The 72089-nt window shown below is 41.1% G+C and overlaps 1 protein-coding gene across 3 annotated transcripts; it reads right to left on the bottom strand.

Annotated features, from left to right (window-relative positions):
- Positions 1-45880: 45880 nt before the first annotated feature.
- On the bottom strand, positions 45881-71106 carry batf3 (basic leucine zipper transcription factor, ATF-like 3). Of its 3 annotated transcripts, none has more exons than XM_072265164.1 (4): positions 70957-71106; positions 70217-70724; positions 70017-70121; positions 45881-49884 (listed from the first exon to the last, which is right to left on the bottom strand). In XM_072265164.1, exons 2-4 carry the CDS (start codon positions 70289-70291, stop codon positions 49672-49674), a joined length of 393 nt encoding a protein of 130 aa, XP_072121265.1. In that variant the 5' UTR covers positions 70292-70724; positions 70957-71106; the 3' UTR covers positions 45881-49671. The 3 variants fall into 3 exon arrangements, with proteins under 3 accessions (XP_072121265.1, XP_072121266.1, XP_072121267.1); XM_072265165.1 differs by having other exon boundaries at positions 70979-71106; XM_072265166.1 differs by lacking the exon at positions 70217-70724.
- Positions 71107-72089: the final 983 nt, after the last annotated feature.

The raw sequence follows: 72089 nt of genomic DNA, 5'->3' as shown, positions 1-72089 counted from the left end.
AAAAGGCTATCTTCGATTTAGTGTTGTGTAAAAACACAGATCTTATGAGGGAGCTTAACATAAAGGAACTCTTAAGAGACAGTAATCGTAATAAGATTGAATTTATACTGCAATTTAAGAGGGAGAAGCATAAGTCACATATATCAGTATTGCAATGGAACAAATGGAATTACAGAGGCATCAGAGAGGAGCTTTCCTAGTTGGATTGGAGGAGGATACTGGCAGGGATAATGGCAGAGCAGAGGTGGCTGAAGTTTCTGGGAATAGTTCACAAGACGCAGGAGAGATATGTCCCACAGAAGAAGTTGTTCTCAAATGGCAGGGATAAGGCAACTGTGGTTGACAAGGGATGTTAAGGATTGCACAAATGCCAAGGAAAGGGCATATAACAGCAAAAGTAATTGGGAAGTTGGATGATTGGGAAGCTTTTAAAATCCAACAAAAGGCAAATAAAAAAGCTATAAGAAGGGAGAAGATGAAATATGAGGGCAAACTAGCCAATAACATAAAACAGGATACTAAAGGTTTTTTTCAGTTATATAAAAGGGAGGTGAGAGTTGATATTGGACCACTGGAAAATGTTGCTGGTGAGGTAGTAAAGGGAGGGCAAAGAAATGGCAGATGAACCTAATCAGTACTTTGCATCAGTCTTCACTGTGGAAGGCAATAGCAGTGTGCCAGAGGTCGCTGAGTGTCAGGGAGCAGGAATGAGTGCCATTGCTATTACAAAGGAAAAAGTACTAGGCAAACTGAAAACTCTTAAGGTGGATAAGTCACCTGGACCAGATAGACTACCTCCCAGAGTTCTGAGAGAGGTTGCTGATGAGGTAACGGATGCATTGGTCGTGATCTTTCAAATATCACTTGATTCCAGCACGGTCCTGGAGGACTGGAAGATTGCAAATGTCACTCCACTCTTTAAGAAGAGAGAAAGGCAAAAGAAAGGAAATTATAGGCCAGTTAGCCTAACCTCAGTGGTTGCGAAAGTGTTGGAGTCTATTATTAAGGGTGAGGTTTTGAGGTACTTGGAGACTAATGATAAAATAAGTCAAAGTCAGCATGGTTTCTGTAAAGGGAAATTTTACCTGTCAAATCTGTTAGAATTCTTTGAGGAAGTAACATGCAGGGTGGACAAAGGAGAGGCAGTGGATGTCATTTACTTGGAGTTTCAGAAGGCATTTGATAAGGTACCACACATGAGGCTGCTTAACAAGGTAAAATCCCATGACATTACAGGAAAGATACTGGCATAGATAGAGGAATGGCTGGCAGGCAATAGTCGGTGTGAGGGAATAAAGGGGCCTTTCCTGGTTGGCTGCCTGTGGCCAGTGGTGTTCCTCAGGGGTCAGTATTGGGACCACTACTTTTCACATTGTTTGTTAATGATTTACATAATGGAATTGATGGCTTTGTGGCAAAGTTTGCAGATGATACGAAGACAGGTGGAGGGGTAGGTAGTGCTGAGGAAGCAATGTGATTGCAGCAGGACGTAGACAAATTAGAAGAATGGGCAAAAATTGGCAGATGGAATAAAGTGCTGGGAAATATATGGTAATACATTTTGGTAAAAGGAACAATAGTGCAGACTATTATCTAAATGGGGAGAACGTTCAAACATCAGAAGTGCAAAGGGACTTAGGAATCCTCGTGTAAGGCTCACAGAAGGTTAATTTACAGGTTGAGTCTGTGGTAAAGAAGGCAAATGCAATGTTGGCATTTACTTCAAGTGAAATAGGATATAAAAGCAAGGAGATAGTGCTGAGCCTTTATAAGACACTAGTCAGGCTGCAGTTGGTGTATTTCCAACCGTTTTGGGCCCTGTACCTTAGAAAGAATGTGTTGTCATTGGAGAGATTCCAGAGGAGGTTCACAAGGATGATTCTGGGAATGAAGGGGTTATGAGGAGCATTTGATAGCTTTGGGCTTGTACTCACTGGAATTTCAAAGAATGTCTGGGGATCTCATTGAAACCTACTGAACATTGAAAGGACTAGATAGTGTGGATGTGGAGTGGATGTTTCCTATGGTGGGGTTACCCAGGACTAGAGGGAATTGCCTCAAAATTGAGGAGTGACCTTTTAGAACAGAGGTAAGGAGGGATTTTTTTTAGCTGAAGAGTGATGAATCTGTGGAATGCTCTGCCACAGACTGCTGTGGAAGTCAAGTCCGTGGGTATCTTTAAAACGGAAGTTGATCATTTCCTGATTGGTCAGGGTACCAAAGGATATGGCAAGAAGGCAGGTGTATAGGATTGAGCAGGATCTAGGATCACCTATGATGAAATGGCGGAGCAGACTCGATGGGTTGAATGGCCTAATTCTGTTCCTACGTCTTACGGTCTTATGGTCTAAACATTCAGATACAGAGTCAAAGACCCAATGAAACCTCAAATACTCTGCATCCACTGCTTGTCTTTTGTCTATCAGTTACACCCTCGTAAAAAAAAAGCCCCAGTAGATTGCTCTATAGCAATTTTTTTCTATTGTAAATCTATGTTGACTTTTCCCATTGATTTATTCTGGCATTTTCAGAATCGCAATCTGTTTTCACAGATTTGAACATTCTCCCTGATACTGATCTGCAGCTCCCAGGTTTCCTCTGTTACCTTTTCCCCCCACCACGCCTCCAGTTTTCAGGAACTATCTATTTTTGTCTACACCGCTAATGCAAATTATCAGGCTCGAGGGAGTTATTGACTTTCACTTTTATTAATTACTGCAGCACTATTTTAAACTAATACTAATTTCCTTTCATGAGTCCTTTTCATATATCCTCTGGTTACCTCACAACTCTTGTAGTTGTTTTGATGGGCTGCAGATGAAGGTCTCTTCGGGGGCTTTTACTATTTCTCACATGGTGATAGGATCGGTGCTTTTGCTGCCGCAAGTAAGGAGAGGGGCAGGGAGATTGTCAGAACTTCTTCTGCTGCTTGTGCATGAGAGGGAGAGGGGGCTTTGGGGTTCTAACTTTTCTGCCATTCATTCTTTGGGGTATTTTTCTGTTTCGTCAATGTCTGTGAAGAGTAAGAATTTCGAGTTGTATACTGTATACATTCTCTGATATTAAATTGAACCATTTGAACCATTTGAATGATGTGAATTTTAATTTTGTACATGATTTTTGTCTTTTAAACACACTTTGATCCATTTTATACTGGCTACACCCTACAACAATAAAGTGACTTTGATGCTTGCATCTGAATCAAAATAAGGGTAGGTTAAACATAATTAGAATCTAATTAGAATAATTAGGGACAAGCATTTGGTCACATTTGGCTGCTTCATCAATTAGTGAGACCTTAGCTGACTTTTTTTCTTGAATCCCACTTTCCTGAACTAACCATAAATGCCTTGTTTCCCCTAAAGCTAAAAACATAGCAGTCTCTATCTGGAATACATTCATCAACTGGGCTTTCACAGCAGTCTGGCTACAAATTCCATTGAGTGAAGAAATTTCTTCTGAATTCTATCCTGAATGGTGAAGCCCTTATCTTGTGGATGTACATATCCCATTCAGGGGGAACAATATCCCTTCCTTTAACACAAAATACTCTGCAGATGCTGGGGTAAAAGCAACACTCACAACATGCTGGAGGAACTCAGCAGGTCAGGCAGCATCCATGGAAATGATGCCGGAACCCTTTCGGGCCGGAACCCTTTGTCAGAACTGAAGAGGGAAGGGGCAGGGGCCCTATAAAGAAGGTGGGGGGAGGGTAGGAAGGAGAAGGCTGGTAGGTTCCAGGTGAAAAACTAGTAAGGGGAAAGATACAGGGGTGGGGGAGGGGAAGCAGGGAGGTGATAGGCAGGGAAGGTGAAGAAGGAACAGGGGAAAACACAATGGGTAGTAGAAGGAGGCAGAACCATGAGGGAGGTGATAGGCAGCTGGGGGAGGGGGCAGAGTGACATAGGGATAGGGGAAGGAGGGGGAGGGAATTACTGGAAGTTGGAGAATTCAATGTTCATACCAAGGGGCTGGAGACTACCTAGACGGTATATGAGGTGTTGCTCCTCCAACCTGAGTTTAGCCTCATCATTGCAGTAGAGGAGGCCATGTATGGACATATCTGAATGGGAATGGGAAGCAGTGTTGAAGTGGGTGGCTACCGGGAGATCCTGTCTGTTGTGGCGGACGGAGCGGAGGTGCTCGACGAAGCGGTCACCCAATCTGCGTCAGGTTTCACCGATGTAGAGGAGGCCGCACTGGGAGCACCAGATGCAATAGATGACCCCAACAGACTCACAAGTGAAGTGTTGCCTCACCTGGAAGGACTGTTTGGGGCCCTGAATGGTGGCAAGAGAGGAGGTGTAGGGATAGGTGTAGCACTTATGCTTACAGAGATAAGTGCCGGGTGGGAGATCCGTGGGGAGGGACGTGTGGACCAGGGAGTCGCGGAGGGACCGATCCCTGCGGAAAGCGGAGAGGGTTGGAGAGGGAAAGATGTGCTTAGTGGTGGGGCACTACTAGGCACATCTTTCCCTCTCCACCCCTCTCCGCCTTCCGCAGGAATCGGTCCCTCAGCGACTCCCTGGTCCACACGTCCCTCCCCACGGATCTCCCACCCGGCACTTATCCCTGTAAGCGCAAGTACTGCACCTGCGCCTACACCTCCTCTCTTGCCACCATTCAGAGCCCCAAACAGTCCTTCCAAGTGAGGCAACACTTCACTTGTGAGTCTGTTGGGGTCATCTATTGCATCCGGTGCTCCCGGTGCGGTCTCCTCTACATCGGTGAGACCCGACACAGATTGGGGGACCGCTTCGTCAAGCACCTCCGCTCCATCCGCCAAAACAGACAGGATCTCCCAGTTGCCACCCAGTTCAACTCTGCTTCACATTCCCATTCATATATGTCCATACATGGCCTCCTCTACTGCCATGATGAGGCTAAACACAGGTTGGAAGAGCAACACCTCATATACCGTCTAGGTAGTCTCCAGCCCCTTGGTACGAACATAGAATTCTCCAACTTCTGGTAATTCCCTCCCCCTCCTTCCCCAATTCCGATGTCACTCTGCCCCCTCCCCCAACTGCCTATCACCTCCCTCATGGTTCTGCCTCCTTCTACTACCCATTGTGTTTTCCCCTGTTCCTTCTTCACCTTTCTTGCCTGTCACCTCCCTGCTTCCCCTCCCCTACCCCTTTATCTTTCCCCTTACTGGTTTTTCACCTGGAACCTACCAGCCTTCTCCTTCCCACCCTGCCCCCACCTTCTTTATAGGGCCTCTGCCCCTTCCCCCTACAGTCCTGACAAAGGGTTCTGGCCCGAAACGTTGACTGATCACTTCCACGGATGCTGCCCGACCTGCTGAGTTCCTCCAGCGTATTGTGAGTGTCCCTTCCTTTAAGCGATCAAGCCCCATGAGCCATGTGTCCACAATTCCAACTCCCATTTTTGGAAATTCACAATTTAATCCCTGCATCTATTGATGGCAAAGTGGGGCTATTATTCTGTGTTTGTGAGATTATTGCCTATTCCCTGTGACTGGGTGCTTGGCCTGGTACTTTGTTTGGCATCCCTGAGAGATGTAAAGGTTATTGAGACATTTAGCAAAGTTACCATGATAAATTACTGAAGATATCGGGAATCTGAAACAAAAACATTAGCAGACAGCATTGATGGAGAGAGAAACATAATCTTAACATTTTAGTTGATACCTTTTTCTCCGGGTCTAGGAATTGTTGGAGATAAAACTTTGTTGTTAAATTGCAGGGGAAGTGGAGAAGGAAGAGAGAACCAAAGGGAAAGTATAGAGCAACTCAGCAGATTAAGCAGCACCTATTTAGGGGTTGAAATGACTTGTCAGCAATTTGGAATGAACCCCTACATCAGGACAGAGAGTGGAAAGGGAAGAGAGCAGAAAGAAGAGAGGGTATGAGATTATGAGATAGGGGCTGATTGAAGAATGGTAGATAAAGATGGCTGAAGGATGATGGACAGATGGAATCAGATACAGCAGGAAGAAGGGTGGAGATGGGAGACAGAAGCAGCTGGATGATAGGTGGAGGCAGATGGGGGGGGTGGAAGAAAGTTAGGTGGACCATGTGGGGGGAGGGGAAGTGAAGGCAGGCAACTGTTGGTATTTTATGTGGTGGAAGACATTAGTAGTTAAGTAACAGTAAGGGTGATTGTTTAAGGTAAAATAGGTAATAAGGGTGTTCAGTGAGTAAGAAAAGACTGGACTGGTAGAAGTTTAAAAATTATCTGAAATTACCAGAAGAACAACTGCAAACAATGGAAATGTAAAATGCAAATTCTAGAATAACTAATTATTTAATTAGTCACAAGGTGTTGTAAATATTTAGCAGGCTGGGCAGTACTCTATTAAAGAGAGGAACAAAGTTACATTTTCAGATTATTGACCCTTCATTAGAACTCAGTGATTAATTTGGAAGGCTGTAGTCAATGCCTACTTGGGAAATAAGATGAGGTTTTATTCATAAAGCTAAAGGTGTGTTGGGTGAGTAGAACACAGTTCCTTCCTACCTCCTGCAGTATTTTCAAGAAGATCTTTTAATAAGAAGCTATACTTTAATTTTCAATTACTTAACAGATTCTACCCAGGATTTATGGCAGCCCTTCCTTTAACAGATCCAAAAAACTCTCATGTGGATATCTTTGGCAGAGCGGCAATGGACACCTACTTCTCTATTGGTGTAAGAATAGAAAGCTCACAACAAGGAAATGTGTCCCCATTTTCTGTATTCATGGAGAAGAGGGCAAGAATTGCTCTGGGTAGACAAACTGTCTACCAAAACGATTCTTTTCGGATCCTCTTCCAACGTTGCAACACAAAACCAGAACAGTTGAACTTGCAATAGCAATATCATTAATTAAGAATGCATATTTCTGTTTGATTCCACAAAAGGCTTTGGGACAGAACAGGGTAACAAGTTAACAAATGAATAATATGCCCTGTACATTAGCGGTGCTTATAACTAAATGATCCCCTAATTTTAAAATGTCAAACTCTCAAAAAGCTCAGTGCCTCTCAAATACTGGAAGCTGCAAGTTACAATAGAAAATGAAAGATGAACATGAAGAAAAAGGAACCAGTAAATTCCCAAAAGTAGATTGTTTGCTTGGACTGATGTTGAAACACCTACTTTAACTATTCGAGTACTGAATATTATTTTTCCAGTTTTCTACCACACATTTACATCCATAGTATTAATTAATTCAAGTAAAATTTTAGGTGTATGCATACACTGGGAAGGAAATTGGATAAAATAAGCTTTTCACTTTGTGCCTTCCCTTGATAAATTTAAAAACCTTTATTACTTGCATAGTAATCGCCTTATTAAGCCAAAATGACCTTTTCTTGTTTCCTTTTGTCCTTTGCAGTAAAAATAAAGCTGGCTATTTTCTTAAAATCCAAGACAACATTTAGATCCCCTTTTGAACTCTGTATCCGGTTTTGGTTCCTTCATAAACAAAGTGATACAGTAATTATAGAAAAGATTTGGAGAAGGCCCATGAGAAACTTTAGCAGCTTAAACGTTAGTTCTCTAAAAAATGAGCTTTGGCATCTTCAGAAATTATTAGACATGGGGCAATTCGATAGAGGCATTCAAACTAGATGGAGATTGATTGTAATTCCAAAAATGGAGATATTCTAATTCACACCATTAAATGCACAATGATAGGTATAGATTAGGGGCTCTTACTTTTCCAAAGATAAAACTAGTTACTAATTATGCTTGTGTATTGCAACCCTGCATGGTGTTAAAAAAAATTGGAGAGAAGATCATGGAATTAAAATTTATTTTCAGTAGTTAATAATTAATAAATAGCATTCTAAAAGGGGAGGGTGAGCAGCCAGAGGTCGTGGTCAATATCAGTACCAATGAGGTAGGAAGGGTGATGAGATACTGCAAAGTGAGTTGAAGTGCTGTGTTAAAGGACAGTAACTCCTGGGTGGTCACCTCAGGGCTGTTACCCACAGCACTTGCTAGTGAGGCTAGAAGTAGGAAGATAATACAGTTGAACACAGGCTAAGGAGATGGTGCAGGAGAGAGGGCTTCAGATTTCTGGATCATTGGGCCCCCTTCTATGGAAGCTAGGACCTGTACAAATGGGATAGTTTGCACTTGAACTGGAAGGGGACTAATATCTTGTGGGAAAATTTGCTAGTGCTGTTCCACGGGGTTTAAACTAGATTTGCAGAGGGACGGAAACCAGGGTGCCGGGGCAGATCGTGGAGTGGTTATAGGGAAAGTAGATATTGAATCCACATACAAAGACAGGGACTGAAAGGTTGAGCATGGTGCGACTAATATTCTGAGTTGCACTATTTCAATGCAAGGAGTATTGTAGATAAGGCAAAGGAGCTGAGAGCATGGAATTATGACATCAGTGAAACTTAGTTGCAGGATGGTCAGGACTGGCAGTTCAATGTTCCGGGGTTCCGTTGTTTTAGGAATAATAGAAGGGGAAGTACTAAAGGGGGAGGGGTGGCATTACTTGTTAGGGAAAACATCACGGAAAATGTCAGGACAGATGTGAGGGCTTCTCCACTGAGGCTATACAGGACGAACTGAGGAATAGAAAAGAATGAGCTCATTAATGGAATTATATTATAGCCCACCCATTAGTCATTGGGATATAGTGGAGCAAATTTGTAGAGGGATCGCAGACAGTTGCAAAGGTTGTAATAGTAGCTAATTTTAACTTTCCACATACTGAGCAGGACTCCCATATTGTGGATGGGATAGAGTTTGTCATATGTGTTCAGTAAAGTTTCCTTTATCAGCTACAGAGAGTGTGATACTGGATCTCCTATTAGGGAATGAGACAGGGTGGTTGACAGATGTGTGTGTAAGGGAACACATTGAGACTACTAATCATAATGCCATTAATTTCAAGATACAGTAACTACAGAGAAGGATAGGGCTGGACCTTGGGTTGAGATTTTAAACTGGGGTAAGGCCACTTCTGATAGTATTAGAAAGGATATGGCAGGTGTGTTTTGGGTTAGATTTTTTTTGGCAGGGATGCTTAGTAAGTGGGAGCCTTCAAAAGTGAAATACATGTATTGAGAGAACAGAGTTTCTTTATCGGTTAGGATAAAAGGCAAAGCCAACAGTTTTAGGGAACCTTGGTTTTCAAGGAATATTGATACGCTGGTTAGGAAGAAGGAGGTGCATGGAAAATATAGGCAGCAAGGAACAAATAAGGCATGTGAGGACTGTAAGAAATGCAAGGGGACAGTTAAGAAGAAAATCAGGAAGACATGAGGTTGCTCTAGCAGACAAGGTGAAAAAGAATCCCAAGACTTTCTACAGATATATTAAGAACAAAGGGATATTTTTAGACTGAACCTAGTATACTGTGCGTTAAGTTTGAGTGACTAAGGACTAACTTCTATGCAAAATCTTATTAGGTGAAGTACTAAATAATACAGGTGCAATTTTGAGTGAGCCTCCCAAGAAACAATATTTTTTTGCCCACAATGTTCATGATATCTTGCGGGATAGAACAGGTCATACTGTAGATAGCAAACCACATAGAAACTTCTTCCCCTTAAAATCCTTCATTTGGGAAGAGTGGACATTGTGGAGCAGGTAAAATGGACATTGGATTGGGACTGTGGTGGGATATTCATGGGGAGAGGGTTAGCTTAGAGAGAGAAGGGAGAGAGCAGGCTGTGTGTGTTACGGTGTGTCTTTCAGGTTGTCATAGGATCTGAAGGAATGCTGGGTCAGTTATGGGAAAGCGATTGATTGATGGAGACTAATAAGGGAGGTAGAAATCACTGGCAGGGAATTGTTTGGGATTGGAACAGTTGTCAGTCAGGGAGAGGATTGGAAGCTGTTTCATGAGATAGTTAATCCTGAGCACATTGGTAACATAGTTGAAGACCAAAGAAAGACCAGAAAGCAAGAGGACCTATCTAGATGTCCTGACCTCCAGTAGGGCTGGATCTTTTATATCACTGAACCTATCCTCATCCATTCAGGTAGAACCGTGCTGTTGGCAAGGCTTTACCCAGGGGTTTGAGGATAAACTCTATGATATCATGGGGTGCCCAGAACTTCTTCAATTGGATCTGCCATATAACTACAGTCAGCACTGTTTACACCGCATCAAGTGACTTACGTCCTGACAATCATAAGTTGTTTTCACCAGTTATGAGACATAACTCATGAATGTGATGCAAACCACTTGCTTAACTGAGTATAATACCAACAAATCTCAGGCAGAATGATATCATTTATCATAAAAGAGTCCACTTGATTGGATCCACCAAACAACTTAAATAGTCATTCTCTGCAATATGTACCATTAATAAAATACACAGCAGTTACTCACTTATGCTGCTCTAATAGCACCCCAGATCCCATGACTCTATAAGCAAGAAGAACAAAGTTCAAAGTAAATTTATTATCAAAGTATATATATATATATATATATATACACACACATATATATTAGCATATGCAACCCTGAGGTTTGTTCTCTTGCGGGCATACTCAACAAATCCAAGAATCAATAAAAGGTTACACTCAACAGGGCAGACAAACTTCCAATGTTCAAAAGATAACAAACTATACAAATACAAAAGAAAAAGAATAATATTTATAAATAAATAAGCAATAAATAGAGAACATGCAATGAAGAGTCCTTGGAAATGAGTCCATATGTTGTGGGAACAGTTCAGTGATGGGGCAAGTGAAGTTATCGCCACTTGTTCATGAGCCTGATGGTTGGGGTATTAACTGTTCTTGAACTTGGTAGTAAGAGTCCTGAGGCTCTTGTTCCTTTTTACTGATGACAGCAGAGAGAAACGAGCCGAATCTTTGCAGACTTCTAAAGAAGTAGACGTGATGTTGTGCTTTCATTGTAATTGCATTTATGTGCTGGCCCAGAACATGTCCTCTGAAATGGTAGCAATGAGGAATTTTAAGTTGCTGACCCTCTCCACCTCTGATCCCCTGATGAGGACTGGATACCTAGTTTCCTTCTTCTGAAGTCATTAATCAGCTCGTTAGTCTTGGTGACGTTGAGAGAGAGGTTGTTGTCATGGTACCTCTCAGCCAGATTTTCAATCTCCTATATGCTGATTCATCACCACCCTTGATTCAGCCTATGACAATGATATCATTGGCAAATTTTAAAATGGCATTGAAGCTGTGCTTAGCCGCAGTCGTAAGTGTAAAACAAGGAGAGCAGGAGATGAAGCACACAACCTCGTTGTGCACCTGTGCTGATTGAGATTGTGGAGGAAGTATTGTTGGTAACCTGAGCTGACTGGGGTCTGCAAGTTAGGAAATTGAGAATTTAATTGCATAAGGAGGTATTGAGGCCAAAGTCTTGATGCTTATTGAGTTATCTTTGAGGGGATGATACTAATGAATGCCGAGCTGTAGTCAATAAACAGCATACCGATGTAACAAGGTCATATGAGAACATGATCACCTACCTGTTCTCCTCAAAGTTACACACCACCCAGTCTTGGAAACACATTGTCAGACTGTCGTTTGGTGGATCTCAGTATAGGAATTCCTAATTACCAGAAGGACCTTGATGATTCGATAAGTTGCATTACACCTTCTCGGTGGAAAGTAAGGAAAAGCAATAAATGCTGGCCTCACTATTGATAACCAGATGGTGAAAATCAATAAATAAAAATAAAGTTCCCATTTGCTTCTGATCTTCCTTCCTATTTTGATGAGCTATTCCTTAATATTCCCTATAAGTCTCACTTGCCAAATATCCGATTTATTAGATGGTGTTGCTGTACTACATCGATTGAATTCTCTGTTTTCACAACTTACAGAAAGAGAATGATTTTGTTTCTCTCTCAGTTGTTTCATTATTTGTCTGACGTATGTTCAACCATGTCCTCAATCTTCCACACAATAATCTTGGATTGAGATGTCATTTTGTAGTTTAGCAAGATTTTTGATGATCTGTTGTTCAACTTGAGCACCCTTGCAAGATTTGTTTCTTTGTGATATTTTTCATCCAAGCCACTGGCACTGGATGCAATGGTAAAATAACTCTGCTTCATACCATCTTTATTTCATAGTGCCCTTAAATAAAAAGGAATGAAGCAGATTATTCCCCAAGACAGACAATGATCTGCTGGTTAGCCATGATGTGTTAAAATGGATCTCAGTTCTTCAATGGTACATTATTGCTGTTTTCACCTCAATCCTTTTTGAGGAACTATTTGAGACTGTTTGTCCCCTTGTCAAAATAACTTAAGTGGGAAAGTGTCATTGATAATCACTTCCACTGTTAATATTTCTTCAGTGGCTTGGGTCTGCAATCTTGACAGATGGGAGACCTGTCATGAACTCTGCAATGTATTTCAATAAACCTGGTCAATAAATAATGCTTCTGGTAATGCACTCATCATACTCACAATCCCACCATTAAACTCTCCTAAAATATTGGTGGGTTACACCTAAAACCCCATTTAATATAACATTGTTCTGATAACAACTTGTACTTTAATTTGCAACACACATCAGTTGCATATATTGAGGGAAATGATCAGCTGACATGTTGGGTTGAGACTCTTCATCGGGACTGAAAAGAAAAAGGAGGAAGAAATAGCTGGAACGAAATGGCAGGGGAAGGGTAGAGCAAGAGCTGGTGGGCAATAGGTGATTCCAGGAGATCCAGTCATTTTCGTGTTGCTCCAAATTTCTAGCATAAGCAGTCTGTCTGTGTACTCATAGCTTCTCCTTGTTCATTTGTGTCTCCCCACTAATCTCCCTCATGGCACCTATCCCCGATAGCAGAAGTGATATACTTGCCCAATCACCTCCTCCCTCACCTCTGTCAAGGTCCTAAGTAGTCCTTCCAGGTGAGGCAGCACTTCACCTATGAATCTGTTGAAGTCATCTACTGTATCTAGTACTCTAGATGTGGCCTCCTCTACATTGGTGAGACTCAGTCTAGATGAAGATGCTCACTTTGCTGAGCATCTTAACTCTATCTGTCAAAAGCAGGATTTCCCAGTGGCCAACCATTTTAAATCCAACCGTTATACCATTCTGACATGTCAGTCTATGGCTTCTTCTATGGGCATTCAGGTTGGAGGAGCAACACCTCATATTCTGTCTGGGTAGTCTCCAGACTGATAGCATGAATATCGGTTTTACCAAATTCCAGTAATACTTCACGTTTCCTCTTCCCTCTTCTTCAATTCCCCACTCTGCTCCCCCTTATCTTCTTTTCTTCTCACCTGCCTATCACCTCCCTCTGGTACCCCTCCTCCTTCCCTTTCTCCCACGATCCACTGTCCTCTCATATCAGCTTCCATATAGAGTCATTGAATCATAAAAAACTACAACAGAGAAACAGACCCTCAACCCATATAGTACGTGCCGAAACCATGTAAACTGCTAAGACCCCATTCACCTTCACCTGGACCATACCCTCTAAATCCCTCCCATCCATTACCTATTCAAATTTTTCTTTAAGTTGAAATCAAAATCTCATCCACCACTTGTGCTGGCAGCTCATTCCACGCTCTTATGACCCCCTGAGTGAAGAAGTTTCCCCTTATGTTCCCTTTAAACATTTTACCATTCACGCTTAACCCATGACCTCTAGTTGTAGTCTCACCCAACCTCTGGAAAATGTCTGCTTGCAGTTACCCTCTCTAAACCCCTCATGATTTTGTATACCTCTGTCAAATTTTCCTTCAATCTTCTATGTCCTAAGGTACAAAGATCTAACCTATTCGATCTTTCCTTATAATTCAGGTCCTCCAGTCCAGTCTCTGTACTTGTCAATCTTATTTACATCTTTCCTGTAGGTAGGTGACCAAAACTGCACACAATACTCCAAATTAGGCATCATCAATGCCTTATACAACATCAACACAACATCCCAACTCCTGCACTCAATACTTTGATCTATGAAGACCAATATGCCAAAAACTTTCCTTACGACCCTATCTACCAGTGACACCACTTTCAATGAATTATGGACTGTATACCCAAATCCCTTTGTTCTACCACACTCCTCAGTGCCCTGCTGCACACAGTGTAAGATCTATCCTGATCTAGATCCTGTTACAAATTTTGATCATCTTCCTCACTGTCCACTACAACCCCCCATCTTGGTGTCACTGATCAATTTCACCACATTATCATCCAGCTCGTTAATATAGATGACAAACAACAATGGACCCAGCACCAATCCTTGCGGCACTCCACTAGTCACAGGCCTCCAGTCAGAGAGGCAACAACCTACCACCACTCTCTAAGCCAATGTCTAATTCAATTTACAACCTCATCTTGAATGCCAAGCAAATGAACCTTCTTAACCAACCTCCCATGCGAGACCTTGCCAAATGCCTTGCTGAAGCCAGTGTAAACAACATTCACTCTTGCCTTCAACTTTCCTGGTAACTTCCTCAATAAACTCTATTAGATTGGTTAGATATGACCTACCATGCACAAAACCATGATGACCATCCTCTATCAGTCCCTGTCTATCCAAGTACTCATACATCTGATCCTTTAGAATACTTTCCAGTAATTTTCCTACTACTGTTGTCAGGCTCACTGGCTTATAATTTCCTGGCTTATTCTTAGAGCTTTCCTTAAACAGTGGAACAATATCAGCTATTCTCCAACCCTCTAATACCTCACCTGTTGCAAAGCATGATCTAATTATCTCAGCTAGGGCCCCTGCAATTTCTGCACATGCCTCCCACAGGGTCCGAGAGAACACTTTGACAGGCCCTGAGGATTTATCCACCCTAATTTGCCTCAAGACGGCAATCACCTTCTCCTCTTCAACCTGTATAAGGTCCATGATGTCGCTGCTGTTTTGTCTCACTTCTATGACCCTGTGTCCATCTCCCAAGTAAATACAAATGCAAGATATCCATTTAAGATCTCCCCCGTGTCTTTTGGCTTCAAGCACAGATTACCATTCTGATCTTCCAGAGGACCAATCCTTTCGCTCTTAACATATCTGTAGAAGCCCTTAGAATTCTCCTTTACATTGCCCGCTAGAGCAATCTCATGCTTCCTTTTAGCACTCCTGATTTCTTTCTTAAGTGTTGTCTTGCATTTTTTATACTCTTCAAGTACCTCATACATTCCTGCCTGCCTATAACTGCTATACACCTCTTTTTTTTCCCTAAACCAGGGCCTCAAGACAAAGGTCCCTAAACCTGTTATCCTTGTATTTTATTCGGACAGGAACGTACAAACTCTGTACTCTCAAAATTTCACTTTTGAAAGTCTCTGACTTACTAAGTACGTCTTCGCCAGAATAAAAGCCTGTCCCAGTCCACACTTGCCAGATTCTTTCTGATACCATTAAAATTAAGCTTTCTCCAATTTAGAATCTCCACCCAAGGACCAGATATAACTAATGGTATCATGATCACTAGTTGCAAAGTGTTTCCCTACACAAACTTTTGTCACCTGCCCTGTCTCATTCCCTAATAGGAGAGCAAGTATTGGTCACTCTCTCACTGGGATTTCTATGTACGGATTAAGGAAATTTTCCTGAACACATTTGAACACCTGAACTCTATCCCATCCAGCCCTTTTACAGTATGTGAGTCTCATCAATATGTGGAAAGTTAAAATCACCTACCATCACCACTTTATGTGATCTCTATTGTTACGTACCCCGTAACTGGGTTGCCAAACCAGCAGAAATGGATCACTCAGTTGGAGTCTGGATTACTAGAACTAAGAAAGTTTTATTAAAGAAACAAGCAACACAGTACTCTAATCAAAAGGATAATAAATGCAACAGTTCAGCAATGATAAACACACATGTGCACAGAATTAAGATAACAGGATCAATCAAGCTCTATCGTTGTCTAGGGGCAAATGACCAGTTTCAAAGTGACACAAAGTTCAGTTCAATTTAGTTCAGTTCGCAGTAATCGTTGCCGTGGGAGATGGATAGTGTGGGGGAAGGAGAGAGAGCAAAAACGAATGAATATTCAAGGCTTCCACACACAGACCTTCGCAGTCAGCTTTCGGGCGAGTCCTTTGTGATGTCATCTGAGGTCACCGACCGTGACCCCTCCGTTTCCAGATACGACCGTTTCTCTCTGCGCTGAACCTGGCACCCAGGCAAGGGTGGACACACACCAGGTTCCCGCCGATCGTGCCTTTCCACCCTGAGCGTCTAAGGCTTGATCCTGTGATCAGCCGTCCAAAAGCTTTCCACCGACTTGTGAGAGGCGCACCGCTCCCAGGGTCTCGTTACCTCGGGTGTCGTGTGTGTCCTGCCTTAGTGAACCTGTCCCTTTTTATCCCCCTGCTGGGGTATCGTCTGTCCATCACTTCAAACAGTTCAGGGTTCAAAGGGGGAGCCGCTCTAGACAGCTCTCTCTCCCGTCCCTTCATTACACATCTCCAAATGCTGCCCTATTGTTTTCCTTATCTCTCTCTCTCCGGAAGACAGGTGGCAGACCAACTGCTGATTCCACAGGGCAGCTAACATCTTAATCTATGTGTATTCCTGTCACACTATAAATTTGTTCCTCTAAATCCAGTTGACTGTTGGGTGGTCTATAATATAGCAGCGTTAATGTGGTCATACCTTTCTGAATCTTCAGTTCCATCCATAAAGCCTCACCAGATGAGTCCTACAGCATGTCCTGACTGAGAATGCTGTGATATTTTTCATGACTTGCAGCACCACCCCTCCCTCTTTAATCCGTCCCACTCTACGGAACCGCAGGACTTTGAGCTGCCAGTCCTGCCCCTCCTGTAAACAAGTCTCACTAGTAACTACAGTATCATAAGTCCATGTGTTGATCCATACCCTGAATTCATCTGCCTTTCCTGCAATACTTCTTGCATTGAAATATATGCAACTCAGAACATTAGTCCCACCATGCTCAACCTTTTGACTCCTGGCTTTGTCTGAGATCTTAACAGCATCTGTCTCCACAACCACTCCACTACCTGTTCTGGCTCCCATCCCCCTGTAACTCTAGTTCAAACCTCTCCCACGCAGTACTAGCAAACCTTCCTGCAAGGATATTAGTCACCCTCCACTTTATGTGCAAACCATCTCTTCTGTTCAGGTCCTACCTTCACTGGAAGGGAAGCCTCCAGATTTTACCTTTTCCACCTACTACCTCCCCCACCTTCTTATTCTGGCTTCTTCCCCCTTCCTTTCCAGTTCTGATGAAGAGTCTTGACCTGAAACTTTGTGTATTCGTTTCCATAGATGCTGCCTGGCCTGCTGAGTTCCTCCAGCATTTTGTGTGTTGCTCTCGACAAAACATCTTATTTTGTTTCTATTTTCTATATTTGATTGTGTAATTGAAATAGATGAAGTCTTGACCTTTATGATTGTGAAGCAACCTTTACAAACAGGATCCAGAATTGCAGTTTATATTATTTAATTTCCAGCAACACATATTCACTATTATCAATAGTAAATGTCTGAAGTGATTTAGATACGTATTCTTATCCATAAATGAGTGATCTCCTAACATATTAATGCACTGACAACTAGAATATACTCTTGCCTTGAAGTCCTTCTTCCCTCAACTCAACCATCCAGCATCCTCTTTGACTTTCTGCCATCAGGCAGGAGACTCTGATGTATAAAGACAAGAATGGCCAGGATGGGAAACTTTCTTCCCTCCGCCCATTAGGCTTCTGGACTCCCTGCCTCATCACATTTGAATTGTCACTGGTTAATCTGTTCTGTACCTTACAAAATTTAATTTATGCACTTTAGTTTGTTTATTTATGTGTAATCCATCTGTAGATGTTGTCCTTACTTTCATAAGTAATTGTGTGTTTTGTTTACTCTGGTGCTTTACTCCCTGGTTTGAAGAAACGTAGTTTAATTCGACGGTATACACGTCTGTAGTTAAATGACAACAAACTCGACTTGACTTGAAGATTGTTTGTGGTAGTGTAAATGCTAATTAAGCTTAATTGTCCATTCTTCTCAAGAGCTTTGGCACAGTGAAGACTTCTTTTCTGTGGCTTCATGTTGTGAAGCATTCCCCTTCTCTGCACAATTCAAATTATTTTGGTTAACTGTCTTGATGTTGGATCTTCATACTGAAGATGTGTGCTTTTTATGTTGAATCATTTTACCGTTTTAATTCATATGCATGTAGTAGATGGTTTCTGCAACAACTATAAATTAATTCATACCAGTCTAGGTTCAGAGAGTCAGAGACAGACTTCTTGGATCATAAGACCATAAGACCATAAGACATAGGAGCAGAATTAGGCTTTTTGGCCCCTTGACTCTGCTCCACCATTCCATCACGGCAGATTTAATATCCCTCTCTACTCCATTCTTCTGGCTTCTCCCTGTAATCTTTGATGCCCTGATCAATCAAGAATCTACCAACCTCCATTTTAAATATACCCAGTGACTTGGCCTGCACAGCCATTTGTTCCAAAGAATTCCACAGATTTACCACATTCTGGCTGAAGAAATTCTTCCTCATTTCTGCTCTAAGTAGACATTCCTCAATTCTGAGACTGTGCCCTCTAGTCTTAGACCCCCTCACAACAGGAAACATCCTCTCCACATCACACTGTACAGACCTTCCAATGTTCGTAGGTTTCAGTGAGATCCCCCCCACCCATTCTTCTAAATTCCAGTGAGTACGGGCCCAGAGCCCCATTAAACACACTTTATATGTTAACCCTTTTGTTCCTGGAATCATTCCCGTGAACCTCCTCTGGACTCTCTCCATTGCCAGCGCATCCTTTCTTAGATAAGGGGCCCAAAACTGCTCACAATAGCAGTCCAAGAGCAGTCAGACCAATGCCTTATAAAGCCTCAGTATTACATTCTTGTTTTGCATCCGAGTTCTCTCGAAATGAATGCTAACATCGCATTTGCCTTCCTTACCACCTATTCAATCTGCGGGTTAACCTTTAGGGAATCCTGCACGAGGACCCCCAAGTACCTTTGCACCTCTGATTTTTGAATTTCTCCCTACTTACAAAATAGTCCATGCCTTTATTCCTTCTGCCAAAATGCATGACCATCCACTTGCCTGTATTATATTCCATTTGACACTTCTTTGCCATTCTCCTACACTGTTTATGTCCTTCTGCTGCCACCCTGCTCCCTCAACTCTACCTACCCTTCCACCTATCTTCATACAGTCCACAGACTTGGCCACAAAGCCATCAATTCCTTCATCCAAATCATTGACATAAACGTGAAAAGAAGTGGTCCCAACAACGACCCCTGTGGCACACCACTAGTCATCAGCAGCCAACCAGAAAAGACCCTCTTTGCAAAGATAGGTGGGGAGAGAGAGACGGGGGGAGAGACTAGTCTCCTTTTCTGTAACACTATGGGCTCTTATTTTGTTAATCAGCCTTGTGTGTAGCACCTTATCAAAGCCCTTCTAAAAATCCAAATACTGTAAATAACATGTACTAACTCTCATTTTTCTATCTTGCCTGTTATTTCCTCGAGGAATTACAACAGATTTCTCAGGCAAGATTTCCCCTTTAGAAAACCATGCTGACTTTCACCTATTTTATCATGTGTCTCCAGTACCAGTACCCTGAAACTTCAACTTTAATAATAAACTTCTGCATCTTTCCAACCACTGAAGTTGGGTGAACTGGCCTATAATATCCTTTCTTCTGCCTCCCTCTTTTCTTAAAGAGTGGAGTGACATTTGTAATTTTCCAGTGCTCAGGAACCACTCCAGAATCGAGTGCTTCTTGAAAGATCATTACTAGTAACTCCAAAATCTCTTCAGCTCCCTCTTTCAGAACTCTTGGGTGTAGTCCATCTGGTCCAGGTGACTTATCTACCTTCAGACTTCTCAGTTTCCCGAGCACCTTCTCCTTAGTAATAGCAACTGCACTCACTTCTGCCTCCTGACACTTTCGCATATCTAGCATTCTCCTAGTGTCTTCCACAATGAAGACCGATGCAAAATGCTTATTAAGTTTGTCTGCCATGTCTTTGTTCCCAATTACTACCTCTCCAGCATTATTTTTCATCAGTTCAATATCCATTCTCGCTTCTCTTTTACTTCTTATATATCTGAAGTAAATCTTTTTCTATCCTCTTTTCTATTATTGGCTAGCTTACCTTCACATTTAATTTTTTTCTCTCTTTATGGCTTTTTCGTTGCCTTCTGTTGGCTTTTAAAAACTTTCTAATCTTCTACCTTCCCACTAACATTTGCTACATTATCTGCCCTCTCCTTTTCTTCTACATTGGCTTTGACTTCCCTCATCAACCATTGTTGTCTATTCTTCCCTTTAGAATACTTCCTCATTGCTAGGATGTATCTCTCCTGCACCTTCCGAATTGCCCCCAGAAACATCAGCCATTGCTGTTCTGCCATCATCCCTGCCAGTGTCTCCTTCCAATCATCTTTGTTGAGCTTGTCTCTCATGCCTCTGTAACTCCCTTTACTCCACTGTGATACTGATACATTTGATTTTAGCTTCTTCCTCTCAAACTGCAGGGTGAATTGTATCACATTATGATCACTGCCTCCTAAGGCTCAAAGTTCGAAGTAAATTTTATTACCAAATTGCATATATGTCAACATATACAACCTTGAGATTCATTTTCATATGGGCTTACTCAGTAAGTAATTTATATTAAGCTTCTTTATCCTATCTTGGTCATTACACATCACCCAACCCAGAACTGCCATTCCCCTCGTGGGCTCAACTACAAGCTGCTCTAACAAACCATCTCATAGGCATTTTACAAATCCCTTCACTTGGGATCCAGCACCAACCGGATTTTCCCAATCTACCTGTATATTGAAATCCCCAGTCCTCCATGATTACCATAACATTGCCCTTTTTATATGACTTTTCTATCTCCCGTTGTAATTTGTAGCCTGCATCCTGGCTGCTGTTATATAGCTCCTTTCAGGGTCTTTTATTCTTGTAGTTTCTTAACTCTACCCACAAGAATTCTACGTCTTCCAATCCTATGTCACCTCTTCTAAAGATTTGATTTCATTTTTTTTACCAGTAGAGCCACCTCACCACCCCCCCCCCCGCTTACTTGCCTATCCTTTCTGTACAATGTGTATCCTTGGATCTTTGGATCATCTAAAAGCTGTCTATATATGATACGCATTTGCCAGCACTTAACTGTAACCTATGGTTGTGGCTCTCAACAATTGTCTCACAAATTCGGATTAAAATTATCCTGTAACTTCTGTACTACTTCTCTAAACAAAACAACACCTGCTCTTTGTGTCATTGAAAGATTTGCTAACAAGCTATATGTTGGTTGGCGGTTGGTTTTTATTGTCATATGCACTTCAGACACAGTGAAGAGCTTTTGTTTGTGTGCCATCAAGATAAATCGTTCCACACATAAGTTCTTTGAAGGACTGAAAAGGAAAACAGACTGCAGAATGTAGTGCTACAGTTACAGGGAATCTCACTGCAGATTGTGCAAAGGTCACAGTGAAGTAGGTTGGGAGATTAGACGCTCACCTTCTAGTGAGGCTGTTGTACTGCAGTTAGAAGAAACAGATTCCTGTGCAACCAAATCATCATTTTCTTCAGGTTCTGGGAACTGCTATTGCTGAGAATTGTGTTCTTTGGACTTCTCCCTGCTAATAAGTAGTTCTACATTCAGTTTTAGTACAACTCAAGTTTACACTGGATAATACTGAAAGTAACTCAGCTTTAGGCAAAAGAAGTTTTTAAGATATGAATGATTAGTGCATGGTTTGGGCAGCAGACTGAAATATAAAGTTGCTGTTTTATGTCTTTCACAACCTTGGGCATCCCAAAATATATTACTGTCAGTGATGTCTATTGTGAAATATAGTCACTGTTGTAATTTAAGAAATGCAAATTGATGTACAGCTAGCCTCCTTAAACCGCAATGTGATGATCATCAAATTAACTGCTTTAGTCATGCTGACTAAGGAATGAATTAAAGGATGTTTAATTCCACAGCTCTTCTTTAAATTAATACCATGCATGATTTTTTAATGTTATTTTTCATATGCTCTTCTGAAAGAAACAAGACAGTTTCACCTCTGATCTGAAAGCCAGCACCCCCAACGCTGCAGTTTCCTACTGAAGTGTCTGCCTGAACTTTAATGGCCCAACCCAAGGAGTGAACCTTGAACAGGAACGCTGCCACTTGGGTTTAACCAGTGCATGTTACTGCAAGGGATTAGGAGTACACGAGGCACATCAAAAATCCCCAGATGCTTCAAACAGCCATCTGTCCATGTTCAGACTTGAATATTCTTATATTTTTCTTAATATTATCCAGGATGAAATTCGACTTTGGTTGATGGTGCCAAATGGATGATAATTAATCACAGATGTTCTCATTTCTGCATAATCAATTCCATTGAATTTAATGGCGCTGAAGACAGAAACAAGTCAATGCCCATCCGTGTATTTAAAATAGCTGAAAGAATTTATGCTTTAAGGAAATATTTCTTCTGAACAGTATGATTTCTTTGTTAAAGGCATCATTTCATGGAACAGGTGGAAATAAACAATACAGTATTTTCTGTCTCATTGGCTCCTGTATTGACAATCCAGAGAGTTTATTCACTTGTACATATTGCTTCTTTCATGGTGTTATTTATTGTAATAATTCTTAAATTGTTGATTGATGAGGTTACTTTATCAAGCTATTGAAAAGAATATCCGGTCCTCCCAACATGGCCTCTTCTACATTGGTGAGATGCATCGTAAATTGGGGGACCGCTCCTTGAGCACCTCTGCTCCATCCACCAAAAGCAGGACTTCCAGTGGTCAAATATTTTAATTCTGATTTCCATTCTCGTTCCGACGTGTCAGTCCATGGCTGTACCAAAATGGGGCCGCCCTCGGAGTGAAGAGATAACGTCGCTGCTCCAAAGAGCGCGATATGAGGTCATCCTTACCCTCGGCCATTGGGCTCTGTAATGAGTCGACCTGTAGCCAGGGAAGTGATGACCCCCCTCCTGCTAGACTGTTTGTTGTAACATTTTTTTTTATTCTTTCTACTTCTCTTCTAATATCTATATCTGTGCACTTGTGGTACTCTACTGTGCCACTGTAGTATTTCCTTTGGGTTCAATAAAGTATCAATCTATCATATATATTGTCTGGGTATCCTCCAACCTAGTGATATGAATATCGATTTCTCCTTCTGATGAACAGAATTTCCCCAATCCCTTCCTCTATTCCCCAGTTTGACCTTTTACTTCTTCTCGTCTGCCCATCACTTCCCCCTGGGCCCTCTCCTCTTTCCCTTTCTCCTATGGTCCACTCTCTTCTCCTATCAAATTCTTTCTTCTCCAGTCCTTGACCTTTCCCACCCACCTGGCTTCACCTATTACCCTCCAGCTAGCCTCTTTCACCCTCCCCTCACCTTTTCATTCAGACATCTTACCCCTTCCCTCTCCATCCTGAAGAAAGGTCTCGGCCTGAAACGTTGACTGTTTACTCTTTTCCATAGATGCTGCCTGACCTCCTGAGTTCTTCCAGCATTTTGTGTGTTGCTCTGGTAGATATTGTCTCTTTCATAGTGTCATTTTAATTGTTCTTAAGGTGTTGATTGATGAGGTTACTTTATCAAGCTATTGAACCATATGAATGTTTGCTTGAAAACAAGTTCCTTTTCTGTTTGGGGTAGTAAGACAGAAATGACCAGTAATATTGCTATTAAAAGCAAAGACTGACTAAAATTATAAAAGTCCTAGACTTATGAATTTATTTCAGAATAGAAAGTTTTTGTTCTGCTCTCTTGATGAGGTTGTTCAAGGGTTGTGAAATTCTTCTTTGATTTCAGTAACTTTAGTTATCACTTTGTTCCAATTTTGTAAATGCTTTATTAAAAAAAGATAATGATTCTGATTGGCTAGATTGCAGTCATTAATTCCTGGTGAAAGCCTTCAGATTAAAAATAGGAGAACAAATTGGTATCAGTGCCTCATACCTAAGGAAGACCAGATTGTTACCTACAGCTTGTAGGAAACAAGACTGTATGATTTTATTCTTTAAACTTTAACGTAATTGGTAAGTTGACATCCTCACACATCTCAGAAAAATAGTTCTGGACAGAACTATTATTCCAGCCAAAGTCTGTTACTTACACCTATTTTTCTACAACATGTTTCAAGGTAGGGATGACATCAATGAAAAACATTATTCAATGCTGAGAATATTTCAGTTGTGAAAAGTAACAAAGTCCATTCCAGCAGGAGAATGATACACAAATTGATAGAGAAAAATCAGACGTTTAACAAGCATTTCACATTAGCATGTAGGTATATTCTAAATTGGGCAAAAGCACTGTGATGTAGTTCAGGGCAAGATTATAAAAGTGATGAGAAGTAAGATTCCACTATATGCTCAATCAGCAATCCAAATGCAAGCGGCACACACAAAATGCTCAGGTTCATGTCACACAAAATGCTGGAGGAATTCAGCAGACCAGGCAGCATCTATGGAAAAGGGTAAACAGTCGATGTTTCATGTCGAGACCCTTCATCAAGACTAATCCAAATGCAATTTTGTTCTGTTCATTTCTATTTAAACTGCTTTTCATTGTGTGTCTAAAATCTACCAGTAATCAGCTGGGTCAGCCAGCTTTTTACCAAATGCACTTAATTTTTTTTTGATGTATCAAGTCCTCACCAGCAGGTTCAGGAACAGCTATATTTCTGCAACCATCAGGTTCTTGAAAGTGCTTGCACAAACCCAGTCCTACCTTAGAAATGGAAACACCTCCAGCACTACCATGGACTTGTCTATGATTGTGTCTATTTTTAACAGTATGATATAATTTTATGTATATTTTTAGTAATTAATTTTCTGGGTGTTGTTTGCACTTATATGCTTGTGATATGCAAGTAAGCTTGCTTGGTACCTGAACCTCATTGTACTTGTGCATAAGACAATAAATTTGACTTGACAAGAGTTGATTAACATAATACTTAACATAAATTAATAAACTTGAAAGAGCAATTATTACTGAGAACACATGCTCTATGTATAACCGCAAACAAGAGAAATTCTGCAGATACGAGGAAATCTGCAGATGCTGGAATTTCAAGCAACACACATCAAAGTTGCTGGTGAACGCAGCAGGCCAGGCAGCATCTCTAGGAAGAGGTGCAGTCGACGTTTCCGGCCAAGACCCTTCGTCAGGACTAACTGAAAGAAGAGCTAGTAAGAGATTTGAAAGTGGGAGGGGGAGGGGGAGATCTAAAATGATAGGAGAAGACAGGAGAGGGAGGGATGGAGCCAAGAACTGGACAGTTGATTGGCAAAAGGGATATGAGAGGATCATGGGACGGGAGGCCTAGGGAGAAAGAAAAGGGGGAGGGGTGAAGCCCAGAGGATGGGCAAGGGGTATAGTGAGAGGGACAGAGGGAAAAAAACGAGAGAGAGAAAAAGAATGTGTGTATATAAATAAATAAATAACGGATGGGGTACGAGAGGGAGGTGGGGCATTAGCAGAAGTTTGAGAAGCCAATGTTCATGCCATCAGGTTGGAGGCTACCCAGACGGAAAACAAGGTGTTGTTCCTCCAACCTGAGTGTGGCTTCATCTTTACAGTAGAGGAGGCCATGGATAGACATGTCAGAATGGGAATGGGATGTGGAATTAAAATGTGTGGCCACTGGCAGATCCTACTTTCTCTGGCAGACAAAGTGTAGGTGTTCAGCGAAACGATCTCCCAGACTGCGTTGGGTCTCACCAATATATAGAAGGCCGCATCAGGAGCACTGGATGCAGTATATCATCCCAGCCAACACACACACAAAATGCTGGAGGAATTCAGCAGGTCAGACAGCATCCATGGAAAAGAGTAAACAGTCGATGTTTCGGGCCAAGGCTCTTCATCAGAACTCTTATGTATAACCCTCCATTTCATGAAGAAATTGATTTTAAATAATTGTTAAGAGAGTTTCAAAAACCTTTATTGACCTTGTTGATGTACCTTGGTTACTTTCGATATCACAAACAAGAGAAAATCTGCAGATGCTGGAGACCTTTCTCAGCCCGAGACGTCAACTGTTTACCGTTTTCCATAGATGCTGTCTGGCCTGATGAGTTCTTCCAGCATTTTGTGTGTGTTGCTTAATTTTGATATAATTGGTTTAACAATATGTGCAGTAACTGTGCAGTTTGAAATGTTTCCTTAACCAGTAAAACAAATAGATTCCTGCAGACAACACACATCAAAGTTGCTGGTGAATGCAGCAGGCCAGGCAGCATCTCTAGGAAGAGTCAACGTTTCAGGCCGAGACACTTCGCCAGTCCTGACGAAGGGTCTTGGCCTGAAACGTCGACTGTACCTCTTCCTAGAGATGCTGCCTGGCCTGCTGCATTCACCAGCAACTTTGATGTGTGTTGCTTGAATTTCCAGCATCTGCAGAATTCCTGTTTAGATTCCTGCAGAATTTGTCTGGGCCGTGGCTGCTTTTATAAATGAGACCTGAACTGATTAGTGAAGGAAATGTACAGTGTAGAAGCTGCAATGAGGCAAGGGTTAACATAATACCCAGGCAAGGACAGAGTGCAGGGAGCCCAGGCAAGGAAGATCTTTGAAGAGCTCAGCTTCCCTTTGCACACTAGGGATCTGAAGATGAGATAAGGGAGCCAAAGCACACATAACAACAATTGCTTTACCAACTTCAAAGTGTCATTGGTTGTCAGCATGTAGTTTCTATGGACTTTTAACACCTCTATTGTGAATGATAATTGATTATTCAATTAAGGAATTCAAACATATACAATTTACCAAATGGTCATCTGTAATTGATAAGCCAATTCTCTATATAAATAGTAGCATTCTGTCCTGGCTTCAGAACAGTGTGGTGATGGGGAAGACATGCTGTTCTCCTTGTGTACAAGCAAAATAAAGTGTGGTAGTGTTGTAAGGGTATGTGTGTTCTGGGTCCAGTTACTTTATCTTATTTTATTTTATCATTGGTGACAGCAACAACCAGTACAAAATATCTCAGAAAATATTCATGAAAGGTTTTGGGCAAAAATCACATTTTGCAATTTCACTTGGTTTAGCATTATCTGTCTGGGTTAGGCCTTCAGGACAAATTAGAGCAAGGGTAAGTGAGATGGAGGAACTGAGGGAAATACATGTTAGTAGGGAAGTGGTGTTAGGTAAATTGAAGGGATTAAAGGCAGATAAATCCCCAGGGCCAGATGGTCTGCATCCCAGAGTGCTTAAGGAAGCCCAAGAAATAGTGGATGCATTAGTGATAATTTTTCAAAACTCTTTAGATTCTGGATTAGTTCCTGAGGATTGGAGGGTGGCTAATGTAACCCCATTTTTTGTAAAAGGAGGGAGAGAGAAACCGGGGAATTATAGACCAGTTAGCCTAACATTGGTGGTGGGGAAACTGCTAGAGTCAGTTATCAAAGATGTGATAACAGCACATTTGGAAAGCGGTGAAATCATCGGACAAAGTCAGCATGGATTTGTGAAAGGAAAATCATGTCTGACGAATCTCATAGAATTTTTTGAGGATATAACTAGTAGAGTGGATAGGAGAGAACCAGTGGATGTGGTATATTTGGATTTTCAAAAGGCTTTTGACAAGGTCTGATACAGGAGATTAGTGTGCAAACTTAAAGCACACGGTATTGGGGGTAAGGTTTTGATGTGGATAGAGAATTGGTTGGTAGACAGGAAGCAAAGAGTGGGAATAAATGGGACCTTTTCAGAATGGCAGAGTGACTAGTGGGGTACCGCAAGGCTCAGTGCTGGGACCCCAGTTGTTTACAATATATATTCATGACTTGGATGAGGGAATTAAATGCAGCATCTCCAAGTTTGCGGATGACACGAAGCTGGGCAGCAGTGTTAGCTGTGAGGAGGATGCTAAGAGGATGCAGGGTGCCTTGGATAGGTTGGGTGAGTGGGCAAATTCATGGCAGATGCAAATTAATGTGGATAAATGTGAAGTTATCCACTTTGGTGGCAAAAACAGGAAAACAGATTATTATCTGAATGGTGGCCGATTAGGAAAAGGGGAGGTGCAACGAGACCTGGGTGTCATTATACACCAGTCATTGAAAGTGGGCATGCAGGTACAGTAGGCGGTGAAAAAGGCGAATGGTATGCTGGCATTTATAGCAAGAGGGTTCGGGTACAGGAGCAGGCAGGTACTACTGCAGTTGTACAAGGCCTTGGTGAGACCACACTTGGAGTATTGTGTGCAGCTTTGGTCCCCTAATCTGAGGAAAGACATCCTTACCATAGAGGGAGTACAAAGAAGGTTCACCAGTTTGATTCCTGGGATGGCAGGACTTTCATATGATGAAAGACTGGATCGACTAGGCTTATACTCATTGGAATTTAGAAGATTGAGGGGGATCTTATTGAAACGTATAAAATCCTAAAGGGATTGGACAGGCTAGATGCAGGAAGATTGTTCCCGATGTTGGGGAAGTTCAGAACGAGGGGTCACAGTTTGAGGATAAAGGGGAAGCCTTTTAGGACCGAGATGAGGAAAAACTTCTTCACACAGAGAGTGGTGAATCTGTGGAATTCTCTGCCAGAGGAAACAGTTGAGGCCAGTTCATTGGCTATATTTAAGAGGGAGTTAGATATGGCCCTTGTGGCTAAAGGGATCGGGGGTATGGAGAGAAGGCTGGTACAGGGTTCTGAGTTGGATGATCAGCCATGATCATACTGAATGGTGATGCAGGCTCAAAGGGCCGAATGGCCTACTCCTGCACCTATTTTCTATGTTTCTCTGTAAACTTGATCTGAAGGAATTTCAAGGTCAGAGTATGTTAAGCCAAATTCTTGGCCTAACAAAATTTTCTATCTTCTGAGTTTTACAGGCTGGAGAGAAATATTGAAACCCAAACAGCGCTGTATTGGATGAATCTGTATAAGACTGAGAGCTTGCTTTTAAATTGAAAGAAAAGGGATGGTCCAGTGAAAGTAAATTCAGCAAGTGGTTCTCAGGCCACAGAGAGGATAGTTCTACTGCAATAAGAAAAAAGAGGTTTTTAGTTTAGAACAATGTCAGGGGAGGAATATGTTAAAATTTTCAAGATTAATTGGACTATATTAGCAGTGATGAAACAAAGAATAAAAACGAGATGTGGATGTGGTGGTAGAAGGGTGGGTTGGCAAGTTTGCAGACGACACAAAGGTTGGTGGTTTGTAGATAGTGTAGAGGATTGTCAAAGATTGCAGAGAGACATTGATAGGATGCAGGAGTGGGCTGAGAAGTGGCAGATGGAGTTCAACCCGGAGAAGTGTGAGGTGGTACACTTTGGAAGGACAAACTCCAAGGCAGAGTACAAAGTAAATGGCAGGATACTTGGTAGTGTGGAGGAGCAGAGGGATCTCAGGGTACATGTCCACAGATCCCTGAAAGTTGCCTCACAGGTGGATAGGGTAGTTAAGAAAGCTTATGGGGTGTGAGCTTTCATAAGTCGAGGGATAGGGTTTAAGAGTTGCAATGTAATGATGCAGCTCTATAAAACTCTGGTTAGGCCACACTTGGAGTATTGTGTCCAATTCTGGTCACCTCACTATAGGAAGGATGTGGAAGCATTGGAAAGGGTACAGAGGAGATTTACCAGGATGCTGCCTGGTTTAGAGAGTATGCATTATGATCAGAGATTAAGGGAGCTAGGGCTTTACTCTTTGGAGAGAAGGAAGATGAGAGGAGACATGATAGAGGTGTACAAGATAATAAGAGGAATAGATAGAGTGGATAGTCAGCGCCTCTTCCCCAGGGCACCACTGCTCAATACAAGAGGACATGGCTTTAAGGTAAGGGGTGGGAAGTTCAAGGGGGATATTAGAGGAAGGTTTTTTACTCAGAGAGTGGTTGGTGCGTGGAATGCACTGCCTGAGTCAGTGGTGGAGGCAGATACACTAGTGAAGTTTAAGAGACTACTGGACAGGTATATGGAGGAATTTAAGGTGGGGGCTTATATGGGAGCAGGGTTTGAGGGTCGGCACAACATTGTGGGCCAAAGGGCCTGTACTGTGCTGTACTATTCTATGTTCTATGTTCTAAGACAAATGTAAAGCATCTTCTTTAGGGATAACATTATTTTAGATGAGAATGATCTTAGGTATAAGAACCTGGAGTGCATAAGTCAGAAATGACCCAACGGTATTTCAGGGAATATTTTAGGACACAAAACGAAATAATGTTATTGCATTGCAAATAGTCATAGTAATCATGTTTAACTCTTCAAAACCATTTCCTGAGATAATGACAGCATCAGTTCCAAGTTTTAGAGATCTCCCTTAATTATACAGTCTATAAGTTTGACAAAAGGTGCTTTTCGATAAAATTAAACTTATGAACAACTTTATAAAGGATTGTCAATGAATACTTTATGAAAATTATTGTGAAAATTTAAGATTCATTACCACATCATTTTCATTTTCAGGTGGACTGTGATCCTCTTTACAAGTAACTGAAATTGACCTGCAGTGGGTCTATTGAAAAGACTGTGCATCAATCATAGTGTGCAATTAGCCCACATCTGTTGCTTCCTTACAGACTGGGCCCCAACTTTGTGCAGCCTGTTCATTTACACACTGGCTATGTGCAGTCAGTGTTATTGCTTTGTTCGTTGGCCTCAGTATGGGTCCACATTTATGAATAGTTGACACAATCCAGGGACATACAGCAGTTCTTGAAGTGGAGGTGATAGTACTGCAGTAGGTTGTGGGAGGTGCACGCTGCACACTTACACATTCAAAGATGGCGTGACATGAGGGACTCCAGAGTTAATTGGCTATCTTGATGCAAGAAATAAAGACACTGTGTTCGGTACCTGTTGAGGACCCAGGCATATACTACAAAGGCACTGAGAAGATGATTATTCTGGCTATCGCTGGGGGTCAAAATAGGATACAGTACTAAAAGAAATTCCATCTCCTCAAATGAGCAGTCAAGGGCAGCGAATGTGGTTCCAAAATCTCAAACTCCAATAACCAAATCTAGAAACTGTACAAAAATCCTTAGGTGGTTATCTTATTGTTAGTGCTGTGTCTGTACAACTAAATAAAAGCATGCACGTGGGGGTGAGGTTAACTGGTATATTCACTTTGCAGAGAGAGAACAGCAGATTTCTCCGTATGGGCAAGTTATCAGTCAATAATTAGTGCTAAGGGGAGTCAGTGTGCTAAAAGAAGTAGTCCCCTACATTACAGTTAGCTGTCCTGTTTTAATAATGGAAGTGCTTGCCATCACCTGGCAAAACTTCTCCATTGATTTCAAGTCAAGTTGAGTTCATTGTCATATGCACAAGTGCATGTATGTGCAAATGTAATGGAAACTGCGGGCACGTAGCTTCAGATGCACAATATTCAGGAAGAAAAACATAAATTATGCAAAAATTGTACAAGAGAAAACATAATTTTAACTAAAAAATGAACAAAGCTCTATGGGATTTTATAAACCAGGTCAAAGTACATTCTTCTAATGTAAATTATTATATACTGTACATTATAGTAGAATTAGGACCTTGTATTATCGCACACTGTTTTGCATTATTGATAACAAGATAATTCAATTGTAGATTTCTATAGTCCCATGATCACTGCTATTCATAACACTTGAATATTGGCTTTCATTCAACAATAGCTTTGCCAAGTTTGGAATGAGATTCGCCACTTTAAAAAGCAGCAGACGGAGAATTCTAGAATATTTATGATAGGCTAAAGTTGTTCATTGCAAACAAATAACATAAACCTATATATTTCTCAAGCTGTGACAAATAAAGTTAGTTAATTTGTTCTTCTGTACTTTGCTGTTGACATAATATTAATTATATGACTGCTGAGGTATTTCACAGAAGAATGAGTCACTGCAATTTCAGAGTCAGGACAGATGTAACATCCCAGAAGTCAGTATGTTGGAAGAATAAAAGCTTTTCCTGGAGCTTTCAATTAAGTGTAAAAGCTTGAGTAGATTAATAATGCTTGTGCGCCTTTATATCTCAAAGTGCTTAGACATCTCTGGGTGACAAACATTAAAATGAGTTTGCTTCTGCACATTTCCCACAGGAATGTGTGACACCAGCTAAAGAACTTGTAAAAGCAAACCTTATTTTTTCATAACACAGCTTACGTTATGAGTGTAAGGGAGTGTCATTGGACGTGTTGTTCCCCTGAATTGATGCATAGTAAATGATCTCTTTTTCTTTTAATGCATTAGCAAAGCAGTGGAGTGTACAGAAAAAATACATTAAAAAAGGGAGAAAGTTACTTCAAAGATTACTGATCATCATGTCTGTTGTTGAGGCCTGAATATTTTAGGCAGTACTCAAGAGTAGGTCAGCCATTTTTCAGGCATGTAGTGGTCCATGAAGGTGGACTTCAATGCACCCATTTTACATGCATTTTGTGAGATCCAATTGCTATCCCATTTATGTCGGGTGTTGTTACCAAGCCTCATATTGACAATGTAGATGCCACTGAAGGAAATGTAAGGTGCACTTACAGCATTGCTGGTAAAGTAGGGAAGGGAAGGTGGCAAATGTCTGGCCAGCGGATTAACTGATAGGATTTTCAGTTAAAATACCTTCTACCATTTGTTGTCCTCTGTGGCGAGAGCAGAGGATTTTCAGAGTCCCTACAATACAGTACATAAAAGTCAAAGAGGGTATATAATAGAGCAAAAATTAATGGGAAATTAGAGGATTGGGAAGCTTTTAAAAACTAACAGAAGGCAACTAAAAAAGTCATAAAGAAGGAAAAGATGGAATATGAAGATAGGCTAGCTAATAATATTAAAGAGAATACCAAATGTTTCTTCAGATATAGAAAGTGTAAAGTGTAAAAGAGTAGATATCAGACTGCTGGAAGATGATGCTGAAGCGGTAGTAATGGGGGACAAGGAAATGGCAGGTAAACTGAATAAGTATTTTGCATTAGTCTACACTGCGGAAGACACTAGCAGTATCTTGGAAGTTCGGGAGTGTCAGGAGGCAGAAATGAGCGAAGTTGCCATTACTAGGGAGAAGATCTGAAGGTACATACTGTAAGTCACCTGGACCAGATGGTCTACATGGTTCTGAAAGAGGTGGCTGAAGAGATTGTGGAGGCATTAGCAATGATCTTTCAAAAATCAATAGATTCTGGAGGACTGGAAAATTGCAAATGTCACTCCACTCTTCAAGAAAAGAGAGAGGCAGAAGAAGGTAAATTATAAGCCAGTTAGTTTGACCTCAGTGGTTGAGAATATGTTAGAGTCGATTGTTAAGGAGGTTTTGGGGTACTTGGAAGCACATGATAAAATGCGCTGAAGCATGGTTTCCTCAAGGGAAAATCTTCCCCATAAATCAGTTGGGATTCTTTGAAGAAATAACAAGCAGGATAGACAAAGGAGAGTCAGTTGATGCTGTGTAGTTGGATTTTCAGAAGGCTTTGACAAGGTGCCACACATGAGGCTGCTTAACAATCTAAGAACACGTGGTATTGCAGGAAAGATACTAGCATGGATAAAGCGGTGGCTGATGGGAAGGAGGCAAAGTGTGGGCTGCTGGTGCTGGTGGTGGGCTGCAGGGATCTGTTTTGGAACTGATTGTTTTCCTGTTATGTCAATGGTTTGGATGATGGAATTAATGGCGAAGTTTGCAGCTGATACAAAGATAGGTCAGGGCAGGTAGTGTTGAGGAAGCAAAGAGGCTACAGAAAGACTTTGATTAGGAAAATGGGCAAAGAAGTGGCAGATAGAATACAGTATCAGGAAGTATACGGTCATATACTTCGATAGATAAAATAGAGAAATGGAGATAAAATTAAAAATCAGAGGTGCAAAGAGACTTGGAAATCCTTGTGCAGGATTCCCTAAAGGATAAAGGGAATCAGGTTGAGTCAGTGGTGAGGAAGGCAAATGCAATGTTAGCATTCATTTCAAGAGGTCTAGAATATAAAACCAAGGATGTAATGTTGAGGCTTCATAAGGCACTGATGAGGCTTCACATGGAGTATTGAGAGCAGTTTTGAGCCCCCTATCTAAGAAAGGATCGACTGACATTGGAGAAGATTCAAAGGAGGTTCACAAAAATGATTCCAGGATTGAAAGGCTTATCATACGAGGAGCATTTGATGGTTCTGAGCCTCTACTTACTGAGAATGGTGGGGGAGGGGCAGGTGGGAATCTCATTGAAACCTATTGAATGTTGAAAGGCCCCGACTGTATGTTGAAAGGCCTCGACTGTATGTTGAAAGGCCTAGATGGGGGGTGGGGAATTTTTCCTCTGGTAGGGGAATCTAAGACCAGAAGACACAACCGCAGATCAGAGGGATGTCCGTTTAAAATGGAAATTAGGAGGAATGTCTTTTGCCAGAGAGTAGTGAACCAATGGAATTCATCACCACAGATAGCTGTGGAGGCCAAGTCATTGGGTATACTTAAGGCAGAGATTGATAGATTCTTGATTATTCAGGGCACGAAGGGATACGGGGAGAATGCAGGAGATTCGGGCTGACAGGGAAATGGATCAACCATAATGAAATAGTGGAGCAGACTTGGTCAAAATTGTCTAATTCTGCTCCAATATCTTATAATCAGTACAGCCTTTAAGCTGAGTATCCATGAGTACCACTGTAGATTGTTCTATCTTCTGCTCGTTGCGGTTACCAGCATCACAGTCATAGAGAGATCATTCCATTAACAAGGCCAAATTAACATCTCACAGCAGTCAGTCAGAAGTAGCTGCCTTTTTTTTAAAAAATCACTCTTAATTTAAAGTGCTGGTAAGAACAAAAAATTGAACTTAGTATCTGCATTATAAGGTTGGCAAGAAGCCATCAAGCTTCCTGTTTATTTTCTCTATGAATTCTTCATCACATACTTGATAAATGCTCTTTCAAAGTTGAAAGTAAATTTAGCATCAAAGTACATATATGTCACCATATACAACCCTGAGATTTGTTTTCTTGTGGACATACACAGTAAATCCAAGAAACGCAATAGAATTGTTGAAAGACCGCACCCAACAGGATGGACAAACAACCAATGTGCAAGACAACAACCTGTGCAAATACGATAAATAAATAAACAAGCAAACAGACAGATAGACACCTAAATAAATATCAAGAATGCACGATGAAGAGTCCCTGAAAACAAGTCTGTAGGATATGGGAACAGTTCAGTGATGGGACAAGTGAAATTATCCTCTTTGCTTCAAGAACCCAATGGTTGAGGGGTAATAACTGTTCCTGAGCCTAGTGGTGTAGAGGCTGCTTTATCTTCTTCCTGATGGCAGCAGCGTGAAGAAAGCATGAACTTTGTGGTAGGGCCCTTGATAATGGATGCTGCTTTCCTGTAACAGGGCTCCACGTCGATGTGCTCAGTCATGGGGAGGGCTTTACCCATGACAGACTGGGCCATATCCACTACTTTTTGTAGAATTTTCTGTTGAAGGTCATTGGAGTTTCCATACCAGGCCATGATGCAACCAGTCAATATATTCTCCAGCACACATCTATACAAGCTCGTCAAGATTTTAGATGACATGCCGAATCTTTGCAAACTTTTAAGGAAGTTGAGGCGCTGCTGTGCTTTCTTCATAATGGTATTTATGTGCTGGGCCCAGGCCAAATCTTCTGTAAAGATAGGACTGAGAATTTTAAAGTTGTTGGCCCTCTCCACCTCTGATCCCCCAATGAAGACTTGGTCATGCACCTCCAGCTTCCTCCTCCTGAAGTTATTCTTGTTCCTGTTTCATGGTCTGTGTTAATCCTTGAGAAATAAGGTATCAACAATAACAGGAAGCATTAACATGCAAGTTCTGTGATAGACTCAGCATCCCAAACAGAAGTAAAACCTCTGCAGTAATAAAGCAAATAAATGTCAAAGAAGAATTGTGGGTTGGACACAAGCCAAAATGCTGGCTCCAGGAAAGAAAAAAATCAGAAAACAGAATGTCAGGGCAAAATGTTCATGCTGGCAGTTGCAAGGGATTTATCACCAAAAGGCATGCACGATGGTTGTTTAGAATGAGTAGTATTTGCTCCTTGCTTTCCATCACTTTAGATAAGACTTGGCAAATTGTGTGGTTTAGTTTTCACTGTTTGCAGTATTTTTTTCTTATTTCTGTTTTCTGATGACACTGGTGAGTAATTGTAACTTGCTTCGTGTATAATCAAATTCCTGCTGCAAACTGGGTGAAGTAATTGTGAAAAATCAGAGTTATTACTCTGCTTTACTTTGTTGGTCCTCATAATGCTTTTCAAAGGACAAACAGGTTTCCCAAAGGTTCATTTGCTTATCAATGCTTTATAGGAATTTCACAGTAATACGTACACTAGCAGAAACCTGCTTGTAATTCCTTTGAGCTTGTTACACCAGAATTTTCAGAAGTCAGTTATGGCATACATCACATAAGGAAACTTCAACTTCCAACTGAGTTGCAAACATCTGAGCTGTTCTTTCATCAGAATTTGTTTGTCACATTGTATCCCACTGATGATGTTACTCATCTCTACATTTTTTTAAAGTGAACATACAAAAATTCCAAAGGTGCGACAAATGAATGAGAAATGTTTTCTTGGAGGAAATGACTCACTAACAATTCTTCCAGGGCACTGAGCTAAATAATATTCATTTCACAAAATCATGGTTTTGCTGTATGCAGAAATATTTCCTGCACTGATCTTCATTTTACTTAAATATTTCATTTAGATTAATTAGGGGAATGATAGCTTTAGTGTTGTTGAACACAGTCAAGCCCATGTTTATTTTATTTAGAGATTTAAATGCTGAACAGGCCCTTCCTGCCCAACAGTCCACCTATTTAACTCTAGACTAATCACAGGACAATTGACAATGATCAATTAGCCTACTAACCAGTCTTTGGACTGTGGGAGGAAAGCAAAGCATCTGGAGGAAAGCCATGCATTCATGGGGAGGATGTGCAAACTCCTTACAGATATGGATATGAACTCTGAATTCCGGAGCACTGAGCTGCAATAGTGCCATGTTAACTGCTGCACCACCACGGTGCCCCCAAATCTTCTGTAAGTGCAATCATTTCTTAAACTCATACATAGCTAGAGTTTAGTGTGCCAGAGAAATAGCGACTCAAGCTGGCGTTTACACATATCAGAGGCTGATGAATGGTGTGAGCCATACACTGAAGCAGATCTTGAATGGAGAGGTGAAGCCTCATTAATATTAGCTGGAGAGAACAATGCATGCCTGACCATGGAATTCAAGGCATTCATTATCATGTGGGTAGCTCTCCTTTCAAGTATATGATTTAACATTTTGTTCCACTTCTGGCTGTTGACGTTGATTCCTGGCTGCTGGCCTGAACTGACCTATCACCTCTGACCCCAGTCACGTCTGAGGATGACCCACACTCATCCAACCCTTGCATTACCTGACAAGCACATTCCATCATCTGAAGCCAATGCTTCTCACAATTTCCCTTCTTCCAATGTTCCTAATCATTCCTCTCTCTGCCCTTTCACTCATCCCTCATCTCCACAAACCATAGCCCTAATAATTTTCTCCAACGCAGAAAAGATTTTGTTTGAGGTCAGTTACTTAAGGTCTCTACTAGTGTTTACTTGACCTAGATTCTGTCTACTCTATGTAGGACAGGCAGGACTTAGCCCATTTTTTCTGGTGTATTGCAGTTCTTAGGCTTTCACCAGTTCAACTATAACTTTGTGATGATGCGTGCAAACTGGTACTAGAAATCTGACGAATTTATCAGTTCTTAGGAAAAGAACTGATGTTCTTGTAGTTTTTCAATTTATATTTTACATTCTTGCAATTATTTTGTTTGAATACTGGTTGATATACACGAAGATTTTTTTGAAAGCAGCTACCACAACCTACCCACTTGCCTGACTGGACATTAATTCACATCAACCATGTCTGTGGTAAGATGTGTAAATTCCTGTTAAATTAATGGAACTTTCACCCACTGTTTTTGGATTTTTCCCAAACTTCAGGCATACTGGAGTGATATTTTGAGTGAAATGGAAAAGATTCTGAAGATGGAGCTTGAACTGGACCCAGTGTCTTTTCTCTTAGGCTTACCCAGCAGTCGTATTATTACCCAGCATATTGGAAAAAACTTCTTAACATCCTGACTTTTTGTGTGAGGAAGAATATTTTACTTTGATGGATATCCGATAAGGCCCCTGGACTTTCTGGTTGGCTTAAATTAATCATGGAATACATTCCTTTGGACTTTTTGACATGTATGGTACACTCAAAAACAAATAGTTTTCATAAAACATGGCATCCTTTTCTGTAGTATGTAGATGTAAACCTGTCTGCTATACCAATAAGGACTTTTGTATAGAATGTTGGGGTGATGTCTATATTTTGATGGAATTATTCTGATAGCTGACATCTGGGAGGGGAAGAAATGTAAATGTATCTGTAAATTGAAAGTTTTGTTATGCTGAGCAAAAAAAAAATTTTTAAATTAATGAATTATAAACTGGAGATAGATATTGAAGATAAAACAAAATAATTTTGAGCACTGAAAATATGAAATAAAAAACCAAGAAAAAACTGGTGGTGGTGGAGGAAATGGAAAAGATGATGTCTTGACAGGCGGTTAAAAAGATAGTTAAATTGTAATTTACTGATACAAAAACTTCCATTTTCCAGTATGGGCAGGATTTTGACCCAATTGGCTGCTAGCAGGTATTAAAAGATCTGCTTATTAGCATTTTTCCCATAAATCCAGGGTATATATAGATATGCAAAGAAACACCTATGTGAGATTGTACCTAGGCAGGAAAAAACAACTACAATTCCAAAAGCATTTGTAAGGTTATAAATGATATCATCATATTGGCAGCCTTTTCCACGGAGGAGAAGGAAACCAAGTAGTAATGGACAAAAACAGAGTTGAATGCCAGGTTCTTTAACAAACCCTGAAAAGATGAAACAATAAATTAAAAAAAAGAATGTGTATATTCATTCTATGTTATTATTAATTGAATATTTTTATAATTATCAGTGACTCCCTGGCAACTTTGACTACACGTTTCATTACTCATATTAGCCCTATAATGAATATTTTCTTGCTGTTTGCAGAATGTAGACTGCTTCACTTGCAAATGGAATGGAATACCACACAATCATCAGCAAATATCTCCACTTCTCACCTTCTGGTGAAAGATGGCTGTCTTAGGATATTAGATTGAGGAATGTTTGCAGTAATGGCCTGTGGCTAAGAACTTTAATGCCTTTGATGACCACAGTAAGCATGTTCTCTATGAGATAGCATCTAACCATTGGCTCTGATAATCACTGATAACAATTGGTCATCCAACCAGTCATAGTTTGAAAAAGAGAATAAAATGATACCTGTGTGGATCCCTGCAGCATCTGGCGACTCTGTGATATCTGACTGAGACCAACATCAGAACATCTTTCAAGAGAGTTAAAACCTGGATTAACCAACTAGTTGGAGTGTTCAAAGACATCTTCAACCTCTCCCTGCAGAAGTCAGAGGTTCCCACCTGCTTCAAAAGGTCATCAATCAAACTGTTGTCCAAGAAGAACAGGGTGAACTGCCTCAACAACTATCACCTGATAGCACTCTCATCCACTGTAATGAAGCACCTTGAGAGGTTGGTCATGACTAGAATTAACTCCTGCCTGAGAAAGGACTTGGACCCATTCAAATTTGCCTATGGTAACAACTGGTATACAGCAGACGCAATCACATCGGCTCTCTACTCGGCCTTGGACCCTCTGGACAACAGCAAAACCAACGTCAGGCTGCTATTTATTGATTACAGTTCAGTGTTCAACACCATAATCCCCTCGTTATTAATCAACTTGGGCCTCTGTACTTCTCTGTGCTACTGGATCCTTGACTTCTTCATCGGGAGACCATAGTTGGTGTGGATCAGAAATGACATTTCCTCCTCACTGACCATTAACACAGGCAGATCTCAGGGATTCATGCTTAGCCCACTGCTCCACTCTCGTGGCTGTGTGGCTAGGCACAGCTCAGATGCCATCCAGAAATTTGCTGATGAAACAACTGTGTTGACAGCATTTCCTATGGTGATGAGAAGGCATGGAATGAGATAGATTGGCTGGTTGAGTGGTTCTACTATAAGAACCATGTACCCCATGTCAGTAAGACAAAGGAATTGATTGTGAGCCTCAGGAAGGTGGAAGTCAGGAGACCACACAACAATCCTCAGAATCAGAATAGGAAAGAGGAAGCAGTTTCAAGTTTCTGGGTGTCAGCATCTCAGAAGATCTATCATAATGATGCAATTACAAAGAAAGCATGCCAGCAGATATACTTCATTGGAATTGGGGGGAGATTTGGTCTGTCACCTGGGATTCCAGCAAGTTTCTACAGATATACTCTGGAGAGCATTCTGACTGTTTACACCACCCTCTGGTATGCAAGCACCATTGCACAGGATCAAAAGAGTTCGTAAACTCAGCCAGGTCCATCTTGGAAACTAGCTTCTCCATTGTTGACAATATCTTCAAAAGGAGATACCTCAAGAAGGTGGCATCAATCATGAAGGGCTCTCACCATCCAGGACACACCCTCTTCTCATTACTACCACGAAAGAGGAAGTGCAGGAGCCTGATGAAACACACACAATGATTTAAGAACAGCTTCTTCTTGTCTGCCATCAGATTTCTGAATGGTCCCTGAACCCATGAACACAACCTCACATCTTACTCTCTTTTTGTACTTTTTTTTTATATATATTCTTTTGTGATCTATAGCAATTTTTATGTATTTGCACTGTACAGTTGCTGGAGAAGAACATATTTCATGACGTATGTCTGACAATAAATCTGATTCTGAACGTTCAACAACACACATCAAAGTTGCTGGTGAATGCAGCAGGCCAGGCAGCATCTCTAGGAAGAGGTGCAGTTGACGTTCCAGACCGAGACCCTTCGTCAGGACCTAGAGATGCTGCCTGGCCTGCTGCATTCACCAGCAACTTTGATGTGTGTTGCTTGAATTTCCAGCATCTGCAGAATTCCTGTTGTTTGATTCTGAACGTTTTCCACTCAATAGCTATTTCTCCAAGTGCTCTTGATGCAACACTTTGTGAAATGCTGCCTTGATGTCAAAGGCTGGCACCCTCATCTCATTTCTGGAATTCAGATCTTTGGTCAATATTTGGACCAACCTTGTGATGTGCTCTGGAGCTGAGTGATTCTGGAGAAATTAGAACTTGTCATAAGATCATCAGACCATAAAATATAGGCACAGAATTAGGCCATTCGGCATATCGCATCTCCTCTGCCATTCAATCATGGGCCGATCCAATTCTTCCAGTCATCCCCACTTCCCTGCCTTCTCCTTATACCCTTTGATACTCTGGCTAATCAAGAACCTATCTAGCTCTGCCCTAAATGCACCCAACGGCTTGGCCTCCACAACTGCTCGTGGCAACAAATTCCACAGGTTTACCACCCTCTGACTAATTTCTCTGCATCTCTGTTCTAAATGGACGTCCTTCAATCCTGAAGTCATGCCCTCTTGTCCTAGACTCCCCTACCATGGGAAATAACTTTGCCATATCTAATCTGTTCAGGCCTTTTAACATTTGGAATGTTTCTATGAGATCCCCCCCCCCTCATTCTCCTGAACTCCAGGGAATACAGCCCAAGAGCTGCCAGACATTCCTCATACGGTAACCCATTCATTCCTGGAATCATTCTAGTCAATCTTCTCTGAACCCTCTCCAATGTCAATATATCCTTTCTAAAATAAGGAGCCCAAAATTGCACACAATACTCCAAGTGTGGTCTCACAAGTGCCTTATAGAGCCTCAATATCACATCCCTGCTCTTATATTCTATACCTCTAGAAATGAATGCCTACATTGCATTTGCCTTCTTCAGCACCAACTCAACTTGGAGGTTAACTTTTAGGGTATCCTGCACAAGGACTCCAAAGTCCCTTTGCATCTCTGCATTTTGAATTCTCTCCCCATCTAAGTAATAGTCTGCTCATTTATTCCTTCCACCAATGTGCATGACTGTACACTTTCCAGTATTGTACTTCATTTGCCACTTCTTTGCCCATTCCCCTAAACTATCTAAGTCTCTCTGTAGGTTCTCTGTTTCCTCAACACTACCCACTCCTCCACCTATCTTTGTATCACCAGCAAAGTTAGCCAGAAATCCATTAATCCCATAGTCCAAATCATTGACATACACCATAAAAAGCAGCAGTCCCAACACCGGCCCTTGTGGAATTCCACTGGTAACCGGCAGCCAGCCAGAATAGGATCCCTTTATTCCCACTCTCTGTCTTCCGCTGATCACCCATGCTAGCAGCTTCCCTGTAATTCCATGGGCTCTTATCTTGCTAAGCAGCCTCATGTGTGGAACCTTGTCAAAGCACTTCTGAAAATCCAAGTACACCACAACTACTGCATCTCTTTTGTCTACCCTGTTTGTCTACATTCCTCCAAAATGTGCAGTAGGTTAGTCTGGCAGGATTTTCCTTTCAGGAAACCATGCTGGCTTTGGCCTATCTTGTCATATGCCTCCAGGTGTTCCGTAATCTCATTCCTAACAATTGATTCCAACAACTTCCCAACCACTGATGTCAGGCTAACGGGTCTATAGTTTCCTTTCTGCTGCCTCCCACCCTTCCTAAATAGCAGAGTAACATTTGCAATTTTCCAATCATCCAATACAATGCCAGAATCTATCGATTCTTGAAAGATCATTGTTAATGCCTTTGCAATCTCTCCAGCTACTTCCTTCAGAACCTGAGGGTGCATTCCATCAGGTCCAGGAGATTTATCCACCCTCAGACCATTAAGCTTCCTGAACACTTTCTCAGTCGTAATTTTCACAGCACATACTTCACTTCCCTGACACTCTTGAATGTCCTGTAAACTGCAGGTCTTCCACTGTGAAGACTGATGCAAAATACATATTCAGTTCCTCTGCCATCTCTGCATCTCTCATTACAATATCTCCAGCATCATTTTCTATTGGTCCTATATCTACCCTCAACTCTCTTTTCCCCTTTATATACTTAAAAAAAGCTTTTAGTATCTTCTTTGATATTAGTCACCAGCTTCTTTTCATAATTCATCTTTTCCTTCCTAATAACCTTCTTGGTTTCCTTCAAGTTTTTAAAAGCTTCCCAATCCTCTATCTTCCCACTAGCTTTGGCTTCCTTGTATGCCCTCTCTTTTGCTTTTACTTTGGCTCTGACTTCACCTGTCAGCCATGGTAGTGTCCTTCTTCCATTTGAAAATTTCTCTGACTGCTCTTCTATATCCCATAACATGCTCACTGTACATTCTCCAGACAATAGGATTTCCATCTTTTCACATTCTCCTTTTGCAACATCCAGATTTTCCAGGGGCTTTTATTTGCACCATTGACCAGACTATTGCTGGTGATTGCAAAATGTTCAACTCCTTTTCCAGAAGTAACAGTCCTTACCTGCAAACACTCCTTCCAGGTGAAGCACTTGTTGGCATCCGTACAGACAAGTTAGAATATTATATCTGCAACTCACAATCTGCTATACTAAATGGAGATTATTGTCACTTTATTTCTCCATCCAACCACCACTCTGACCTGTCTTTGGCTCTATTACATTGAATCCTAACATAGCCTTGAAGATCAGGATCTCATTTTTCACTTGGACACATTGCAGCCATGTGCACTCAATATCACATTCTATACTAGCCCTGACTCAGTTTCTCTGTCTCTTCCACTGTTGCCTGCTTCTCATTTATCTGTGACATTGGCTCCATTTTCTTTTGGCATTTAGCACCATCTGGCCTGTCAAGCAGTTTGCAGATTTTACAGTTTTCTCTCTCTGTAACTGATGTGTTCTGTTCATTTATATGTGATCTCTTTCTTAAACATTTATCAACTGAACGTTCGTGTCTAGTTTATTCCCACAGCAAGACTAAACTCACCTTTTTATAAACATTTCCTTTTCCCCATCCATTCCCTCCCCTCCCCCGCAACTCTCTCTCTCCAGTTTGATGTTCTGACAATGTGGTCTTCAACCTGAAATGTTAACTGCTCCCACATTTGTAGATCCCAGCATAATTTAATCATAAACAGTCTGGTATACACAGTGACATGTCAATCAGAAATTCACCTGAGCAATGCTAATCTTCTGCTGATCAGTCAAGGCAAATTTCACCTGCTGATGATACCTGTGGATGCAGTGCCTTAAATGAACGTTAACACCCACAAACAACATACATTCACAGAGAAAGCTTCATTATCAAATTTAAATGTTATATTACTGCCTGGAATGAGGAAAATTAATATTAATTCAACAGTATCATGCTGACTAACAAAAATGACAGTTTGAAGAAAATTTCATAACACTAGAAGCTGTTCTCAGAATATTCCTGCCTAACCAAACAATCACTATTGTTATTGCATGCAAATTCTATACAATAAAAATTTGCAGTAGTTCCTGTGAGAATAAGGGAGTTTAGTTTGTAATCAAACACTTAAAGTTCCAGATGTACTGTTGGAAGTGCCCTGCCTGGTTGCATCATGGCCTGGTCTGACAATTTAAATGTGTGGGAACATGAGCTGAAGAGACTAGTGCACTCCGATTCAGATTTAAATGCATACACTGCCCGACGCACATCCCTCTCCATCATTGGTAGTACCTACAGGATGCATCAAAGATCAATGCCATCTTTTCACAGCCACCGTTGGGCAAGGGGTACAGAAGCCTGGAGACCCATACCAACATGTTCAAGAGCAGCTACTTTCCTTCCACCATTTTGGTCCTTGAACTAATTGGCACAATGGTAATCACTAAGCTTAGCAACACTCTTGACCACTTTAATCAATTTACAATGGACTTCTTTTGCTGTAATTCTATTCTTTCTCATAAAATTTATATATAATTTGTTTTATTTTTCCTGTGAATGCTACTTTTGTGATGCCATGTGCCCGTGATACTGCTGCAAGCTAAGTTTTTCATTGCAACTGTGCAGACACGTACTTGTGTTTATGACAATAAACTCAATTTCGCCTTTGAACTATGCTTCTGCGAGAAAATGTTTGGAATCATGAGAATGAACGTCAAACCCTTAAACTGTGTTGCTAGATGTATTGGAACATAACTGTTTGCATTCCATAACGACTATTCTATCCGCATCTGTGAATTTACTGTATGATGAATCTCATGTGTAGGTAATTCATCAGAACCTCAAGTAAGAATACCTGAGGCTTTTGATGAGCCTTAAGGCCTGGCACAGTATGTTTTACAGTAGCCGTGACCCGGGTTCAATTCCTGCTGCTGTCTGGCGGAGTTTGTGCTTTCTCCCTGTGGCTACATGGGTTTTCTCCAGGTGCTCCAGTCCAAAGATGTGAGGGTTGGTAGGGCAATCGGTTATTGTAAATTGTCCCGTGATTAGATAAGGGTTAAATCAGAGGTTGCTGGGCAGCATAGCCTGATGGACAGCAAGGAGCTGTCTGTGCTCTATCTCAATAAATATATAAATAAATACTATTGAGCTTACATGTTAAATGCAATCATAACAGCATACTACTCCGTTTCCTGAAAAGAAGAATTCACATTCCTGTGAAATTTAAAGGAACAATTCTGTGACGTTACTCTGTTGCTCCTGATGCCTAGTTGAGCGGCAACAGCCAAAACTTAACATAATCATTCATTATTATCCTCCATATTTATATTAAATCCATTGAATGCAGTTTTACACACAACTGAAAGGATATATCGAAATGAAATAATTTTTTTACATCAGTTTCAAAATGAACATTCACGAGAAAAATCTAACAGAAACTCATTGAAAGCTTCAATAAGATTTAAGCTTTTGAAGAATTTATCTTTTTTAATCTATTGATGAGCGTTTAAGAAATCAATCGAGTTGCCTTTATCTAATTCAATAGCTTAATAATAAGAATATTTGAAGAGTAAGAATAGAAGGGAGAAACACAGTTTACATATAACTCATCACCATAACTCACCACAAATAATTGAAATGATTCAACAGTTTATTGTGAAGAACATTTTAAAATTAGGTCTTATTTGTGCATTTAAAAGATTATCAATAAAATGTCACTGAATACTTAATTATGTAGAATTGTAGTAATTCAATCAAATTATTCTGAATTACATAAATAATCTCCAAATACTGAAGAGGGTAGATGGTATTGAATTGAACAAATGATCAGAATCTACTTGGAGATGACAGTGAGAATTGTTTAACTAGGCTTTGGGGCAGCAGGCAGAAAGATGCAGAGTTGCAAATCCGCAGTGAGTTCATCAACTGCTAACAAGTTGGCACATCCAGTGGTAGTTTTGCTTAGCTGCTGCTCCAAATACTGATGCTATCTTCATAGAATTACAGAAGCTTATAGTGGAGGATCAGGCTACTCAGTCTACAGAATCGAGCAATCCTGTTTGACAGCACCACCCTCTACAGTCTTCATCTTCAGCTGTTTTAACTATTCTCTGATTTCCTCTTACAAGATGCTACACCTAGAAACTGGTTCAGCTCAGACTTCAAGCGTCAAATGATCACTGGACTTCGATAGGGAGGATGATGAAAAATGGGCTAGTGGGCCTCGCATGACATGACAGACACACTTCAGAGTCTTTTACGTCCTGTCAGGATTGCTATCAGAGACTGCTGGCAGGACAGACTGGAGCCCAACTGATCAGTCCTTGGCATAACCCCAGGAACATATGTCGTGCCATTGGATAGCGTCAGGGTACATTCCATGACTTCTGTCATGAGTATCTAGGTGGGTTTCTGAAATTCCAAGCATTTGACATACTTACCCTTACCTTGAAGCAGGAACCGGCCAAATATTGTAAATATCGTAAATGCAGTATCACAGTAATTTGGGGTATTGTTAATGCCTTATAATTCAGACACAATTAGCAAACCTTTAGGTGTGAGATACTTTCCCCAAAAATTTCTAGACCATTTTCATTAAAAGTAGATCAAATTGGAATGCAGAGGGCTTGCGATATAGGATCAAGGACTAGCAGCAAGTTAACTCTGCTTGTCATGCTTGCTCTGCCATATGTCATGGATGATCTAACTGGAACCTGAACTCTGCATTAGTGCCCATCTCCAAAAACTTCTCAATGCCTGCTTACCGCCGCCTTTTAGGGCAAAAATAGTAAAAGACACTTCTCCCACTGCTTTACAAGGAAGTTTATTCAGAAAACTCACAACCATTCGAGGAAATAAAAACCCTCATATCTGCCTTCACTAAGTGACTCCTTATTGTCAAACATTGACCCCTGGCTCTAGATGCTCGCACACAAAAAAAGATTCTATTCACACCCTGTGTACCCTTCCTGTTCAAGACTTATCAGAATCAAATAGGCTTCAAAGATGAAAATAGTTGATACTCCAGATAACCGTCAAATTGCAGAAAGCATGTTTAAGACACTGATTGAAGCCAAAGTATATTTATGTACAAAAATTGATGAAGGCAGAAATAGCCACCAAAGCATATTGTTTTGTAGGCATCATCACTCAGATTGCAATTGGACAGTTTTACTTGGATGCTTCTCTGTGAGGTTTGAAGTAAACTTTGTGTGTTTATGCATCTACAAAGTCAGAATGAGCTGACTTCTTCCTCACATTTTCTACTTATTCTACAAATTTCAGAGAACAAAAGAAATTTTTTGGGATGAGACCAACTACTTTGGCAATCAACCTTGTTTTGCACTCTCTTACCTAGGTGAGGCAAGTTTCCACTCTGCACCTTGCAAAGATTTTTGATGCAGTGATGGGCTGATCAATCCTTGGGGAGGCAGAGAAAGAATTCATTCTACCAGTTGACTACAATCAGATGCACTCCTCATCATTTAAGCAGCTGCATCATGATTGCAGACCACTGAGCAATATCTAATACATTACCTGCTTTTTCAATTTAATCGAGGTCACATGAGGTCATTTTGCTGATAGCAGGCATAAAAACACAGCAATCGATGTAATCCAATGAAAGCCACATAATCATTCACACATATTAAAAAATACAACAGATAATCGAAATGTAACAGTTTGTGCCATATGGCTCTACTAAAGCCTGATTTATACTTCTGCATCAACTCCACGTGGGAACCTACGCAAGTGACCGACATGCGTTGTGAGCATTTATACTTGTGTGTTGGTGTGTCTGCGTTGCTCTGCAATTCGTGCACGTCGTGCATGCGCACACACCTGCCCCCGCAAGGCTTCATGGTCATGGAAGTCTTTCTCGGGGTAAACAAGTTTAAAGCGAGCGTTTTTTTTCGTAAAAGCGAAATGTGTCCATAATTTCAGAGGTCTGTAAAGCTTTATGGAAAGCATTGCAGCCAGAGTTCCTTCCCTGCCCTTCAGTCGGCCAATGGGAAGCTATTGCAGTGTAGGAGGAGATGCGATGCTACCAAGTGGACCAATCACAGTTGTTGCGGTCTGTGTTGCTGCGACGTGCAGTTACGTTTTGGGAGAGGTGCGCGTCAGGCTCTGGCGTAGGGATCCGCGTAGGCTTTGTGTAGGGTTTGCAGCGACGCAGTACCTACGGCATCGAGTTGAAGCAGAAGTATAAATCAGGCTTAAGGCTCAAGATAATCATTATGTGAACTCTTCACAAATGCATTAGAATTTCCTCTTGTTTCTTTGAAAGTGGAATTGTTAGCCCATTAAATAGTGGGATGAGATTTTAAATATTAATTGTTCAAAGCATTAAAATGTGGTCTGGGTGTCGTGGAAAAGTTCATCACTGGACAGCTGAACATTGGCAACCAAAATAAGTGAATAGAAAGCTGATAGATCATTATGTAAGTTCGCTCAGTGGAGCTGTGGGCAGTGCAGGGTGAATTTTTGGGCCTCATACTTCCAGACATTTGTGTTTTAGCTGTAAAACATCATCAAAACAGTTCATCTACATCAGAAAGTAAACCACTCAGAATCTAAGAAGACAATTCATTTTACATAAAGGTGGCACCACATTCAGAGGCTATTGAATAGTATTCCTTATTAATATCCATGATGAGATAAAAGCTGAACAATTCTAGGCTATTTAGAAATAGCTCTGTGTAAATAATTCGGTGCAGAATCCTGAGAGTTTGGTTCCTTCAAGCTTAGAGGAATTGAAACACCCATGCGGTGTTTCAGTGTTTCTCTAGGGCACATGGTCACAAAATGTAACTTGTTCAGTTATCAGTTTCTCAGTGGACTGAACACTGCTTTTTTCTTTTCGTGTTGGTTTCAACATAACAAAATTTTGATTATGTATAGAACATAGAATAGTACAGCACAGTACAGGCCCTTCGGCCCACGATGTTGTGCCAACCCTTAAACCCTGCCTCCCATATAACCCCCCACCTTATGTGTTTCAAATTAGAATCCCTGAGAGTTTGTGCCCCAATGTACCAACCATGCTTCAAGTACATAATTGTTGAAAAAAAATTGCAAATGCTGCATTTGACTTGTGGGGAGTTTTTCCACCAAAAACGTCCAAGATATTAAAAAAAAAGCTGCACGTTTTCAAAATACTTTCTTCCTGTTCAATAGGGTGAGTTTAAGCTAAGCAAAAAGTACACACTGAATAATAAGCTTGCAAAACTTGTATCCTTAGGCTTGGCCAAACAGTGTACAGGACCACAGCAGCATCATTTAGGTCACAATTAGGACTATCATAAAGGCAATACTTAGGACAATAGACTGCATACAAGAATCAAATATACTTCAAAATATGAATATATATGTTAAGTTCTCACTAAAAAAATACCAAATTTAAATCTTCATTGCTTGAGCCATCTATGAGACTCCACTTTGGCCTTCATGAGATAAACAGCTGGCGATTATGCTAGGGTGAGGTCTGGGTGTTGTGATAAAGTTCATGGTACAGTGTATCATTGGACATACTCGTTCATGATCTTTCAAAGCATCTGATAAATGTTTCACTTCTTCACTAAGTTTCCTTATTTCCCTTTTTAGCGCAGTGTTTTCCTGTTCCAGCCCTTCATATTCCTGTAAAAAAAAAAGCAAGTCTTAAAGAAGAGGAACTCAAACCCATTTTAAAAAAATGAGTAAGCTAAAAGAATATTAATCATTAAAATTAGCTTCAGTCAAGTTGCCTGGGAATTTAATCTTACAGTACCAGAGTTCAAAACAAGAGGAAATTGGGGTGAAAGCCTTCATTCACACATATTTTCAGTGCATGATCATTACAAGTGAATTGCTCATACATGTGTAACATTGGGAATCAAAAGAGCAGACAGAAATTATAATTGGTTTGTTAACCTTTACATAAACATAAAGATTTACCTAAGCAATTATAAGAAACATGGTTAGAGATGACAGCCGTCAGGTGGGTGGGGAGAGGGCAGAAGAGAACGGACAGTAAAAGATGAAAGAGGAAAAGATTATTAAAAAAAATAGAATAGGCATTTTTTCAGGACAGAAAGCTGGATCGATTTCTGGATTAGTCTTTTTTTAATCTACAATTAGAAATAGATTGGTTTATTCATTGTTAGATTTCTTTGGCTTTGATTCCAGCATGACCTGATCTATACCAACGATGTGAGTCTATATCAATGGCTCAGAAGGTTCTAGGGTCTGGATATTGGAAGAGGCTGAGCTACCTGACACAGGCCTGCTGGGATGGTTGACCCCTTTCTGTGCTGTAACAAAACTTTATCGGGCCAAATGAAACTAACACTCATCCAGTAGACTGGAATTCAGGGAGGATGGTAGGAGATGGGCCATTCTGAGCAAAATAAGCCAGCTGAGAAGTAAGACGTGGATTGTTAGAAAAAGCTCAAGCTTAGTGTTGCAACACACATCAAAGTTGCTGGTGAATGCAGCAGGCCAGGCAGCATCTCTGGGAAGAGGTACAGTCGACGTTTCAGGCTGAGACCCTTCGTCAGGACTAACTGAAGGAAGAGTTAGTAAGAGATTTGAAAGTGGGAGGGGGAGGGGGAGATCCAAAATGATAGGAGAAGACAGGAGGGAGAGGGATGGAGCCAAGAGCTGGACAGGTGATTGGCAAAGGGGATATGAGAGGATCATGGGACAGGAGGCCCGGGGAGAAAGACAAAGGGGGGGGGGGACCCAGAGGATGGGCAAGGAGTATAGTCAGAGGGTCAAAGGAGAGTGAGAGAAAGAATGTGTGTATAAAAATAAATAACAGATGGGGTACGAGGGGGTGGTGGGGCATTAGTAGAAGTTAGAGAAGTCAATGTTCATGCCATCAGGTTGGAGGCTACCCAGACGGAATATAAGATGTTGTTCCTCCAAACTGAGTGTGGCTTCATCTTTACAGTAGAGGAGGCCGTGGATAGACATGTCAGAATGGGAATGGGATGTGGAATTAAAATGTGTGGCCACTGGGAGATCATGCTTTCTCTGGCTGCCAGAGCCAGAGTTAGTGCTGTACTGCTTAGTGTTGTACTGCTCCTCCTCCATGGTGAGGAGTGGGGACGCTAGGTCGGGGCTGAACATCAGGGTGTGTGCTCACAGCATTTATAAAGGAGCAGGTTCTAGTGGGTGGGAGTTGGCAAGTCCACGTGGTGCAATGTTAATAAGGTGGTCTCTCGGCTCTTCCCAAATTCAAGCAAGATCAGCACAGGAAATAATAAGTGGCCACTACCTTACTGTAAAAGCAAGGGCCAGTCCCCATGGATTTTCAGTCATTCATGTTTTTTATTAATCTACAGTAGATCGGGTAATGAAAAAGCATTGCATCAAAGTAGGAAGGGAAGTATCTTTGGATGTTCTCTGTTTTTTTCTTTTAGATTACCAGCATCAGCAGATTTTATTTTACTCTTCAAGTTTCATTTGATGACAAAACATTACAATTTAGTCTCCTTCCAAAACTTTCTTGGCCTCCATTCTTCCTGCAGGCAACAGAGTAACTCATTCTCTGGCCCCCGCTATTCTGACCAGCTGGGAAGATGTGCAAAAAAAAGGAATCCTATTTAAGATATTCCATAGAAAATTCATATAATATTACACACTTAAATGCAACACGGCAGGCCAAGAAGTAACACTAATACTATTCAATAGAAAATGTGAAAAACAAGAACTTGTGTTCTCAAACCGCCGTTCACAATCTTAGGAAATCCCAAAGCATTTTACATCCAATGAATTACATTCAGGGTTACGACTTAAGCAATTTTTGTCAATCTATTAATTGAATATTATTTTAGGGATAATAACAGCTGAAATGACTCCACAGATCTACTTCAGACAGTGACCTGAGAAGTGATCCTTGATTTGCGCCCCTCTTACTACAATGCATCTCTGATTCTTCACGGCCATGCTTAAGACCTTGGAGAATAAAAGCTCAAACAAACCAGTCTTGTCAACTTCTCTTCAGGAGACCACAGGTAGGGAAGAGTTTAGCTTTAATGCTAAGCCTCATTTTGAACTAAAGCATGTATACACATATACAGCATCTGATGATGTTTGCTAGCTACGAGCTGTGTTCATCTGTATGGAAAGGGGAAAGGAGGAGGGCACATTCTGTGCTTTCAGGAAGTAAACCCTTAAAATAGGATCCTCTGTGTCTTCAAGAAATTAATTTAGTAGCAATTTTGTAGCTTTTGCTGAGAGTTGTTTTCTGGGCCACACTGATCTCCCAAAATGTAATACCTCACATTTATCCACTTTCAGCCACATAACTTGTTGATCAAGATCCCCCTGTATTTTTTATAACCTTCCACATTACCTAGAACACCACCTATTTTATTAGCATCCACAAACTTACGAACCGTGCCTTATATATTCACATCCTATCCTTTATATAAATTACAAACAAGGGTCCCAACATTGACCCCTGTGTCACACCTTTAGACACCAGTAGTCTGTGAAGAATACCTTCGACCATTGCCCTCTGCTTCCTATCACTGAACCAATAATGAAGCCAATCCGTTATCCATCTCTGGATCACATGTGAACTAACCTTCCAGACTAGCTGTCATGAAGGGGCCTTGTCAAAGATCTTTCTAAGTCTGCATAGACCACATCCATCTGCCTTCTTGACTACCTCCTCGAAGGACTCCAAGAGATTTATCAGACATGACTTCCCATGCAGTAAACCATGCTGACTGTCCAGAATCCACCATCATTTTTTCTACAAATATTGGTAGATACTGTCCGTTGACATCCCCACCACTAATGTCAGACTCACTGGCCTGCAGTTTCCTGACTTCTCTTTGCTATCCTTTTTAAACAGTGGTGCCACATTAGCCACTCTCCTGTCCTCTGGAACCTCAACCGTGATCAGTAAAGATCTCTGCAAGGGCCTCCGGAACATTTTTCCTCTAACTTCCCAAAAGGTCTGAGAATGCACTAGGTCAGGCCCTGAAGATGCACTCTAAGGCCTCTGAAACCTCCTCCCTGCTAAATTGTATGTGGACCACGACAACACCACTCATTTTCTCTATTTCTTTAGCTTCCATTGTTTTCTCCACATTATAAAGGGAGAGAAATATTCATTAAAAATCTTATGTATTTTCTCTGGTTCCTCACCTTGCCTGCCAGATCGTTCTCATATCCTCTTTCTACTGTCTTTACTTCTCTCTTAAGTGCACTTGTACTCTTCTTGTAGTCATCAAGAGATTCACTAGTTCCCAATTGATTAAGTTTGTCTCCTTCTTTTTCTTAACCAGAGTTCAATATCTCTATTCATTATGAAACTTCATTGTTCATTACTTGGCTGACTTTATTCTTAATTTTTAATTTTTAGCAAGGCATTTGATAAGGTATGTCATGCAAGGCTTATTGGAGAAAGTAAGGAGATCCAAGGGGACATTGCTTTGTGGATCCAGAACTGGCTTGCCCACAGAAGGCAAAGAGTGGTTGTGGACGGGTCATATTCTGCATGGAGGCCGGTGACCAGTGGTGTGCCTCAGGGATCTGTTCTCTTTGTGATTTTTATAAATGACCTGGATGAGGAAGTGGAGGGATGGGTTAGTAAATTTGCCGATGACACAAAGGTTGGGGGTGTTGTGGATAGTGTGGCGGGCTGTCAGACGCTACAGCGGGACATTGATAGGATGCAAAACTGGGCTGAGAAGCGGCAGATGGAATTCAACCCAGATAAGTGTGAGGTGGCTCATTTTGGCAGGTCAAATATGATGGCAGAATATAGCATTAATGGTAAGACTCTTGGCAGTGTGGAGGATCAGAGGGATCTTGGGGTCCGAGTCCATAGGACACTCAAAGCTGCTACGCAGGTTGACTCTATAGTTAAGAAGGCATTGGCCTTCATCAATTGTGGGATTAAGTTTAAGAGCCAAGAGGTAATGTTGCAGCTATATAGGACCCTGGTCAGACCCCACTTGGAGTACTGTGCTCAGTTCTGGTCGCCTCACTACAGGAAGGACATGGAAACCATAGAAAGGGTGCAGAGGAGATTTACAAGGATGTTGCCTGGATTAGGGAGCATGCCATATGAGAATAGGTTGAGTGAACTCGGCCTTTTTTCCTTGGAGCGACGGAGGATGAGAGGTGACCTGATAGAGGTGTACAAGATAATGAGAGGCATTGATTGCGTGGATAGTCAGAGGCTTTTCCCCAGGGCTGAAATGGCTAGCACGAGAGGGCATGGTTTTAAGGTGCTTGGAAGTAGGTACAGAGGAGATGTCAGGGGTAAGTTTTTTTACGCAGAGAGTGGTGAGTGAGTGGAACGGGCTGCCGGCAGCGGCGGTGGAGGCGGAAACAATAGGGACTTTTAAGAGACTCCTGGATGGCTACATGGAGCTCAGAAAAATAGAGGGCTATGGGTAAAGCCTAGGTAGTTCTAAAGTAGGGACATGTTCGGCACAGCTTTGTGGGCCGAAGGGCCTGTATTGTGCTGTAGGTTTTCTGTGTTTCTATGTTAAACACTCAATACCTCCTTTCTGCCAAGTACTTCAACTTTGATGATATGACTGCTAAGTTATAGTTGTTAAAAGCTTTCTGGAAGTCTACCTGTTATTTTATCAATCTGGTTAAATATGATTAGAGTCCTGGAGAGATGTGGCACTAAAACAGGCCTTTGGCTCACCAAATATGCACTGGGCATCAAGTACACATTTGCCCATAACAAGTCAGTGTTGCCTTGTCTTGCAGCAGTATGGTGGAAGTTCCAGGTGTCAAGGGCCATGAAGTGTGTGAAGTTACCATAACTAGAGAGAAGGTTCTTGGGAAACTGAAAGGTCTGAAGGTTGATAAGTCACCTGGAGCAGATGGTGTACATCCTAGCATTCTGAAAGAGGTGGCTGAAAACATTGTGGAGGTATTAATAATGATCTTTCAAGAATCACTAGATTCTTGAAACTTGCAAATGACACTCCATTCTTCAAGAAGGGACAGAGGCAGAAGAAACAAAACTATAGGCCAGTTAGTCTGACCTCAGTGGTTGGGGAGATGTTGGAGTCGATTATTAAGGATGCGGGGTCAGGGCACGTGAGAAAATAGGCTATAGTCAGCATGGATTCCTCAAGGGAAAATCTTGCCCAACAAATCTGTTGAAATTCTTTGAAGAAATAACAAGCAGGATAGGCAAAGGAGAATCGGTGGATGCTGTGTACTTGAATTTTCAGAAAGCTTTGATAAGGTGCCAGACATGAAGCTGCTTAACAAGCTGCGAGCCCATAGTATAGCAGAAAAGATACTAGTAAGGATAAAGCAGTGCTGGTTTGGCAGGAGGCAAAGAAAGGGAATAAAGGGAGCCTTTTCTGGTTGGCTGCCTGTGACTAGTGGTGTTCCACAGGGGTCTGTTTTGGGACCGATTCTTTTTATGTTATATGTCAATGATTTATTTATGTTTTATGATTTATGTTATATGTCAATGGAATTGATGGCTTTGTTGCAATATTTGCAGACAATATGCAGATCGGTGGAGGAGCAGGTAGTTTTGAGGAAGTAGGGAGGCTACAGAAGGACTTAGACAGTTTAGGAGAATGAGCAAAGAAATAGCGATGGATTGAAGTGCTGGGAAGTATATGGTCATGCACCGCAGCAGAAGAAATGAAAGGGTTGACTATTTTCTAAGTGTAGAGAAAATAGGGAGTCCTTCTGCAGGATTCCCTAAAGGCTAATTTGCAGGTTGAGTCTGTGGTAAGAAAGGCAAATGTAATGTTAATATTCATTTCAAAAGGATTAGAATATAAAATCAAGGATGTAATGTTGAGACTTTATAAAGCACTGGTGAGGCCTCACTTGCAGTACTGTGAGCAGTTTTGGACCCCTATCTTAGAAGGGATGTGCTGAAGCTGGAGACGGTTCAAAGCAGGTTCATGAAAATGATTCCAGGATTGAATGGCTTGTCATATGAAGAGTGTTTGATGACTCTGGACCTGTATTCACTAGAATTCAGAAGAATGAGGGGTAACCTCATTGAAATCAATTAAATGGTGAAAGGCCTTGAAAGAGTGGATGTGGAGAGGATATTTCCTATGGTGGGAGAGTCTAAGACCAGAAGACACAATCTCAGAATAGAGGGGTGTCCTTTTAGAACTGAGATGACGTGGAATTTCTTTAGCCAGAGATTAGTGAATCTGTGGAATTCTATGCCACAGACAGCTGTTGAGGCCAAATCTTTATATATACTTATCGTAGAGTTTGATAGGTTCTTGGTTGGCCAGGGCATGAAGGGATATGGGGAGAAGGCAGGAGATTGGGGCTGAGAGGAAAATTGGATCTGCCTTGATGAAATGGCCGAGCAGGTTTGATGTGCCAAATAGCCCAATTCTGCTCCTATATCTTATGGTCTTAATTAATCCATTTTCCTCTTCTTGACTATTAATTATCTCCTGGGTCATTATTTCTAAAGGTTTTCCCTGCCGCAAGACTATACTGTTTGACTTCTAGACTGGGCCTATCGATACTCAGCGTTTTGAACCAGGAAGCAATAATCTCCATATATTGACACCGCTCCATATCCAAAGAACCCTTGAGGATCCAAGGAAAAATCCCATCCAGTCCTGGAGACTTACCCACCTCAAGTTCAGCCAACATTTATTATAGCTCTGTCTTGTGAATGTTTAACTTAAATGTCTCAACTATCTCTTCTACTATTACTTTGGAATCACCTTCATTCCTGTTGCATACAGATACAAAGGGTCAGAATCCACGTGCAAGGTCTCATTTTTGGAGATAACCAAGGGGTACAGAAGTGAGGCTTAGGTGCACTTATACATCATTATGGAGGTCTGATATAATGAAAAGACATGTGCCTGGTTAGATAAGTATTTGTAAATATAGATAACATTCTGCTTTCCTTTCAGTAAAGTGTTCCTTTAAGTGCTGCATCATGAGATTAATTTGTTGTATACGTTGCAAGACTGACACAGCTTGAGAAGCAACTGTCATAAATTGTTGTGCCTTTTTGCAGCTCCTGGTCTCTGTGTGAATCTATACAGCACCCTTATCTCACAGTCTAATGGGGAATACTAGTTAAGTAACCAGCACTGTAACTTACAGTTTGTGTTTCTTTTTTGAGATCTTCATTATTTGCATAATTTCTCTGAAAGGCTCGTTTTCCAATAGAAGGACAACAATGTCAGTAAAAGTGAATTCACGCTTCAGCTCACTTCCCCTGTCTATGAGCAATCTTAAGTCCATGTAATTGCATGGGTGTAATTAACAGTATTCTCAAAATTTCCCTAATGTGTCAAAGCTTATGAGTACCAAACCAACAAAAGCCCTAAATCCTAGCAGGGAGGAGCATTTTGAATCATCATCTTCATCACCTAACCTGTGATCTAAATTGTCATAATTTTCTATTTTAATAACAAAATCATGTGGTGATGCTTTGCATTTGGTAAAAACATTGGTAAAAATCTATTCACCTATTTCTTGTAGAGCTATGTTAATGGCCTAAAAGGTTTCTCCTTCTGTCTGTGTCATATTTTAGCCTAAATTCAAACTCAACATGCCTCTATTAATATAATAAAAATATACAATTTGCTTAGCTCCTATCACTTGAAAGAATATGAATTCAGGAGCTGAGAAAATATAGATTGTTAATTACTCTAGGATTTTACCCTCAGATTCTTGTAGGGATATTACAGTATTCTGCAGATGCTGGAAATCTTAAGCAGCGCACAGGAAATGCTGGAGGAACTCAGCAGTTCAGGCAGCATCTTTGGAGGTAAATAAACAGTTGACGTTTCAAGCCGAGACCCTTCTGCTTCTCTCCCCCACTCCTTTTTTGGTTTTCCTTCCTTCTGGTGGGCCACTCACCCCTCTTCACCTCCCTCTGGTTCCCCAACTCCACCCCCTTTATTCCACAGTCCGCTATTCTTTCCTGTCAGATTCTTTCTTCTTCACTCCTTTACCTCTTCCATCTATCACTTCTCAGCTGCTCACAACCTCCCCCTTCTCTTACCCACAAACCTTCACCCTCACCTGTCACCTGCCAGCTTGGACTCCTCCACCTTCTTATTCTGGCTTCTGCCCCCTTCCTTTCCAGTCCTGATGAAGGGTTTTCACCCAAAACTTTGACTGTTATTCCCCTTCATAAATGCTGCCTGAACTGCTGAGTTCTTCCAGCACTTTGAATGACAGCCTGTCCCAGATACAAAACGGAGCACTGATCATCAAGCAATGATGTCAGCCCCTCTGCCCTCCCTGTCCTATAAACTCTCAGACAGCAAGGCCAATTATATACTTTCAAGTAGCCAGCTCAATCTTTTTCAAAATCACAGTGCACTGCTCTAAAAAATAAGCAGGCAGTAATTTTTCACAGTATCATGCTCTTACAAAGTGAACCAACTGCTAAAACTAATCAAAATTGTAAAACTCTTTGGTATCTGTAAAATACGCAATAGAGCAATGTTTTACTGAAAAATACCCACCTGTGAGTGCCAGGCTTTTTAATACTTAATTCACACTTCATGCACCTGTGTTTTAACCCATGTTACATATTTTGTGGAATACCAAAAGGAACCCACAGTCTGGTTAAGCATCTTTAATTATCAAATTATAAAAGATAAAAATAAAGTTTTACAGTGAGGGAAAGGGTAAGTGTTGGCTTCTGAGGCCAAATGTATGGCTCATTCCCAATCACTTCAGTCAGTGGAAACTAGGGACAAAAACCAGAAGACTGTGGTCGAGTGAACTAACACTTTTCACCATACTTTATGAACAACTGAGAAGGAAACAATAAACCCATGAAAGAAATCCATCAGCTGGTTTAACCGGAGCACCCAACAAGCTAACAGTGGACAACGTGTAATCATTTCAGATGAAGCAAGATCAGACATCTTGCAATTGATATTTTCATGAAGCTCACCATTACAGTGGGCATTTAGTCGGCGTCAGCTTCTAATCCAGACAATACTATTGGGTTGTCTGCTTTCTTAATATACAATGGATTCCGGTTAATTGGGCCATCAGTTAATCAGGGCAGCCGCTTATTTGGGACAACTCTTAAAGAATAAAAACTAATCAATAAGATAGCTGGTATTCCCTTTGTTTATTTGGGACACCACGCCGCTGAACTGGGACAGGAAACTTGCCAATCAGTTTCTAACTAGTGTCAGTCACGTGCATTTGTGTGGCCATTAGACACTACATTGTCCTTAGAGTGAATAGTTTTTAAATAACACCAGTTGTGTGTGCTTGTGTTATGTTATCCATTTGGGCCGATGGACGCAAATTCAAAGAGCATTGATTTCTGATAGTAAACACGAGGAATTCTGCAGATGCTGGAAATTCAAGCAACACACATCAAAGTTGCTGGTGAACGCAGCAGGCCAGGCAGTATCTCTAGGAAGAGGTACAGTCGACGTTTTGGGCCGAGACCCTTCGTCAGGACTAACGAAGGTTTGTCAAGACAAATCTCTTACTAGCTCTTCCTTCAGTTAGTCCTGACGAAGGGTCTCGGCCCGAAACGTTGACTGTACCTCTTCCTAGAGATGCTGCCTGGCCTGCTGCGTTCACCAGCAACTTTGATGTGTGTTGCTTGATTTCTGATAGCTTTGTTTTATTAATTTTTTTAATAATTCAGATCCTTGCCAAGATGGCACAAGAAAATGACATCAGCTGAAAAAATTACCCTCCTCTACTAAATTAAAAGCTATCCTCCAAACACCACTCATCGTCAGCTAACAGAGATAACTGCAGTGCCGAAATCTACAATTACATGCTTGATACACCGCAAGGGCCCAGTGGGGAAGGACCACAGTATAGGTTTCTCCACCCGTGGGAGTGGGAGGGGTCGGGGGCGGGGAGTATACCCCTCAACAATGATATGGTAAGCTGGACTGCTGGAGTTGCACATGGGTGGCTATAAATACGGATATGTACTGACTATAATGGAAACGTATGTAAAGAATGAAAAGTTATTGAATGGTTTATTGTATATATTTAATTTTGAATACAGTATATTTTGAAATTTTAAAAAATCTGCGAGATAAACTGCAAGAAGAATATGCATTATTCAAGGGACAACGGGGAACATCTGAGAAGGAAAAGCAAGAAGGTAGGTATCCAGTTGTTTAGGAGGATCTCAATCAATGATTTTCCATTGTAACTGGATGAGGTATGCATGTCAGTAGACTAATATTTGAAAAATAAGTCAGAGGAGCTAGCTAAGAAGATGGAAATGTTGGCACCACATTAAATTCAAGAAAGCAAACAGTGGGAAAGATGGTGCTAAAGTTGTAATTGCAGAAATGTGGAAATCTACAAAACTCCCCTACTTGCTTCAAAAATTTTGTGCAGATGATATCTTCAATGCTGATGAAACAGGTCTTTTTTCATCATACCATGCTGAACTGTTCCCTTGGCTACAAAAATGCAACACAATTAGGTTCAAAGAAAGCAATGAATAGCATAATAGATTGATTTTTGCACTTGGCGTCTGTGCTGATTTTGTTCATTTACAGTCAATCAAAGGAACACAGCAGTGTACACTGGATGAACTCTTCCATCGATCAATTTCAGGAACTAATACACAATTTGTCAGTACAGTGGTATTGCTAGTGTTATAGCTAGTCAATTTCTTTTCTGTATTTCATTTAAATACCTATTTCATTACTCAGTTAAAAGGTAGTTTATCTCTTTTATGACCACAAGATCACAAGACAAAGGAGTAGAAGTAGGCCATTCGGCCCATCAAGTCTGCTCCACCACTTCAACATGAGCTAAACTATTCTCCCATCTAGTTCCAATTTCTGGCTTTTTCCCCATATCCCTTGATACCCTGACTAATTAGATACATATCAATCTCCTCCTTATACATCCTCAATGATTGAGCCTCCACAGCTGTATGTGGCAACAAATTCCATAGATCCACGACCCTCTGGCTAAAAAATTTTTTCCTCATCTCTGTTTTAAATGGGTACCCTCTAATTCTAAGACTGTGGCCTCTTGTCCTGGATTCACCCACCAAGGGAAACAGCCTTTCCACATCTACTCTGTCCAACCCTTTCAACATTCAAAATGTTTCTATGAGATCCCCTCTCATTCTTCTATACCCTAATGAATACAGTCCAAGAGCCGACAAATGCTCCTCATATGTTAGCCCCTGCGTTCCAGGAATCATCCTCGTAAATCTTCTTTGAACTCTCTCCAACATCAGTACATCCCTTCTAAGATACGGGACCCAAATCTGCACAGTATTCCAAATGCAGTCTCACCAGTGCCCCACAGAGCCTCACCAACACCTCCTTACTCTTATACACCATTCCTCTTGAAATGAATGCCAACATAGCATTCGCTTTCCTTACCGCCGATCCAACTTGGTGGTTAACCTTTAGGGTATCCTGCACGAGGACCCCCAAGTCCCTTTGCACTTCTGATTTTTTAATTTTCTCCCCATCTAAATAATAATCTGCCCGATTATTTCTTCTACCAAAATGTACAACCGTACATTTCTCAACATTGTATCTCATTTGCCATTTCTTTGCCCACTCTCCTAAACTGACCAAGTCTCTCTGCAACCTTTCCGTTTCTTTAACACTTCCTGCTCCTCCACCTATCTTGGTGTCATCCGTAAACTTAGCCACAAAGCCATTTAATCCATAATCTAAATCATCGATCATCAATATACATTGTAAAAAGAAGTGGCCCCAACACCGACCCCTGTGGAACACCACTAGTAACTGGCAACCAATCAGAGGAGGATCCCTTTATTCCCACCCTTTACTTTCTGCCTATCAGCCAATGCTCCACTCATACCAATATCTTTCCTGTGTTTCCATGGGCTCTCATCTTATTAAGCAGCCTCTTAGGTGGCACCTTATCAAAGGCCTTTTGAAAATCTAAATATATAACATCCACAGCCTCTCTCTTGTCAATCTTATTTGAGATTACCTCAAAAAATTCCAATAGGTTGGTGAGGCAGGATCTTCCCTTCATGAAACCATGCTGGCTTGGGCCTATCTTGTCATGCACCTCGAGGTATTTCATAACCTCGTCCTTGAGGATCGACTCCAATAACTTTTCCAACTACCGATGTCAGACTAATAGGTCTGTAATTTTCTTTTTGCTGCCTCCCTCCTTTCTTAAATAGTAGAACTACATTTGCGACCTTCCAGTCCTCCGGAACCATGCCAGAGTCTATTAATTCCTGGAAGATCATTTCCAATGCCTCCACAATCTCTAAAGCCACCTCCTTCAGAACCCATGGGTGCACCTCATCCGGTCCGGGAGACTTATCTATTCTTAGTCCATTCAGTTTCCCAAGCACTTTCTCTCTAGTAATCTTGACTGTACCTAATTCTATTCCCTGAGACCTCTGGCTATCAGGTATGTTGCTAATGTCTTCCACTGTGAAGACTGATGCAAAATACTCATTTAGTTCCTCTGCCATCTCTTTGTTACCCATTATAATTTCTCCAGCATCATTTTCAATCGGTCCTATATCTACCTGTGTAACTCCTTTACTCTTCATATATTAAAAAAACTCTTAGTATCCTTTTTTATGTTAATTGCCAACTTCCTTTCATAATTCATCTTTTCTTTCTTGATGACTTTCTTAGTTTCCTTCTGTAAGTTTTAAAAAGTTGTCCAGTCCTCAGTTCTCCCACTAATCTTTGCTTCCTTGTGCACCGTCTCTTTTGCTTTTATTTAAGCCTTAACCTCTCTCATTGCCACATTTGTGCCATTTTTTCATTCATGATTTTCTTTTTTCTTGGAATATACTTTTCCTGCACTTTCCTCATTTCTTGTAGGAATTTCATCCAATTCTGCTCTACCGTCCCTCCACCTAGCTTACTTTTCCAATCTACTTGGGCCAGTTCCTCTCTCATACCACTGTAGTTTCCTTTGTTCCACTGAAATATCGATACACCTGATACCAGCTTCTCCTTTTCAAATTTGAAACTGAACTCAATCATATTATGATCACTACTTCCAAGGGGTTCCATTACCTCCAGCTCCCTAATCGCCTCAGGACCGTTACACAGCACCCAATCCAAAACAGCTGATCCCCTGGTGGGCTTATGGACAAGCTGCTCCAAAAAGCCATCCTGTAGGCATTCTACAAACTCCCTCTCCTGAGATCCAGTACCTTCCTGACTTTCCCAATCCACTTTCGTATTAAAATCCCCCATAATTATCTTGATATTTTCCTTCTGACACGCTTTTTCTATTTCCAGCTGTAACTTGTAGTCCACATCCCAGCTGCTGTTTGGAGGCCTGTATATAACTGCTATTAGTGTCTTTTTACCCTTGCCATTTCTTAACTCGACCCATAAGGATTCTATCTCTTCTGATCCTATGTCCCTTCTTTCTATTGATTTGATATCGTTACTTACCATCAGGGCCACGCCACCCCCTTTACCTACCTTCCCATCTTTCCTATACACTGTGTATCCTTGGACATTCAGCTCCCAATCACATCCATCATTTAGCTATGACTCGGTGATGGCCACAATGTCATATCTTTTAACCTGTAGCTGTACAACAAGGTCATCCACTTTATTTCTAATGCTGAGTGTATTTAAGTACAGTACATTTAGATCGGTATCTGTTACTGATTTTGCTATATTTCTATCGCACAGCAAATTATCTTGTCTATTCACCTGCCTGTCCTTCTTGCCATCTTTGCTGCACAGTATCTTTGACTTATTTCTATTTTCCTCTTCCTTGACCCTAACACCCTGGTTTCCTTCCCCCTACCAAATTAGTTTAAACCCTTCTTAACAGCTATATTAAACAATCCCACCAGGATATTAGTACCCTTTGAGTTCAGGTGTAACCCATCGTTTTTGTATAAGTCATACCTTCCCCAAAATAGATCCTAATGATCCAAGAATTTGAAGCCCTGCCCCCTGCACCAGTTACTTAGCCACACATTCATCTGCTTAATTCTGCTATTCTTACCATCATTAGTGCGTGGCTCAGGCAGTAACCCTGAGATTATTACTCTGGAGGTCCGGCTTTTCAATTTTCCTCCTAGCTCCCAGTAATCTTCCTTCAGGACCTCCTCTCTTTTTCTGTCTATGTCATTGGTACCAACATGTACCAAGACTTCTGGCTGCTCGCCCTCTCTCCTCAGAATACTCTGGACCCAATCTGAGATATCCTGTACCCTGGCACCAGGGGGGCAACACACCATCCAGGTATCCTTGTCCGGCTCGCAGAATCTCTTGTCTGTTCCCCTCACTATGGAATCCCCTATAACTACTGCATGCCTTTTAAAAATGACTTTTTAATATTTCCATGAAACTTCGGCTAATTGCTTTATTGGGCCAAAATATACTGGTCCCAATGTGTCCCAATTAGCCGGAATTCACTGAATTTTCATAGCATCTTTTGCACATTAATTGAAAGACACTTTGACCAAAGTGATCTAGCTAAATGGAAAAGCAGTAAATAAATAAATCCCAAACATTTATAACTCCTTACTTAAAATCCAAGGATGAGATATCGTAATTTTGGACTTCAGTTAGCTCTGTAAAAACTAACGCCTGATTTTAAGTTGGCCAGTCATGATCTGCACTGAGGTTGTGATGGCATCAGTTTATTTCTCTGTCATGAACCTATCAATAATGAATTGAAGTTGCTGCCTGCACTCATATCAAACTGGGCACCATCAATGCATGACTCAGTCACACCTGCAGCTCCACAATTCAACCACTCAGCTGAGCTTCAGAACTGTAAAAAGAAGCACTCCTCTATATCTATGATATAATTAGAACATAACTTATATTTTCCCTGATTTTCCAGAGATAAAGTACTAAGAGATCTACAAGCATAATTAAACTATCACAACTGTCATATTACGACAGGACTCCATTCCTTTGAGCAGTTTGCAAGTTGGAAGCGCAGCTGTGAGCCGGTTCCCTGGTGGTAGAAAATGCTTGCAGCATCACAGTGGCAGGCAAGCCCATACCACCACGCTCCCAGAATGCTTGTTTGTATGTACTGGCTTTACATAAATTGGATGTTCATAAGCTGGGGAAGACTTGCACTTGTTAATGTGCCAAAATGCAAACCATTGTAAGTCATGGAATAAAAAAAATTCTTGATCATTGTAGCCTTGTTTGCTAAATAATCAAAGATTAAAATATCCATGCATGAAAATGCTCTTTTTCCTTCAGTTTCGACATGTAACAATGAAGAACGTATGAGAATGAAGTTACAAACATCACAGGAAGTGGATTGTCACTAATTGATGGGAAATTAGTAGCGGAGTAGCATGCTTGAAGACCTAATTTACCTTAAAATGTGTCTCTGCTCTTCCTTCAGTGGAGGGGCATACTGCAACTAAGCAGTAAAAACTGAATAACATTGGGTTCCTTCTTCTAGTAAAGAGAAGGCTGAGGGATAATCAGATAGAGTCCTTTAAAATAATGAAGTCTTTTGATGTTTCATTTGATGGCAAGGGATGCTAAATATCAGGCAAATACTTACCCAGGTTATGAATTCAATATTCATTATAGTTTCATTTAATGTATGAACATCTGGATAAGAGCTTTAAAGTGTACCCACGGTGTCAGTTTTATCTCAATAGTAATATCTGTGTACTTTGCTTTGTAAATAGATAGGTTGACATTTCTCTTACATCCTCTTATATGTACTAAGTTCATAAAAAATATGCCATTGTTTATCACTTCTAAACATTATCCACAATGTTTTTATGAACAGGGAAATATAGGAAATCTACTGTAAATACATAACATCCATCCTTTTGTACACTTCAACACTTTTAAAGTTTGCTCCAGTTAGATCATCTAGAACTATAAGTCGTGTACTTGGGATAAGATGGTGGATATTTCAGACTAAGATGAGTAGATATTGTTTTGTGCCAAGGTTGTATATCTCAGATATTCTCTACGCTACAGAACACTGGTTGCTGAGAATATACAAGATGTGGTGAATGATTTTTTTTCCCCAACACTAAGGGAATTCACAGATCTAGCTCAAGATGGGAAAGTGGGATTAAGGTCTGCTTTCTGGCTTCTGGACTCTTTCTTTCCAGGCCTGATGAAGGATCTCAGCTCAAACATCGATTGTTCATTTCTCCCCATAGATGCTGCCTGACCTGCTGGGTTCTTCCAGCATTTTGTGTGTGTTGCTTAAAGTGAGCTTTGATGTTCAACAGCAGAGCAAAGTAAATATTGGCCTACTCTGACTCCCACGTTTTATATTCCCACAGATTTAAAATGTTATAAGTATTTCAGTCAATTCACGTGATTGAGGGAGTTTACAGCTGAACAAAGTGGGAGTGGGGGGGTATGGTAGACAGCAGCTTTCATCACATTCCAGTCGGGGGTGATACAAGAGAATCTGATCCAGGCATTCTGTCAACACAAGGAGCCCAACAATGGCCATGCTCACTGTGTCAGCCGGAGTCCAGGCCTCATTCCTGAGCAACTGCATTGCCTCCCCAGCCTCCCTCTTCCTGGACTTCAGAAGCAGCTTCTCCACTCTAATAAGGGTAACTCCTTATTGTGTAGAGGGCAGAAAGTCAAGCCATGCTCTCAGCACAAGTTTGTAGACTGAGCATGTACCTGTAAATGTCTGCACTCCAAGATCAAGAATACAGTAATGAATTAGTTATCTTTGTTCAGCAGTTCGAGAATTCAAGTCTGATTAAAAGATAGATTAAACAGAGTTTTACTTCGCATTTAACCAATACTTTACCATATTTGTCAGTGACCATCTGAAGCAAACAAGGGGGGAAAGATTCCATCATCAGTGTAACTTTCAGAGCTTACAATTCTAAGAAATGGTATATTAATTAATCCTAATTACAGTCATAAGGAAAAGCCAACAAGATAGATATGATTGTACAGTACTACAACAATTAGAGTCATAGAGACACACAGCTCATAAACAGGCCCTTAGGCCCATCTAGTCTGTGCTGAACCATTTAAGCTGTCTACTCCCATTGACCTGCACTGGGACCTTCGTTCTCCATACCCCTACTATCCATGCACCTATCCAAGCTTCCTAAACATTGAAATCGAGCTCGCATGCTCCACTTGTGCTGGCAGCTCGTTCCACACTCTCTGAATGAAGAAGTGCCCCCTCATCTTCTCCTTAAACGTTTCATCTTTCACCCTTAACCCATGACCTCTGGTTGTAGTCCCACCCACCCAACTTCAGTGGAAAAAGCCTTCCTGCATTTACCTTATCTATACCCCTTATCATTTTGTATACCTCTATCAAATCTCCTCTCAATCTTCTATGTTCCAAGAAATAAAATCCTAACCTATTCAATCTTTCCTTGTAACTCAGGTCCTCCAGACCTGGCAACATCCTTGTAAATTTTCTCTGTACTCTTTCAACCTTATTTACATCTTTCCTATAGGTAGGTGACCAAACCTGCACACAATACTCCAAACTAACCCTCACCAATGTCTTAAACACCTTCAGTGTAACATCCCATCTCTTGTACTCAATACTTTGATTTATGAAGGCCATTGTGCCAAAAGCTTTCCTCACAACCCTATCTACCTGTTGATATATCATATCTCTGTCATCTAGAGTGATTAGCTTTTGAAGAGCCTTGGCTTTTGATAAATACTTCAAGCGTGAGAAATGAATCAGGAAAGACAACACTTGCATGCAAGGCATGTATAAAGAGGCCATTAAAAAAAAGTCAAATGCTGTGAACCTGTAATACTTGTTTACATAATACCTTTTGTATCACAAATCCTTCAATCCCACTATGACCTGAAAAACAAAGAGGAGCAACCACAGTCCCTCAATCGTCTATTGAGGCTTTGCTTCTTATCTTTTTCTTAGATCCCTAAAGTCCGCCTACAGGAATGGCTCAGCGGCGAGAACCAAGTGATAAAGCACGGCTGGTGTCCTTATGACTGGACAGCCAGGGCTTCCACAGGGCTCAATACATCAACCCCTTTTTTGTAATATATGTTAATAATTTAGCCAAAGTGCAGAGGGCATGGTTAAAAGGCTTGTTCAGAAGTGGCCCTGTATTGGCAGTGACCAGGAGAGCTTTAGACAGCAGGAAAGGTGTACCAGCTGGGCAGCTGATAGGTGAAATCACTTGACAGGGAAGGTGGGTGGGTAGGGAGGGGGGTAAACAAAGAGCTAGAGAGCAGCAGAGATCACAGAGGATATCTCACTGAGCTTCCATCAAAGAGAAGATTTCAACTTCTTCAGAGGTGTACACCTTGAAAAGACTTTGCCATGGAGCAGCAAATCATAAAGACAAGAGGTCCGTCAGATGCTGAGACCCTTCTATGACCTGCCAGCTTGTACTCCTTTGCTTCCCCCCATCTTCTTATTCTGGCTACTTCCCCCTTCCTTCCCAGTCCCAATGAAGAGTCTCGAACCAAAACCTCAGCTGCTTACTCCTCTCCATACGTGCTGCCTGACTTACTGAGTTCCTTCAGCATTTAGTGTGTTGCTCAAGATTTCCAGCTTCTGTAGGAAACTTATTACAGGAAAGAGGTGATTGCACAGGAGAGGGTGCTGTGACATTACACAAGATTATACCTGCAAGGAAAGAACAGACAAGCTGGGACTGTGTTCTCTGAAATACAGGAGTCTGAGGAGAGACTTAACTAAGTTGTATAAATAAGACCTATTTACTTTGGCAAACGAGTCAAAAAACAAAGGCAATAATTAAAAGTGGCATCTTCCCCTCTGCCATCCGATTCCTAAATGGACATTGAACCCTTGGACACTATCTCACTTTTTTAAAATTAAACAGTATTTCTGGGGGGTTTTTTTGCACGTTTTTAAATCTATTCAATATACGTATAATGTAAGTGACTTACTTGTTTACTTATTATTATTATTATTATTAGGGTTTTTCTCTCTTCTGGAGTATTTATTGCATTGAACTGCTGCCGCTAAGTTAACAAATTTCACGTCACATGCCGGTGACAATAAACCTGATTCCCATTCTGATTTTGAGATGAGATTTTTATTTACCCCGAGGGTGGCAGGAATCCAAAACTGACTACTTTGAAATGTAGTACAGGCAGAACCAATTACTACTACATTTAAACAGTACTTGCCCGTGCACAATTAGATTTGTGACCCGCAGAGCTGGATAGCTAGATTAGGTTGGGTTGCTTTTTATCCGACTAACACAGACAGAATTGACGGAGTGGCCTCCCTCTGTGTAATAAATAATTTAATGATTAAGATTTTCTGCGCTCCCCCCCCCAATGTTACTGTAAATGATAAAATAAACAAACCTTTTGTAGCATAGCTACTTTATATTATCAGGCTCCTAATCACATTGAGTTTACGAAGTGCATGAATGTTAGCGCCTGGGAAATTTCCCAAACAACTAGGTTTGCGGTTAGTAAAGGCCAAGGCCAATTAAAGCCGTGACGGTCTCACGCCTCAATATTCAGGAACCTGGCATATGACACATTTAATGGCAGAATTCTTTCTTATAGGCTCTTCCATGGTTTGGAAATGTACAGTCACAGTCCAGATAAATTCGATGAAAGACAATTCCCCACACAATGTAAGAAATTTTAAAGGAAGTCATAGCTTTGCCAGTGGGCCAGTCCGCACGAATACCCGCATTAGACATACATTTACTGGACCTTCAAATACAGCTTTAAATCAATTACTGCTAGATATCTTAAAAGGGCGACATTACTGAAACTTACTGATATTGTTTCGTTATGTCTAATAGCATTTAGAACTGCAGTTTGGGGTTAATTCATTTCATTATCCGCAAATGAGCGGGCCACCGCTGGATCTGCGGCTCAGAGCTATACCTTGTGTAGTTTATCTGCCTTCAGGGTCTGTTTCTTCCGGCTTCTTTGCGCAGCGATTCTGTTTTTTTCCCTTCTTCGAAGTTTCTTGTTATCGCCACCACAGTCCTAGAGTCCAAATACCAGATCTTGCTTTACAATATGCAGTGACAAATGACCTGCACAGTGCAATACGTATAGTGTGAGAGAGACTTTCTACTGACCTGAGACGCCCGGGCCGAGCCGCTGCTGTTGGCTGGATCATGTGCAAGGAGCTCTGCAGAATCTAACCCAGACATGGCATCCAAATAATCAGATTTATGTGTAAACACATGCACAGCTCTAACTGATTGCAAACGAAAGGAGTTCAGCGTAGCATGCTCTCAAGAGGCCGGATTTCCCATTGAACCAGTGTACGGAGCTGGAGTCAAGTACTGAGGGAGATGTCTAGCACGCCGTTTGCCATCGATCATCGATCTGGCAAAAAAAACTTCACGCTTTGATGTAATTGTAAAAGGAAAAGCAGTTCTGAGAGTTTCACATTGTCCAAGTAAAAAAAAACAAATTTCTTCTTGGAATGCGTATGCCAAATTTCAAGTCACGTGTTTTGGTTTTAAATTTAGGAAAGTCGAAATCTCCGAACTTCCACACTATCAGGTAGAATATTCGCTGGGCTGCCTAGCCTCAATCAGACACACAGTTCGAGGCACGAATTTTTTTACCCGATTCTTCCTAAAAGTAACACCAGACGATAGTTACTGACATTGCTCAGTCTAGAAGCTGACTTGCTCAAAAATGTTAATTGGCATATCCCGATTAAAATAGTAATTCACCGGCTCAACTGAAAACAATACACAATAACCGGATTTGGGCTTCGTTTCAGATTCATCCATAAACCGTATAAGCAATAGAATAAAATTAGATTTAACGGCTTCCACCGGAATATTCCCCGTACCCAACTCACCGTAAACATCGCGTTATTTTACCTGTCACGAACTCCAAAGTAGTCAAAAGTTCTCCTTACGCTTTACAAATTTCTCTACTTGCGTAGTGTATCTGAAAAGACAGTTCAACTGCGTGCAAGTATATTCATCCCTTCCCACCCACAAAGAACATGCTGTACTATAGCGACAGTTCATCAAAGCCATGTCCTGGGCGTATCCAGAAGAACAAACCTATCAAAGCGAACCGCCTGTTTCCCAGAAGAAATGACTGAGTCGCTCGAAATTAAGATGGAAAAGTAAAAGAATAACACTACAGCGTCAAACAGTGGAAAGCTTGCTCGATCAAAATGAGCTTGATTGAGTTGTACATTAGGTTCCTACACTGCCCTGATTCATTTTGTGATCCTGCGGGAGCACTTCTATATCGCTGTTGGTGTTGGGGTAAAGATATTAGCACCTGTCTATATTTATGGGCTGCATCGATTCTATCTCTTGGAGTGTACAATTAAAGAAGGCTTTCTTGAGATCTATAAAAGCGAGAACAGAATGTGTTTTAGTAGACGCATTTTATTAAGGACGGGTGAACTAGAGAATCATAAACTGAAAATCTGTAAAATAGAAGTAGATTAAACACTGAGATTTTCTTTTCTCCATAGAGAAGAGTAGACCTTGAATCTGGCCCAAGCCTTTCAATAAACGGTACAGTAATTATTTTCAAATGGGTACAGTACCAAAGCTACTACTGGCCACAGAAGAGATCACCTTATACGAGCCAGAGCTATCGTTCGGGCCAGACTGGTCTTCTGGGCTGGTTTCAATTCCCCAGTGGGGTCAGAGATAAATTATCCAGTGCTATGTTTCCTCTAATCATCTTGGTTTATATATTCCATTTAACCTCATAAGAGATTACATTGGTCCCAGGGAGGGTGTGTAGTTTATGTGTGGTGATGCACAAGACTTTAAAACTGTAAGGTACAGTCTGGATACACTCAAAAGGCTCATGTACTAATATTTTGGAAACTCCACCCTCCTTAGGCAAAGGTTCTTCTTAAACCATGTACAGATGACCAGGATACTGTCAACTCTCCTCAAAGAAAAGCATTTTGTCTCTTCCATACCATTGCCTTCATTTCCAGAATTACTCTAGTAAAGG

Source organism: Mobula birostris, chromosome 8 (genome assembly GCF_030028105.1).
Source record: "Mobula birostris isolate sMobBir1 chromosome 8, sMobBir1.hap1, whole genome shotgun sequence".
In the NCBI taxonomy this organism is placed as follows: Eukaryota; Metazoa; Chordata; class Chondrichthyes; order Myliobatiformes; family Myliobatidae; genus Mobula; species Mobula birostris.
Note: the sequence above shows the minus strand (reverse complement) of the source record. Positions and strands in the feature narration are given on the sequence as shown.

What these genes read in the sequence shown, in the direction of transcription:
- batf3 (XM_072265164.1), bottom strand. Translation starts at nt 70,291, where the DNA reads ATGTCTGGGTTAGATTCTGCAGAGCTCCTTGCACATGATCCAGCCAAC. An exon ending in GCTCGGCCCGGGCGTCTCAG is followed by an intron (nt 70,122 to 70,216) that starts GTCAGTAGAAAG and finishes TTTGGACTCTAG; the next exon opens with GACTGTGGTGGCGATAACAA. An exon ending in AGGCAGATAAACTACACAAG is followed by an intron (nt 49,885 to 70,016) that starts GTATAGCTCTGA and finishes TTTTTTTTACAG; the next exon opens with GAATATGAAGGGCTGGAACA.